Source organism: Hyperoodon ampullatus, assembly GCF_949752795.1.
Source record: "Hyperoodon ampullatus genome assembly, chromosome: 12".
NCBI lineage: Eukaryota > Metazoa > Chordata > Mammalia > Artiodactyla > Ziphiidae > Hyperoodon > Hyperoodon ampullatus.
In genome coordinates this window covers 59,426,377-59,498,465 of record NC_136925.1, presented here as the reverse complement: position 1 = coordinate 59,498,465, position 72,089 = coordinate 59,426,377, and the positions used below count along the sequence as shown (strand labels likewise).

The following is a 72,089-nucleotide window of genomic DNA, read 5'->3' as shown; positions in this document are numbered from 1 at the left end:
TGAACTTTTGCTTTAAAAAAAAAAAATACTGCAGGGGCTTCCCTGGTGGCGGAGTGGTTAAGAATCCCTCTGCCAATGCAGGAGACACGGGTTCGAGCCCTGGTCCGGGAAGATCCCACATGTCGCGGAGCAACTAAGCCCCTGCGCCACAACTACTGAGCCTGTGCTCTACAGCCCATGAGCCACAACTACTGAGCCCGCGTGCCACAACTAATGAAGCCCAGGCACCTAGAGCCCGTGCTCCACAACAAGAGAAGCCACCACAATGAACAGCCCGCGCACCTCAACGAAGAGTAGTCCCCGCTTGCCGCAACTAGAGAAAGCCCGTGTGCAGCAACAAAGACCCAACGCAGCCAAAGATAATAAATAAATAAATTTTTAAAAAATACTGCAGAGTTTATAAAGATAAGAATGTTTATTTCTGCTGCTCTCGTGTTTGTGGTGGGATTAAGATTTGAGCCAAAGATGAGAATACCTAAAGGCCTCAGGGGATGTACAAAGTGGGAAGGTAAGAGAAGGCCTTTAGGCTGTGGCAGCGTTTGAAACTGTCTAAAAAAAAAGAAAGAAACAGAAAAAAGAGAAAGGATTTCGAACAGGAAGGGTAGAAGGAAAGAAATTATTCTAAGTGAAGGAAAGAATAAGACCAAAGGCATGGATGCCCCCTTGCCTTTTTTACCTTAACACGTTTGTATTTTTGAAAGGAAATGTGATAGTGTTTCAGCAAATTTTTCATCTAAAGTTAATAAAAGTTAATATGCTAAGCATATTAGTAGATTTCTAACCCCCCCACCCCCCAAAAAAAATCTTAAGGAGGAGGCACGGAATTTGGTAAAGACATGGGAAAATAATCATTGCCAAACAACGTATTTATATAGGGGGAAAATGATTAAATACCTTTTAGACTCAGGTATCATGGGCCTTAATATTTCACCTTAATAAATGCTTTTTCTATCCGTTTGAAACCTCCCTTCTTAGAACTGGAGCTGCATTTTTGTTTTGATGCCCTAGTTATATAACTGGTTCTAATCTCAGGGATAAAGTTAAAGGGCACACTAGTGATTCAAGGAGTCTCTAATATAGATTCTCCTACTTCACTATTTTAAGGTCACGCCCTCTCAATTTTAGATATTGCCAAAGGTGAAAGACAAACCAAATAGAACGTAATAGGTAGAGTCACTCTCATACCAGCAGATCATAATACTTACATAATGTACACAAATGTGTGTCTGAAATACATATGAAAAATAAATTCTAATAAAATAAAAATAAAAGTTTATTAATAAAACTAATAAAAACAAAAAATAATAAAAGCTAATAAACTAATATAATAAACTAATAAAACTAATAAAAATAAAAGTTTATTTTAGAAACAATGATAATAATAAGTAATTTTATTTAGTACTTTCTACATGCCAGTTTATGTGCTAAATTATTATCACATATTTTCTCCCTTAATCATTGAAAATCCATATGGTAGTGGTGGTGTTAGCCCCCTTTAACAGGGAAAGAAACTCAGACTTAGAGAGTTGCCCAAGATCACACAGCTAGTAAATGTGGAAACTGATATTTGAGCCCAACTGACTTCAAAGCTCATGCTTCTAACCCTTCAGCCATTTGGATGATTGCCCAAATATGGGAGGGAGATCATAGATTTCAAAGATAACTCTGCACCTCACATTTGGCAAAGGTATGACTGGTTCTACCTTATTGTGCTGGAAAGTCACGTAATTGGAGAAAGGGAATATTGGAGTGTTAGAAAAAAAAGGGAGAGAGAAGTAGAAATTTGGGTTTCTGAATCATCTAAGTGTAGAAGTATTAGTTAGCTAGGGCTGCCTTAACAGAGTATCACAAACTGGTAGCATAAACAACAAAGTTATCCTCTCACAGTTTTGAAGGCAGGAAGTTTGAAATTAAGGTATCTGCAGCGTTGGTTACTTATAAGGCAGTGAGGGGGAATCTGTTCCATGCCTTCCTCTTTATTTTCTGAGGTTTGCCAGCAAACTTGGTGTTCTTGGCTTGTGGCAGTATAACTCCAATCTTCACATGATGTTCTCCCTGTGTACATATCTGTCTCTGTGTCCAAATTTTTTCCTTTTTATAAGGATACCATTATACTAGATTAGGGGCTCACCCTATGCCAGTATGACCTCATCTTAATTAATTACATCTAGAACAATTCTATTTCCAAATAAGGTATTGATATGGGGTGCTGAGGTTAGGACTTTAAGCTTTGTATTTTGGGAGGACACAATTCAACCCACGACAGATGTGAAAAAAGAAGGGGGTGTAGAACAGATTAAATGATAGGAAAGATCTTTGAGTTGAACTGCAAAAAGCTTACTTGAAAGACCAGAGCTGGCACTATGGAAAACAGTATGGAAGTTCCTTAAAAAACTAAAAACAGAACTACCATATGACCCAGCAATCCCACTATTGGGCATATACCCTGAGAAAACCATAATTCAAAAAGACACATGCACCCCAATGTTCACTGCAGCACTATTCACAATAGCTAGGACATGGAAGCAACCTAAATGTCCATCAACAGAGGAATGGATAAAGAAGATGTGGTACATATACACAATGGAATATTACTCAGCCATAAAAGGGAATGAGATTGGGTCATTTGTAAGATGTGGATGGACTTAGTGTCAAACAGAGTGAAGTAAGTCAGAAAGAGAAAAACAAATACCGTATATTAATGCATATATGTGGAATCTAGAAAAATGTTATAGATGAACTTATTTGTAAAGCAGAAATAGAGACATAGACATAGAGGACAAACGTATGGATACCAAGGGTGAAGAGGAGGGTGGGAGGAATTGGGAGATTGGGATTGACATATATACACCATTGATACTATGTATAAAATAGATAACTAATGAGAACATACTGTATAACACAGGGAACTCTACTTAATGCACTGTGGTGACCTAAATGGGAAGGAAATCCAAAAAAGGGGATAGATGTATATGTACAGCTGATTCATTTTGCTGTACAGTAGAAAGTAACACAACATTGTAAAGCAACTATACTCCAATAAAAACTAACTTAAAAAAAAAAAAAAAAGACCAGCACTGGGAACAGAAGCTAAACCAGTACACACGAAAGATTTTATATCATGGAGTGGTGGGGTCCAGCTGAGCTGAGTTCCAATTCCAGCTCTCTCTGTGGCCTTTGGCAAATGACTTATTTTTCCGAGTCAGTAAAGTGGTGATAATACTAGAATATCGTGAGGAGTAAAAAGAGATAGTTGTTGAAAGTGTTTGCCACTGTGCCTGTTAAGTAGTTACTAACCTTATAAAGAACTTCACATGAGAATATATGGAAAGGTTCTTAATATTACCTTCCTCCTGTCCTAAAGCATCTAGCATTTAGTACAGTGACTTACATATTGGAGTCATTAAACCAACATGTACTGAATGAATTCATGGAATGAAATAAGATTAAGCATCTGGGTAGTCGGCACACCAACAATAAAGTCATGTTGGCAACTATTGTCATAAATGAATGCCTGTTGTGAGTTAGTTGGAAGCTTTGGGCATCCCAGGAAACCACTTTTAATTTGAAAACTTTTAAAATGTTCCTACCTTTGGGGGTAGAAATAAATATAATGGATGGAAATGGAAGTTAAGAAACATGAGAAAACTCAAAAATATTATCCTGCTGCAGCTCCAGAACATATAGGTCTAGCCTTGGCTTATGTAGCATATGGTTTTAAACATAGTGAAGAAAAATAGTTGTAGCTGAAAAAAGGTTTGGGCCAAAGAAAATAGAATCCTATTATATCAAGGGATGAATCAAAGGAGAAGGATAAAGCTGGTGAGAGGGAAGAGAATAAAAAATAAAGTAGACGAATAAGTGGAATAGATGAATAAAGGCTGTAAGTAGTAGTTCGGAAAATTAATATTTAAAGCCTTCCATTGAAAACCCAGTTTATTAAAGAAAGAAAGAAAAAAAGGTTGTGCAGGACAGTGTGGCTAATTTACTGTATTGCCAAGTATGAAGCCTATATATTTTGAGGTTTTTGTGTAATTCTCACCTAAATGTTCTTAAGTATTACTAAGATTGTTTCCTCAGCGCTTGTTTTTCTTGCTACCAGATGCTACGCAGAGCTCTCTGGGCACCATGGCTGCTCACTACAGGGCTGATTCAGGATGTGTAGGAACAAAACGTACCCAGGAAGATAATTAGAGGCAATACTTAAAGTTTATGAATAAACTAATTATAAACCAACAACACAGGCAATTTATAAATGAAGTAAATAGTGGCTAATAGAGCAAACCCTAAATTAACATTAAATTTATTCACTTGGAGTGCGAGGAGGACCTGGGTGTGCAGGATTCCAGATCCCAATGCTACTTCCTATAGACCAGCTCTGCTGTTATTTGTGTAACTTTTTTTTGAAAAATGGGTCCTTATGCTGTAACATGTGTTTGACAATTGCAGTTCTTATTGCAGAATCATTGAAATGAAGCCAGGACCACTGCTGTGCTTAAAACTAGAGCTATATTAAAGAAAAAAAAAAAAAGTCCTAGTTCCATAATCACTTCTCTACCGTTTTCTGACTCTAGTTCTGGTCAAAACACTTCTAGTCTCTGCCTCTCAAGTGCTTCATCTGTAAAATGACGTGAGAATTCAATGAGATGCTTTTAAACACTCTTTTGGTTTGGATATTCTGTGTCATCACTTTGAAACAATAATTTTTTAAAATTAATTAATTTATTTATTTTTGGCTGTGTTGGGTCTTCGTTTACATTCCCATAACCCTTTGTCCCTTAATCCTTCTTCCTAGCATTTGTAGCAATCAGGGTTCCCTGTTGCTATTAAAAGAAACAACTTTTGCTCATTTAAGCAGAAAATGAAGGGTGGGATAGGGAGGGTGGGAGGGAGACACAAGGGGGAGGGGATATGGGGATATATGTATGTATACGAATAGCTGATTCACTTTGTTATACAGCAGAAACTAACACACATTGTAAAGCAATTATACTCCAATAAAGATGTTAAAAAAAAAAAGGGTTATGGGTCTGTGTTTTGATATAAGGGTAAGAATGAACTCTGAGGAGGTGACATTTAAACAGAGACCATATTATTCCATTTTAGTTTGTAAAGAAAAAATGTTTCACATGTGTATATATGTCTACATGAACATATAAAAATATGAATAGATAACTGTGGTAGGCTGATAATTGATCCCAAAGATATGTCCACATCCTAATCCCTGCAAGTTATAAATGTTACCTTATTTGAAAAAAAGGGTCCCTGCAGTTGTGATTAAGTTAAAGATCTTGAGCTGAAGAGATCATTTTGGATTTTGGCTCAGTGAAATTGATGTTGAACTGCTGGCCTGCAGAACTGCAGCTTATTTTAAGCTCCAAATTTTTGGTTATTTGTTATAGCAGCCACAGAAGACGAATGAGATAATATTTTCGACCATAACACTAAGGATCTGGAAGGAGGATGGGAAAGAGAGGTTAGATGTGAGAGGAAGATGAGTATGAACATGTGTACCACAAAATCTTATTGTAAATTAAAAGTAAATGGATGCAAAACAAGAGCATGCATTTTATTAAAATATATAAAAACAAAAAATTTGTATTAAACGTGCAAGAAGGATTGCTGATGGGGAGGGAAGGGAATGGGGATAGAGGGAAATACATGACAACAGAAATGAAAAATTCAGTTGAAGGATTGGAACATAAAGTTAAGGAAACTTCGAATAAGATGGAGCAAAAAGAGAAAGAGATGAAAAGTAGAAGAGAAAAAGAGTAATAAGAAGACCCAATAGTCTAGCGACCCAATAGCTACATAAAGAGCAATCCAGAAAGAGAGAACAAAAAAAGGGGATGTAGTCATCAAAGAAGTAATTCAAAAAAATTCTCCTCTATGACTTGATGTTAGACTGGAGCGAGAATGCAGAATGCAGAATAAAATAAAATTGGAGAAACAGGCAGGGATTAGATCATAAAGATTCTGGAGGCCACTTCAAGGAGCTAATCCTGTTTAGAATGGCTCTAAATTCTCTCCTAACCTACCTGCTCACCCAGGAATTTTTACATAATCTTCAAGACCCACTGTAACATCACTTCCTCAGGAAGCCACCCTGGACTCATTTAGCCAAAGTAAACAGTTCTTCCAATATGTTTCTCTTATAGAACTCATTGCATTATAATAAATTGTTAATCAGTGTCTGTTTTATCTGCTAGAAGGAGGTATGTATGCTACTTAAGGGCAGAGGCTGGATGGGGCTCACTTATCTTTGAATTTGCAATGCCTGGCGCTAGGTGGTAACTCAATGGTCTTGAGTTACTTTATTTTACCTTGGCCCCAAATTAAGAATTTCCCAGTCTTCAAACATTAGCCCTTCCCAAATAGTAAATAAGTTGTAGATAAGTGAAGCCTCTTATTTTTTTGTACCAGAAAATTGTGAGGGTGAGAGTAACATAGCAGCCGTCATGTTCGAGTGCCAAACCATTCACATAGTTTGTCACCAGTGCTCACAGCCATCTTACAAGATAGGCGTTATAATCCCAGTCACACAGATGGAGAAACTGACCTGTGGTCCAAAGTCACATACAGCTAGTACAGTCATCCCTTGGTATCAGAGGGTATAGGTTCCCCAGTGCATATGCTCAAGTCCCTTATACAAAATGGCATAGTATTTGCATATAACTTACAGCACACCCTTCCATTTGCTTTAAATCATTTCTAGATTACTTATAATACCCAATACAATGTAAACGATATATAAATAGTTGTAAACAGAATTTAAATGATATGTAAATCGTTGCTACTGCTTGGCAAATTCAAGTTTTGGTTTTTGGAAATTTCCAAAAAAACTTAAAAATATATCTTCGGGCCCCTCCCTCCTTGGTTGAATTCGAGAAATGCAGAAGCAGGATACAGAGGGCCGGCTAGTGCCTTGAATTGAACCTCAAGCCCCTGCCTCCAGGGGGATACTCCCAGCCACCCCGCCATGCGTCTTCAGCATTCACTATAATTCCTGCAAATATTTTTCTAATTCGGGTACTTCACATCAGTTAATTCATTGCCAGGTTACTAATGTCTGGCTTCAGTGATTACAAACACCATATCGTTTACCCACTACGAAGAATAACGCACTTTAAATAAAAAAAATCTGGGCTGCTCTCGCCTTCTGAGACGGACTGCATTCTGCCTATGGAATGTGTATCTCTCTAAATAAACTTGCTTTCACTTAAAAAAAAAAGCGTCGTTATGAACCTAATTTTCTAATTCACATTTGTGTTTTTAAGTTTAGGTGTTCCCTATCTTTCCTGTGTCTACCTAGCTTCCTTTCTTACTCTTAGTATTCCTAAATTTTACTCATTTTAAGGTAGGGGGTTCAACTATATGAAATATAGACTCATCTTTTTTTTCCCTCTCTCTCTCATACAGAGAGAAAAAGCACAGCACATCCTAGGTGGTGGACGTAAACAGCCTACGCCTTAAAAAAAAAAAAAAAAGAAAGTCCTTGCTCCGCCCTCCGCCCGCCCCAGCCCCGCCCTCGCCCCCCCTCCCGGAGCCCCTCCCTATCCTCTAGGGCCGCGTGGAACTCCTAGGCGCCCTTCCCGTAGGGAATACGGGATGCATGGGCCCGGCTGAGCAATCGCCGCCCGCCTTTCCGCTCGTTCAAGGTCGAGTCTGAGGGCGCGGGCTTGGACCTTGGAGCCGCGGCGCAGGAGTCCGCGCACTGCCCATGGACTCGCCGGGGGACCCCGAAAGCCCACGCCCCCCAGGAGGTTACAGAGAGCAGTGATGCCGGATGTATCTCTGTGGCTTGAGTCGTGTCTCTTTAACAACGATTGAGTTAGCTTTAGCGTGGTTTGTTTGCGAGAGATTGGAAAAGGAGGGGCCGGGCAGTGGGGTTCGGGTCAGCGTGTTTTTTCTCTCTGGAAAGGGTTAAAGTTTGCGCACTGGGGTGGTGCGGATGTGGCCTCTAATGACTTTCTGTAGCTCTACTTTTAAGTACTATGTGTTTAAGAATGCATTCAAATAAGTGTGCCCGTTAGACAAACGAAAATCATTACATTTCGAGCCCAGCCCCACTGTTGTCCCTGTCGCCCCTTTAACTTTCTCTCAGTTCCCTTCCTCATCCACCACCAAATTTTTTACACAGACTCTTAAGACTTCCTCCTGTTGCACAGATTTCTTTTTCTAGACAACAATGGCAACCTCTGAAAAAATAGAGCAATTCAAATATACTTTTCTTACTTAAATTTCTTTTTTCTCAAAACCATTTAATTTAAAAATAGCAAATAGATTTACTGGATGTTTGGAACTGAGTAATTGACCTCGTGTCTTTAAATTAAATGGAAATTTAGCCCTGGGAATAAGTATTAAATTAATTGATGCAGAAGACCAGTAATTATTGTAAAACACTGATTTACAGATTTATGGCACTTGTCTTTCCAGGAGCTGCCATTGTAAGTATTAATTCTCCAGTTGAATGATTTAGCTTATTTTCTCCTACTTACACTTCACTTGACTTCAATAGTACCCTTTTAATAAACCGCTAACATGACATGCTTAAAATGTGATTGAGTCCACGTAGCATATGAAGCTAGTAACTTGAGAAAGCACACTATACTTCAGAGAACAATACTCTGGAGAGTACCCTGTGGCCTCATCCTTCCTGAAGGAATCTAGTAAAGGTGAAAGAAATAGACCTTATGGTGAAGGCAAAACAAAGCAGATGGTTTGATAAATTGTGCACTGAAATCCTAATAGGGAATAGTATGTAAATGAAAATGATATATTTTGAAAATTGCAGTGATATACAGGGATTGTGTTACATTTGATCAAACGTGCTGTATTCAAAATAGCCCTTAGCTCAGCAAATGTTATCCTGAGTGCATTTCTGTGCACAGAAGTGACATTTCTGTACTTTGATCAGTAGCCCCAATTACATGTCTGTAATTGCAGCATGTTTGCCTTCAAGGTGATGGCCCTCCAGGAGATGATGCAAGGGAGACATCCAGGTGGCTTTCAAGAGAACAGATTTTTGTACTGATAGCAGCAGCTTCCATTAACTTAGGTTCCATGATGTGCTATTCTATCCTTGGACCTTTTTTCCCCAAGGAGGTAAGACATTTTTATATCCTTATGAACTATTAGTGTTTTTAAAAAGCTTTGAAATATTTCATTTGGGGGATGTAAAAATCTGCATATGGCAAAGATGATGTATAGAACTTCAGCCAACAGAAGACTTCTTAGAGAATATTTGATACCAGAAAAAAAAAATTCAGTAAAAATAACATCATCTTGGGAAGTAATTCACCTAAGTATAATTGACCTTCTGAGGATTACTTTGCTTACCATGTAGTTTGATTCATCTGTTTGGTTTCTGCAACTGATAAAAAAAAAAAAAAAGGAAGTTCACTGAATAACTGAGATTTTAACGTTATTGCAAAAGATCTACGTTAAGACAGTGTTTCCTGGAGTTTGGGTTTATTAATATTTTGGAATTAGGTAGGCATGGTCCACTAAATGCCCTTTTCTGACTTGAATTTCATATGGAATCTAGTGGCAATGTTTGTGCCAAGGAGGAATTCTGATTAATATTGATTAGGTCTTTCTAATCATAGTGTTCTATGTGGTGTTAGGGTCTATGGATAATGGCACAGACTGGAAGGAATAACCCCTAGAGAATCCACCTGGAATCTGGAGGTTGGTGAGGTATAGTATGGAAGGAATGATACTGACTTGGCTGAGTGGAGATAATATGCCCATGTGTTTTGCTTCATGCTCTTTGCCAAAGCCTCATGGTGCACGGGCCCCTCCCAGTCCTCTAACTTCTTTGATAACATGTGGTCCTTCCTTCTGTGTGCTACAAAAGACGAGAAGCATGGCTTCTCTGCTAAAGAAGCAGTACAGCTCTGTAGCCATAAGTGCTTTTTAGTTTTCAGTGTAGTTTCCCACACATTATCCCATTTGATTTCTGTAGCAACTCCATAAGATAGGCAGAATAGCGAGAATCTCATAATGTTGCAAGTGAAGAAACAGATTCCGAAGTTAAGTGACTTGTCCAGTTCAATTCCATTTACTGAACGGGAATGGGAGGTTTAACGACTTCCCACCCTAGAGTGTGCTAGGCGTTGGATGTTTTAGGGCTGGAAAACAACATGAGGAAAATGTCCTTCTCTCGTCTGTCCATGGGGAGTGAAAAAATATGAAAACAAAAAGTTGCAGAGTATTTCGATATTCTTGAAGAGGATGTCCAAAATGTTTGGAGACTCTAGGGAAGGGAATGGTTCATTTTGCCACGGGAGAGGCTGGCTGGTGTGGAAGGGAAAGAGAGAAGGAGTAATACTGAAAGGGGCTTGGCCGAATAACCCTAAGGTAAGTCAAAGAGGTGTTCTAGGTTAGAAACCCGCAGGGGATTGTCACGAGATTAGCAAAGTAAATAGCGTGTTCTTAGGGAACCACGGACGAAGGTGGGGCTTGGGCCTGGGGTTCAGTGAGGTCCGAGGCGAGCAGAGGATCTGAGAAGGCAGGTTGGTGCTCGGATGGAAGGGTCCCTCCACGCAGGCCAAAGATGTAGTCAGTAAGAAGTCATCAGAGGTGCTTGGGCAGGACAGAGTAAGTAGACTGAGTAGATACCGGTTTTGGAAAAAACTAGTGATGGATGGAGCCTGTGGAATTACGATGGAGAAGACCGGGAGTGAGTGGGCCATCAAGTTAGAAGGGTATTTCCCGGTTCAGCTGGAACTCAGCAAGGGCAGCTAGTGTTAGATTCCTCTTAGTGGAATACAGACAAAGGAAAAGAAGGCTGTTGGTGTGTGCCTTTTTTGTTTTTTCTTTCTCTTAAAGTTTTTTGTTTTGTTTTGTTTTTTGCGGTACGCGGGCCTCTCACTGTTGTGCCTCTCCCGTTGCGGAGCACAGGCTCCGGACGCGCAGGCTCAGCGGCCATGGCTCACGGGCCCAGCCGCTCCGTGGCATGTGGGATCTTCCCGGACCGGGGCACGAACCCGTGTCCCCTGCATCGGCAGGCGGACTCTCAACCACTGCGCCACCAGGGAAGCCCAAGGCCCTTCTTCTTAACTTCTGGCACAGGATTCTTATTTCTACTCATCCTTTTTCTGGCCCCCTCCTCCTTTGGCAGAGGATTATAAGTGAACTAGAAATTGCTTTTAATAGCTGTTCTTGCTGTCCTAATGTGAAGCAGGATCCGCATGCCAAAAGTGGTATTCAGTTACTGCTGTGGTATGTGATTCTAGGACATCCTAAGTCACCATCCTGCTTCCACAGAGAATGTGGGAACCTGTGCAAGATGGAAGCTGACATGACTGCTGGGCCTGTGCATAAGTAACTTTTGTAAGTCTGTGTTCTCATCTGTAAAATGGGGCCAGCTAAAAATACATCCCTTATTTAATTGTTGTTAGAAACCATATAGAACAGCATGGCTCATAGTGAGGGTTCAATAAATGTTAGTTGCTGTGACTATTATCTATTTTCTGCCAGACTCTAGAATTAAATACCTTTCAGAGCTATTAAGCAAAGAACATGGATGTGACTTGACCAATGAATGTTCTTTCTACATCTTAATTCACCCCTTTGATGATACCTTCCCTTCAAGGTACCTGTTTTATGTTACTAGGGCTGCTGTAACAAAGTACCACAGACTGGGGAGAACAGAAATTTATTGTCTCACAGCTCTGGTGGCTAGGAGTCCAAAATCAAGGTGTCATTGGCAAGGCTGGTTCCTTCTGAGGGCCGTGAGGGGAGGATCTGTCCCAGGCCTCTCTCTCTGGCTTGTAGATGGCCAACTTCTCTGTGTGTCCTTTCACACCATCTTCCCTCTATACGTGTCTCTGTGAAGAAATTTCCCCTTTTTTTTTTTTTTTTTTGCGGTACGCGGGCCTCTCACCGTTGTGGCCTCTCCTGTTGCAGAGCACAGGCTCCGGACGTGCAGGCTCAGTGGCCATGGCTCACAGGACCAGCCGCTCCGCGGCATGTGGGATCTTCCCAGACCAGGGCACGAACCCGTGTCCCCTGCATCGGCAGGTGGACTCTCAACCACTGCGCCACCAGGGAAGCCCAAATTTCCCCTTTTTACAAAGATACGAGTAATATTGGATTAGACTCCACCCTTAACGACCTCATTTCAACTGATTACCCCTGCAAAAACTATATCTCCAAATAAGGTCACGTTCTGAGGTACTGGGAGTCAGGACATCAACATAAGAAGTTTGAGGGACACAATGAACCCCGTAACACCACCTGACCTTTGTGTAGTAGAAATGTGGACTCTGTGTTCCTGTCTACACACGGTGTAACCTTTTGCTAGGATACCAATGAAGGCACCGTTCATAGTGAGATCTCTCTTTTCTCCACACCATTATCTCATGTGATGATTAGTAATGGAAGGGGAATGGCTAATCCTGAGTCTCACAAAATTATGGGCTGAAATCCTGCCCAAGCAGTTTCTACAATGCTCTGGGTTCAACTTCTCCACTAACTCCCACCACCAGGCACTTAGGGACCACACTTCAGGGGTAGGGGGTGCTTCCTAGAGTGAGGGGACCTTTCCTGCCTATAGTTTAGCCATGAAAAGTAGAGTTCACCTATCTGATTTCCTGTGGTACGCTGCTTTGAGAACTGTAAGGTTTATTTAGAGACATAATAACATAAGAAGAACATTTTTTAAAAAGACAAGGTTTGAATGATGATCATAACTTCGGATGGAAAGCAATAAAGTCAGTTTTTATCTTAAAATTGTAGTTAGGGAGAAAAGGTAAAGAAATAGAATTATGGCTGTTGTGGAGGATGGATTTTAAAGGGAGTGTGTGTGTATGCACATGCATTTCTGTATTCAGAGTAAAGTGATTTGTGGAAGAGCTGAAGCTCTGGCAGCAGGATGAATCTAAGTCAGATCTTCTGACCATAGCTATTCACTGCTGGCTCCTGGGTACCCTGCGTGATGCATAGAAGGTGCTCGATAAATGATTCCCGACTGCCTGAGAGGACAGATGTGTGTTTCAGGCTTAGTGCTTCATGGTATGCCAAGTTGCCAATCTTACCTTTAAGAAATTAAACTCATATTTTAACCTCTTACATGGTTATAGCTAGAACCTGATCTAAGGATCTACCATAGTTCCAGGGTTTTAAAAAGGTTTTCAAACCTTTTGTCTATTCATTTGCACATCACAGCTAATAGTAGCATTTGAAGTTCAACAGAAGTAGATTTAGAATAAATACTGTATCATCTGTAGCAAATTTAGGAGCTCACTGATAGAATAGGCTACAAATATTAATAGGGATCATTGATGGGTGATAAACTACTACAGATGTTTCAGGAGAACGGAGAGAATGTCGGGAGCTGGGGGAGCTTCTTTAATCTGTGTTATTGATGTCAGGAAAGGAAACTTCATCTTCTCTGAACTGTCAGGTAGTTGAGAGTGGGTGTCAGAAACAGAGAACCGCAGTGAACAGTCCTTGGGATGACTCATGTGCCAGCTTAAGGAGCTTCCTGTTCTTGAGTTTTTTTGACCAGCAAAGAGATTTTTTTATTTATTTGCATTTGAACCTTCCTCCTGTGTGTTTCTCCTTTTTTTAAAATTTAATTGTATTTATTTTTTATACAGCAGGTTCTTATTAGTTATCTATTTTATACATATTGGTGTATATATGTCAATCCCAATCTCACAGTTCATGCCCCCATCCACTTTCCCCCCTTGGTGTCCATACGTTTGTTCTCTACATCTGTGTCTCTATTTCTGCCTTGCAAACTGGTTCATCTGTACCATTTTTCTAGATTCCACATATATGCATTAATATACGATATTTGTTTTTCTCTTTCTGACTTACTTCACTCTGTATGACAGTCTCTAGGTCCATCCACATCTCTACAAATGAGCCGATTTCATTCCATTTTATGGCTTTATATATTCATCTGTCAGTGGGCATTTAGGTTGCTTTCATGACCTGGCTATTGTAAATAGTGCTGCAATGAACATGGGGTGCGTGTGTGTTTTTGAACTATCGTTTTTTTCTGGGTATATGCCCAGTAGTGGTATTGCTGGATCATATGGTAATTCTATTTTTAGTTTTTAAGGAACCTCCATACTGTTCTCCACAGTGGCTGAATCAATTTACATTCCCACCAACAGTGCAAGAGTGTTTCCTTTTCTCCACACCCTCTCCAGCATTTGTTGTTTGTAGATTTTCTGATAATGCCCATTCTAACTGGTGTGAGGTGATACCTCATTGTAGTTTTGATTTGCATTTCTCTAATGATTAGTGATGTTGAGCAGCTTTTCATGTGCTTCTTGGCCATCTGTATGTCTTCTTTGGAAAAATGTCTATTTAGGTCTTCTGCCCGTTTTTTGATTGGGTTGTTTGTGTTTCTAATATTGAGCTGCATAAGATGTTTATATAATTTGGAGATTAATCCTTTGTCCGTTGATTCATTTACAAATATTTTCTCCCATCCTGAGGGTTGTCTTTTTGTCTTGTTTATAGTTTCCTTTGCTGTGCAAAAGCTTTTAAGTTTCATTAGGTCCCATTTGTTTATTTTTGTTTTTATTTCCATTACTCTAGGATGTGGGTCAGAAAAGATCTTGCTGATTTATGTCAAAGAGTGTTCTGCCTATGTTTTCCTCTAAGAGTTTTATAGTGTCCAGTCTTACATTTAGGTCTCGAATCCATTTTGAGTTTATTTTTGTGTATGGTGTTAGGGAGTGTTCTAATTTCATTCTTTTGCATGTAGCTGTCCAGTTTTGTGTGTTTCTCCTTTATTCTTATACTACTACCACACTCACAACACTTTTGGCACCAGATATGTGGGGTTCTTTTTCCTACACCAAGCAGTTCTCTTCGACACCAGGTGGGTGTCCTACCATTCAATTCAATTCTGACAGTAACCTGAATCAGCCCAGATGCCACAAGTTAAAAGCTCCGTCCCACGAGACTGCTCCCCCCCACTTCAGATGCCAATCGCGAGTAGTAGGTGTCTAGGTTACCCCCAGCTTCTGTCCAACTTGGCTACAAATCAGAGGTTCCCATGACCACCCCCCCACCCCACCTTGGATTCAGTTATTTGCTAGAATGGCTTACAGAACTCAGAGAAACACTTGCTTAATGCTTGCCACTTTATTATAAAAGGATGTGATGAAGTATACAGATGGACATGCGATGGAAGTGATACAGAGGGCGAGGTATGTGGGAGGGGGCCTGGAGCTTCCATGTCCCCTCCAGGTGAGCCACTTTCCCAGCACCTCCATGTATTCACCAACCCAAAAGCTCCGCAAGCCCCATACCTTAGGGATTTTTATGGAGGCTTAATCACGTAGGCATGATCAATCATTAACTCAATTTCCAGCCCTTCTCTGGAGGATGGGGTATGGGACTGAAAGTTCTAAGCTTCTAATCATAGCTTGGTTTTTCTGGTGACCAGCCCCCATGTAGGAGCCCACCAAGAGTTATCTTATTAGAACTCCTGTCACCCAGGAGATGCCAAGGGATTTAGGAGCTCGGTGTCAGGAACCAGGGTCAGAGACTCAATATTAGAACAGTATTGCTCCTAGAGCTCTTATCACTGAGGAAATTACAAGAGTATTAGGAGCTTTGTACCAAGAACCGGGGGCAGAGAGCAATATACATATTTTCTATGGATACCAAAAAGAAAGTGTGGTATCATGGATACCAAAAAGAAAGTGTGTCAAGATCAGCTGTTGTTTGCATAGATCCATGGCTGAAGCAAAGCCCAAATTTCCTTAACCAAGGTTTTTTGTTTTGTTTATACTCTAATTCTGATTTTTGCCAGCTAAAGCTAACAATTCTTTTTTTCTTCTTCTTTTTTTTTTTTTTTTTGATGGGGGACTTTTTGAAGTATAATTGATATACAAAAAATTGCACACATTTAATATATCCATCTTGATGAGTTTGGACATATGCACACACCTGTGATGTCATCACTGTAATCAAAATATTAAACATATTCAGCACTTCCAAAAATTCCCTTGTGTTCTTTTGTGGGGTTTTTTTTCTTTTTCTTTTATTGTGGTGAGAACCTAACAAGCTCATCTTACATAACAGAAACTTTATACCCAAAGAGCAATAATTCCCCACTTCCCCCTTACCAAAGCCCCTGACAACCACCATTCTAGACTCTGCATCTATGAGTTTGACTATTTTAGATACTCATATAAATGGAATCATGTAGCGTTTGTTCTTCTATGACTGGCTTACTTCGCTTAACATAATTTCCTCAAGGTTCATCCATGTTGTTGCAAATGCCAAAATTTCCTTCTTTTTGAGGCTGAATAATATTCCATTTTATGTGTATACCACATTTTCTTTATCCATTCATCGATCAATGGACATTTGTGTTGTTTCTATATCATCTTGGCTATTTCGAATAATACTGCAGTGAACATGGGGGGTGCAAATATATCTGAGACCCTGCTTTAAATTCTTCTGGATATATACTCAGAAGAGGGATTGCTGAATTATATGGTAGTTCTATTTTTAATGTTTTCAGGATCCTCCATATTGTTTTCCATAGTGGCTGCACTATTCTGCATTCCCACCAACAGTGTATAAGGTTCCAGTTTCTCCACATCCTCATCAACACTTGTTATCTTTTGTTTTTTTCAATAATTGCCATCCTAACTTGTGCGAGATGATATCTCATTATGATTTTAATCTGCATTTCCCTGATGATTAGCGATCTTGAGCAGCCTTTCATATATCTGGTGGCCATTTGTATCTCTTTTATAGAAATGTCTGTTCACGTTCTTTGCTCATTTTTTTTTTTTTTTTTTTTTTTTTTTGCGGTATATGGGCCTCTCACTGTCGTGGCCTCTCCCGTTGCGGAGCACAGGCTCCGGACGCACAGGCCCAGCGGCCATGGCTCACGGGCCCAGCCGCTCCGCGGCATGTGGGATCCTCCCAGACCGGGGCACGAACCCGTTTCCCCTGCATCGGCAGGCGGACTCCCAACCACTGTGCCACCAGGGAAGCCCTCTTTGCTCATTTTTAAATCAGGTTCTTTGTGGTGGTTTTTTGGACTATTGAGTTGTAGGAGATTCTTACATATTTTGGATATTAACCCCTTATATAGAGGTGGTTTACAAATACTTTCTTCCATTCTGTAGGTTGCCTTTTCAGTCTGTTGATTGTTTCCTTTGCTGTGAAGATTTTTAGTTTGATGTAGTTCCATTTGTCTGATTTGTTTTGTTGCCTAAGATTTTGGTGTCAAATCTGAGAAATCATTGCCAAGATCAATGTCAAGAAGCCCTCATCCCCTGTTTTCTTCCAGAAGTGTAGCAGTTTCAGATTATATGTTTAAGTCTAATTTGCTTTGAGATTATTTTGTGAGTGGTGTAAGATAGGGGTCCAATTTCATTCTTTTGCATGTGGATATCCAGTTTTCCCAACACCATTTGTCGAAGAGAATATCTCTTCCCCATTGTGTGTCCTTGGCACCCTTGTGGAAGATCAATTGACCATATTTATGTGGGTTTACTTCTGAGCTTTCTATTTTGTTCCATTGGTCTATATGTCTGTCTTTATGCCAGTAACATACTGTTTTAATTACTGTACCTTTGTAACTTATTTTTGAAATCAAGAAGTGTGATTCCTCCAGCTTTGTTCTTTTTTTTTGCCTCAAGATCGTAAAGCTAACAATTTGTTATAGGCTTGGTGAGTCAATTACTTTCATGTCAGAGACTAGGTTTAATAGTTTCCTTTCCTTCCTCACCATGTTTATTTTAAAATAATAATCTTTGAAATTACTCTACAGATAAAGGTTACAAGAAGATGATGCTCTGATCTAATAGCTCCATTTTTCTATATTGGTGCTAATTTGCCTTTCAAACTTTGTTTTCTTTTCTGTTTCTTTAAAGGCTGAAAAGAAAGGAGCCAGCAATACAGTTATTGGTATGATCTTTGGATGTTATGCTTTGTTTAACTTGCTGGCATCTTTGGTATTTGGAAAATATGTAAGTATTAATTTTTTAAAATTGTGTAATGAGTTATTCTAATTTACTAGTCTAGAATTTCCACTGATACAGAAATAACCACCATTATATTTTATGAATCGTGCTTCAGTTGACAGTTCCATTCTTAAAGTTGATTGATTTTTAACTTCTTCCGTGTTTGTAAGCAACGCATGTTGTCATTCCATTAAAGACTTATAATGTTTTGTTAACTGTACGTATCTTCCCCAAATCTTTTGTTTCCTGATACAGTGGATTTGTTTATGTCACTATAGACTTGTAGCAGTCATCAGTTTACACTTTTCTTTGACATTTATTATAGCTTTTACATATTGGAGCAAAATTTATGTTTGTAGCAGGAATGTTTGTCTCAGGAGGAGTTACAGTTCTCTTTGGGTAAGTCATGTTCTGATATGTTTGGGAGCTTGAACAGATTTCATAATTTATCTTCAGTTTAAAATGTTAGTGGTTTATGTAAATCAGTCAATATCATGTGACTAATGTTGAAGGGAGTTGAATGACACAGTGAATGGAATGAATGACATTGATCTTAAGAAAAGAGTCCTCTAGGGGATCACCATTAAGCTGGCTGCTGAATCTGTTCTTTAGGACTCCTGTGATCCTGAGAGACAGAAACTTAACTCCCTTTTCTGAGTCACAAAAACTTTTTGGCTTAAGCAGAAAGGTGAATTTCTTACCTAAAGAATCAGCTGAAGAACATAAGGATACAAATGTTAAGATAGTGTCATCAGAAATCTTTCTCAGGTTCCTGGTTTTGCTTTCCTCTTCTTGTGGTTTTTTTTTTTGTTTGTTTGGGGGAAGACCTAAAACTAAGAAGGCTTTCTACATATGTTCTTATCAGAGTGACTCTACATTTTTCAAAAGGCCTATTTAGTATTATTATTTAGGGCATCAAATATATCAGTAAAAATGCGCAATGAGGCTGTCATTATGACTCAGATTCCTCCTACTAAAAATATAACAAAGAAACTCTTAAAAAATGTGTATTCTAAAGAGATTTATTTTAATAACTGTGGTTGAGGTACTACTGTTTTCAGTGAGTACAGTTAAAAAAAATCAAAATCAATTTGGCATTTGAGAGTCATCTTATTCTTTTTTTAGTGTATTGGACCAAGTTCCAGAAGGACCCGTGTTTATTGCTATGTGTTTTCTAGTGAGAATAACTGACGCAATCAGTTTTGCTGCAGCAATAACCGCATCTTCTTCTATCCTTGCAAAGGCTTTTCCAAATAACGTGGCTACAGTAATGGTAGGTATTTTATACGCTTTTCCTATTTTCCTTTTAGTGTAGGCTAAAATATTTACTTGACCTTTCAAGTTAAACCTGGGGCCCATTCTTCTAGACCTGCCTTTTTTCTACTTTCTGTTTTTGTTACCTTTACCCCAATTTCTGCCTGTAGCAGCAGGCTGTCAATAAATATACCCTTAGTCTACTTAGGTGCTCTTCCTGGGCTTAGAAGCCCCTGAATGGGCAAAACCAAATGTTCTTTTTACCCCTTAAAAAATAAAAAACCCTCTCTAATAGTATTTTGCTGTCTCTCTATAGCCTAGATTGTAGCTAGGCCACCTGAAGCAGATTTATACTAGAGTCCTTCCTCCACTTTTCCCAGATTCACGGAAAGGACCTTAGAGATCATTCTGAAGTCCATAAGTGCTTCTGTGCCATCAGTCTGAGGAGCACCCTCTTATTTTACCAAAAAATCCAGAGCCTGGTAGCATCATATTGGTGTACATTCTCATATATTGCCTACGCTCCTCGATACCAGGTATTAGTGACATACCAGATTCCTGTCCTAGCTCTTGGCTGCTGTCTCCCTGATCCCAACTAGCCTTTCCCATAGCTCACTCCTCTGGACCCAGACATCCCCAAAGGACTCCTGGTTTGCATCGCAGAACAGGCACCACCCTCAGAGACCTCAGGGTCTAATCAGCTCAGTACCGAGGATTCTCTCATTTACCCATATTAATACTACAGTTTGAAAGTTTTGACCCTCAGGTAAACTATTTGCTGTATAAATACAAATCTTCACACTTTTATTAAATATATGTACACATATATTTATACACCCATGTAAGTATATATATATATATATATATATATATATATGTATGTATATATATCTGTATAGATTCACTTTAGGTTCTATAGTCATTTGCCATGCAGTGGTGGCCACCGTAACAGGTGTACTGTTTACATTTCTCGAGAAGGGTTCAGAAGGATGCTAGTCCATTGACATGCTCTGTAGACAAGGTTCTGTGGCTAAACATGTTTGGAGTGTGGCTTTGCTGTCCTGCAACTTAGAGATGGCCAGTTCACATTAGAGCTAGTTGTATTTCATTTTATGTGTCAACAGTCCATTTACAACATTTGCCCATTTTCCCATAAGATTGTGTTTTTTCTTTTTTCTAAATATTTTTTTATAAGTTTATTTATTTATTTATTTATTTATTTGGCTGCATTGGGTCTTCATTGCTGCACGCAGGCTTCCTCTAGTTGCGGCGAGCAAGGGCTACTGCTTGTTGTGGTACACGGGCTTCTTATTGCAGTGGCTTCTCTTGTTGTGGAGCATGGGCTCTAGGTGCGTGGGCTTCACTAGTTGTGGCATGCAGTCTCAGTAGTTGTGGCTCGTGGGCTCAGTAGTTGTGGCGTATGGGATTAGTTGCTCCACGGCATGTGGGATCTTCCCAGACCAGGGATCGAATCTGTGTCCCCAGCATTGGCAGGCAGATTCTTAACCACTGCACCACCAGGAAAGTTCCTCCCATAGGATTGTTGATTTTTCTCATTGATTAGTAGTTGCTCTTGTGATGCATTTGGGAAATTAGTCCTTTGTCCATGTTTTTTCCCCATTCTTCTGTCTTTTGATTTTTTTTGCCATTCATAGTTTTTCATATTTTCATGTAATCAGATTGATCAGTCTTTTCTTTTGTGTCTTCTAAGTTTTTATGTCATAATTAGAAAATTTACCTCACCATAAGGATTAGAAAACAAAAAACTCTCATTTTTAATTTTTCTAGTACTTATATGATTTTAATATGTATGTTTAAATTTTTGGTCCATCTTGGGTGTGTGTGTGGTATGTGTATAAATTGTAAAGTGGATAGAATTTTTTTCAGATCATGCCCGTTAAATCTTTGTTCATTTTTCAAACAAAATATATTAACTCAATTTTCTTTTGTTTTCCCATTTGTAGGGAAGTCTTGAGACTTTCTCTGGACTGGGTCTAGTACTAGGGCCTCCTTTGGGTGGCTTCTTGTATCAATCCTTTGGCTATGAGGTGCCTTTCATTCTTCTGGGATGCATAGTTCTGCTGATGGTTCCCCTCAACATGTGTATTTTACCTAATTATGGTAAGACTTCATATATTACTCACTTTAAAAACCTTAAACTTAAGTATTTTTATGCCTTTGTAGGAGACCAATTTAACATATACACAGTTCTATTTTACATAATCAATAATAGCTTTGTAGAGCATGCTGAATCGATCCTCTTTTCAGAAATGTTTCTGTAAGCAATCAGTTTATGTGAATTTCTGTCTGTCATAAATTCTTTCTGACCTATAGAACTAGCAAACATTAAATTTCTTATCATAAAACATACGCAGTGCCCATCAGATGTCTTTTTGGATTTAAAATTAAAGATTCACCATCTGCTTACAAGGCTCTGTGACAGGAGGACAAAGTCAGACCTTCCTTCCTTGTGGTGCTTGCAGCTGTGTACAACACAGCTCAAGTGCGAGGACACAGGGCCGCATCAGGCAGTAACGGGAGTCATCTTGGCTCCAAAGCTTCATGCCCCATAGGAGTCATCCTATCCTTAACAACACTATGGGCACAGCTGCCAGGGTCTCCATGAGGCACGTGCCAGGTACAGTAGTCACCATAGTCAGGGAGGCACAAAGCATCGCATATCGATGGTTTGTTTATAGTTCCTTCTGTACAGATGAAATTTACCAGTCGGGGGTTATTTTCATTATACGTAAGATTGCCTAGCAATGGAGTAGGCATTTTACCATTGTCAGATTACTAGTGGAACAGAGCTGGAGGAGAGCCTGTCCTCTTTCTGTGCGTCGTGATGGTTATTTCTGTAGTTGGGCATCCTGGACTGTGCTCAGACTGGGTTCACAGGTGAACACTTGGCTATTGACTAAGAAACTGATACCAGGTCAGATTCTCATGCAGTAGGAGAAGGAGTTGTGTTAACTCTTTATCAGTAACACCGTATAAGGAAAAAAGACTTTACTAGTTAATCGTGGGACGTGTATTTAGAGCTTCTGTGGTCGGGTGCTGGACTGGCCTCAACATCAGTAATTCCCTGCGTCCTGGCCTGCCCTCCTCATCTCTGCCCATCACCCCCACTACCTGGTATCTTTTGAAGCCCCTTTAATCCCTGCCAGCCTGGTTACTTCTTCCTCTTCATTTCCCTTATTCCTCAATTAAAACTTCCCTGCATCTTCAATGAACTTAAAGTTACAGTTAGCTATGTTTTTTTTGTTTCTTTGATTCTTTAATTTTCCTTTTTATATATATATATCTTTATTGGAGTATAATTGCTTTACAATGGTGTGTTAGTTTCTGCTGTATAACAAAGTGAATCAGCTATACGTACACATATATCCCCATATCCCCTCCCTCTTGCCTCTCCCTCCCACCCTCCCTATCCCACCCCTCTAGGTGGTCACAAAGCACCGAGCTGATCTCCCTGTGCTATGCGGCTGCTTCCCACTAGCTATCTATTTTACATTTGGTAGTGTATATATGTCTATGCCACTCTCTCACTTCGTCCCAGCTTCCCCTTCCCCCCGCCCTGTGTCCTCAAGTCCATTCTCTACGTCTGCGTCTTTATTCCGGTCCTGCCCCTAGGTTCATCAGAACCATTTTTATTTTTAGATTCCATATATATGTGTTAGCATACAGTATTTGTTTTTCTCTTTCTGACTTACTTCACTCTGTATGACAGACTCTAGGTTCATCCACCTCACTACAAGCGACCCAATTTCGTTCCTTTTTATGGCTGAGTAATATTCCATTGTATATATGTGCCACATCTTCTTCATCCATTTATCTGTCGATGGACACTTAGGTTGCTTCCATGTCCTGGCTATTGTAAATAGAGCTGTAATGAACATTGCGGTACATGACTCTGTTTGAATTATGGTTTTCTCTGGGTATATGCCCAGGAGTGGGATTGCTGGGTCATATGGTAATTCTGTTTTTAGTTTTTCAAGGAACCTCCATACTGTTCTCCATAGTGGCTGTATCAATTTACATTCCCACCAACAGTGCAAGAGGGTTCCCTTTTCTCCACACCCTCTCCAGCATTTGTTGTTTGTAGATTTTCTGGTGATGCCCATTCTGACCGGTGTGAGGTAATTCCTCATTGTGGTTTTGATTTGCATTTCTCTAATGATTAGTGATGTTGAGCATTCTTTCATATGTTTGTTGGCAATCTGTATATCTTCTTTGGAGAAATGTCTATTTAGGCCTTTTGCCCATTTAAAATGGTTTGGCAAACTTTCTGTTTATCTAAAGAGGGATCTTCTATTTAGATTGAATGGAAAAACCTGGTATTTTTTTTAAATCTCAAAAATTGATAATGTTGAGGGTATAAATATTGATTTAGGGGTTCCCATTGAGTACCTTTAAAAATTAATGTTTTAGGAAAGCTTATAGATAGAAGCTAGAAAATTAAATTTTCTTTTATTGTGATGATATTGGCAGAATTTTGTTCTATAAGTTCCACCCCACTCATTTAACTGCTTCTAGACCCCTGAACAAGGTAGCTTTAGGTTTGGGTGTCTAAGAGTCAACTTCGGTCCCTCCCTCTCTCTCATCCTTTATATCTGCTCGCCAAGTCACTTCTTCATACTGCACTAAAGAAATATTTTTAAAACACAGTCAAGTACATGACAATCCTCTTAATAAAAATCCCTAAATCCATGAAATGAGAGCTTTATCCTGAAAGCCACTAGGAGCTGTTGTCAGGTGTCAGCAGGGGAGTCACATGAGCTGGACTATCTCCCACTTCTACTCTACCTAACTCCTACTCATCCTTCAAAACTTAATTTGTATGACCTCTTCTGGGAAGTTTTTCTGAACCTTCTCCATCAATGGTCTAAATGCTAAGTCACTAGTGCCACAGTACTCTGCATTTTTCCTGCCCCTTCACACCTGAGGGCCACACCACTTCCTCATCTCTAAGAGCAGTTTCCTGTGGCAGACCTTGTCAACCATGGAGTCCTGTCCCTCCAAGAAGAATGTATCAGAATTGGAGGAAGCAGAGAGAATACCTGAGTAGCTGAAATACCTGAATAGCTCCCCAGGTGATTTTGTCACGTGCCTCTGGAAGTAGGTATCACCATAAGTTTTCATTGCTTGGGCTTCATCAGCAGCTTAGTTAAACTCATTATGTGTTCATTTTCATGTACGTTTCTGTATGTTCTTATTGCGATAATCCCCTTTCCCACTTTGGATTTAGAGAAAGGGACCATTTATGCCATAATAATTTGTCTTATACCATACATCCATAATACCTTCTATATGCATGATAAATGTAATTGATTACAGTTGATCTTCTATCATGTATATTTTAAAGGTGACTAATAAACATCTGTAATATACAATCCAAAATCCATACCCAATGGAGTCTCCCTGCTGGCACTGCCACACTGAGCCACATGGTGGTGCCTGTCCCCGTTCTAAGTCAAATCTGTAGTTAAGCATCTTAGGCTGGCCTCACAATTGGTTCATCATTGAATATTCGGCTAATAATTAAGAAACTAATACCACAGTTTAACTTTATCCCTCATATCCTGACAAAGTCCAAGGGTAGTACTTAAAATAGTTGAACCATACTTGATGCTTTTTTGGTACTTTGCTCCCTACTGGATCATTATTCACCAAGAATTTATTGAGTAATGAACTATGGTGGGTGCTTTTGGAGAAATGAGGATGTCAGTGCTGATTTGGCCCTCAGAGAGCTTCCTGGCCTGGCTCAGTGCACAGTCTCCTAACTCGTCCCCCTGTCTCCATTTCCCAGGAGACCACAGAGGGGTCTCTTTAAACCACAAATCTGATTCTCAGTCTTTGTTTGAAGTGTCTAGTGATTTCCCGGGCTTCTTAGCCTATTTTACAAGTGCTGCATAATCTGATCACTACATCCTTCTACAATGGGATCTCTCTTCCCTACCCTCCAATTTCCATCCTCCACCTTTGCTTCTGCTCTTTCATTTCCTCAAACAGAATAGTTTTCCCTCACTTCTGAGTCTTGGAATGAGCCATTCCTGGATAATATACCTGGATTATTCTTTCCTCCTTCTTTGCTTGTTCATCTCAAGCTCATCTTTTAGGCAGCAACTTAGATATGACTACTTTTGGAAATTCTTTCCTAAACAGCTTTCCCTGTTTTTTTAAGGCAACCCTCTCATATGCTCCAATCCATACCCTCCTAGCTCCATCCTAGCTCTCTCCACGCCTTACTGTGTCTTCTCTGTGAGGTCAGGATCTGGGTTTGTCTCCTTTGCCTTTGTCTGCCCAGCATTTTGCATGGTATCTGACTCAGCATAGATTTTGTTCAGTAAGTTAGTTGGAAGATAGGAAAGTCATCAAACAGTAGTAAACCACGTAAAATGAAATTTAAGTTTAAGTGCTAAATTACATGGTATAGATTAGAAGTGCAGTAGAAAACAGAGGTAAAATTTGTGGGGTAATTAGGGTCACAGCCAGACTTTACAGAGTGAATAGAACTTGAAAAATTAGCAGGGAAAAAGAAGGGAGTTGTAGGATATGATTGGCGGCTTGGAAACAACCATGCCTGGTGCTTGGGACGGTGCAGAAGTTGTGTTGCTGTTGGAATGGCGGGACATGAGGTTGCTGTTCAACTGACCTTTACTGCCAAATGGAATGTACACATGATTCAGTAGCATCTCATTCTTTTTTTTTTTTTTTTTTTTTTTTGGCCTTACCACACGGCATGCGGGATCTTAGTTCCCTGACCAGGGATCGAACCCATGCCCCCTGCAGTGGAAGCAGGGAGTCCTAACCACTAGACTGCCAGGGAAGTCCTGAGCATCCCTTTCAATTCAGTGTTTTTTTTTCACAAGCAGAAAAAAAGTTGTTTTGTATTCTTTGATTAACTCAGATTCCTCCTCAGCACACACACATTTTTCCCCGATAAAGCGTCTGGCTTTTCCTATGCACCAAATCAAACTTTACATATTCTCTATCCCATCTGGGAAGGCCTCACTGACTTCTAGGTTATGACCCATAACCAAGACTGCTTCTTCTCCTCACACTCTGATTCCAGTTGATTCTTTTTGAATTAGAGAAATTATTTTTAAGAACACTGAAATGGCCTCTAGGTTTGAATAACTTATGTGCAAATTTTAGGCAAACTCAAAAGTGTGGTTATTTTGATTACTGGATAAAGGTGACCTTACCAATTTGACTTTTCAAAATAGATTGAAAGATAAAGTTAAGAAATTTTCATTACTCTAATTTCTTTTTTTATTTTTACCCCACAGAGTCTGATCCAGGGAAACACTCATTCTGGAAACTCATCATTTTACCCAAGGTTGCCTTTATATCCTTCGTCGTTACCTCACTCAGCTCAGGTTTTGGCTTCCTTGATCCTACGCTGTCCCTCTTTGTTTTGGAGAAGGTGAGTAGCCTGGTGATGCAGACCTCCGCATTGTAGCGGGCGGACATAATTGCTTGCTCTCGGGCCCTGCTTGATGGAAAATCCTGAGAGTGGCTTCAAGAAGGAGGCAGAATGAGAGCTACTCACCAAGACAGCCTGTACCTTCCCTCTGTGATGTCCCTATAACTAGGGGTCTGATTTGGTGTAAATGAAAGAAGCCTTTCATCTGGTCTCCTTTTTCCAAGGCCTTGCTCGAGTCATCATAGGTCTGGCTTGGGCAACATCCTGGATGCTTAATAAGGATATTTTCCTCTGCTTTGATTCCAGTGAGATATTTGGAGTACTTAGTGCCTCATTTAATGTGAGGTGTCCCTTCTTTTCTAACAGATCCCCTCTGGGTCCATTTACTTTTTTGTCTATTGCATACATATTCAAAAGACTGTGGGCTATATTAATCTGAGATGGGAGAAAGGAACCAAGAATCTCTCTCCATCTTTTTAATGCTGAAAATTATATACTGAATTTTAAAGTTTGATGTTATAGCAATTTGTTCTTAGATATTTTTGAAAAAAGATTATTAATAAATAATGCAATAAATTACTAAGTCTGATAGTTAATTATACTGGAGAATTAATCTGTGTTTATAAAGACAGAAATCTACTAGCTGCAGTCCATACTCACTTTATTTGAGGCCCTAGAATGAAAAAAGCACTGTTACCAGAAACACAACCCCTTCAAGTCAGTAAAGACAGTTTTGGGTATTTCACAGGTAAACTTGGGGACAGTTATTTTAGTGCCATACCCAAGTTTTGGAAAATAATATATCACACTTAAGAAGTGAGTATCTATGAGGTAATGCATAAGAAAAATACTTTGTGTTTATGGTGACACATTCCATTCACATTATCAACAACGTGTCTCTCTCTTTTTTTATAAATTTATTTATTTATTTATTTATTATTTTTGGCTGCATTGGGTCTTCATTGCTGCACGCGGCTTTCTCCAGTTGCGGAGAGCGGGGGCTACTCTTCGTTGCGGTGCGCTGGCTTCTCATTGCAGTGGCTTCTCTTGTTGCGGAGCTCAGGCTCTAGCTGTGTGGGCTTCAGTAGCTGTGGCACATGGGCTCAGTAGTTGTGGCTCGTGGGCTCTAGAGCGCAGTGCGCTCAGTAGTTGTGGCACACAGGCTTAGTTGCTCTGTGATATGTGGGATCTTCCTGGACCAGGGCTTGAACCCATGTCCCCTGCACTGGCAGGTGGATTCTTAACCACTGAACAACCAGGGAAGCCCAACAACGTGTCTCTTTAAGTCATTTTTCTGTCCTTTTAAGAAGTGTGTCCAAACATTGAAAAAAAAAATTTGTAACCAATCGCTCATAAACCCAAGTTGCTCGTGTCTAACTTATAAAAAAATATTTAGAAATGTACTTTCTAGTTTTTCTTTGCCCTTCTTCTGCCTTCTTAACAGTTTTTTGTATTGGCTGTTTGCTGTCCAGTCGCTCAGCCTTTTAGGGAAGGAGGGTTCCACCCTGTCTCCCCACTGTTGTAAAATCAGAAGAGGACATTTCTGACTTTTTTATCTTGCTACTGTCTCTAAACGGCAGATTTTTAGCTTGAGTTATGTCATTAAAATTATTCAAACATATACTGATGTATAAATAGAGCTCATGGGCTTAATTAAGGATTAGTTAAGGAAATTAAGGAAAATGAGAACAACTCAGATAACCAAGAAAGGCATTTATATCATGTTGGTAACAGTAACAGTAGCAGAGTTATGAGGTAGCTTACTACTTTAGAAGCCTTTTAAAATGTGTCATACCATCTAATTCTTTAATTAGAAATTTATATCTCTTTGAGATGGATAGAATAGATATTATTGTCAGTGTTTTTTACACCAGTGCACTTCAGTCTGCGGGCAGTGAGCATCACCTGGGATTTTTGTTAGAAATGCACATTCTCAGGCCTCATCCCAGACTTTTTGAATCAGAAATTCTAGGGCTGGCATCCAAGAACCTCTTATAACAAGTTCTCCGGACTTCTCTGGTGGCGCAGTGGTTAAGAATCCGCCTGCCAATGCAGGGGACACGGGTTTGAGCCCTGGTCCGGGAAGGTCCCACATGTCTCGGAGCAACTATGCCCATGCGCCACAACTACTGAGCCTGTGCTCTAGAGCCTATGAGCCACAACTACTGAGCCCGTGTGCCGCAACTACTGAAGCCCCCACACCTAGAGCCTGTGCTCCACAACAAGAGAAGCCACCACAATGAGAAGCCCACGCACCTCAAGGAAGAGTGGCCCCCGCTCGTAGCAACTAGAGAAAGCTCGTGCACAGCAACGAAGACCCAATGCAGCCAAAAATAAATAAATAAATTTATTTTTTTAAAAATCCACAAGTTCTCTAGGTAATTTTTTGTGCATACTAACGTTTGCAAAGCACTGATTGACATGTAAAAATGCTATGATTCATAGAAGGATAATTATACTATAATGTCAAATGCTACAAATCAAAAACATCCAGGACTCCTGACCTGTGGTTAGGTTTTTTCCCCTATAGAGAAAAAGTAATCCGTTTATAAGAGTAAGACAAAACTTAGGAAGGAGGCTGACTGTTAGTAGTAGCCTTATGGCAGATAGTAAGAGCTGAAGGAATGGTAGAAGGAAAAGATAGATATTTATTGAAAAAATGACTTAAGCATGTAACTTTAACACAGGATTTCCTTTACAGTTTAATTTACCAGCTGGATATGTGGGACTGGTATTCCTGGGTTTGGCACTATCCTACGCCATTTCTTCACCACTGGTGGGCCTACTCAGTGATAAAATGCCAGTATGTATGCGTCATCGATATTTAAGAGTTACTTTTGTATGTCTAGACTGGTGGTTGTCCAACTGTACTTCCTGAACTCTAGAGGTCCATTGATTAGAATTAACATATTCAGTTTTTAAAAAATTTTATCTTTATTGAGGTATAGTTGACAAATAAAATTGTAAGATATTTAAAGTATACATCATGGTGATTTGGTATACATACACCCTGAGAAAGGATTCCCTCTACCTGGTTAATTAACGTATCCATCACCACAGTTAGCTTTTTGAGGGGGTGGAGAGCAGTGAGAACATTTAAATTTTAATATATTCAATTTTTTAAGCTGATGGAGAGGTTCCAGTGTGAGGTCTCAGTATGTGCCAACCTGCCATCCCCCTGAACAGATTCACTTTTTAATTGCTTCATCTGGGAAAAGAGGAGTCTTGTGCTAAAACTGTTGAAAAACTCTTGGATTAGACTTTCTAAAGGAAAAAAGTTCCCTTAATCCAAAACGTGGTTTGACCTTAATAATTAGGGCAGAGCCCCAAAAGTAGTTAGGACTTGACCAAGTTGAGAGGATAGAATTTAGTTTTTCTGTGGGAGTGAAAGGATTGGTCGCGTAAATATGCATCAGTTATCCCATAGCCATCCTGACAGAAAATCCTTTCTATTCTACTTTAACTAGGTCTAAACCGTTCAGTCCAGATGACTAGTATACAGAGCTAGTACTGTTAGCCAGGTCTCAAGCTTCTATGACTTTAGTGCTTATTTTTGTGTTTCCCCTCTTAATTAGATGTGGGTATATATTTATGAAGACTTATTACAAGGAGATTACTTGGTAATCCAGTTGGAAAAAAGCAAGTGTCTTAAACAGTGTTTGTAACTTAGTTTTAAGGCATAGCCTTATATAACTGAACAGATATCGTACCCCTATAATTTTTAGCCTGTGTTTGAGTAGTTTATAAGGAAACATTTTATTTGGTACTTTTTAATAATGTGAATTTTCTAGATAGTGCATCTACTTGGTCATTCCTTGTAGTGACTACTTTTTAAATTGTTATATTTGGAACAGTTTATCATGTGCAAAATCTACAATACACTCCCTTTCCAAGGAATACTTGTCATTTGCTCAACCCCTGTCTTGGGGTATATTGCATTTGCTTTTGTGTTTACCATCTACCTGTTTTCTCTTACATGTAAAATTTTGTTTTCCCCAATGTATTTGGATTTTTTAATATCATGACTTGTGTTCTTCAGTGATTTCTTTATTTTCCTGAATTATGGAAGATCTTTACCTCTAAGAGTTTCTGTGGACTTTCTTTACCAGCATCTAAGGAAATGGCTTCTCGTTTTTGGAAACTTAATCACAGCAGGGTGCTACATGCTCTTAGGACCTGCCCCATTCTTGCACATTAAGAGGTAATTTTTTTTTTCTTCTTTTGAATTTGTGGCAAAATAACATTAGGAATTATTTAAAAATTTTTTGGTATAACACTGATATGCTTAGTATCTTTGAATCTTATTTAAATAATTACCAGATTTAGGACTATATTGAATTGTTTGTTTTGCTGACAGTATTACTGGATGCTAGCAGTGGTCTAGGCAAGCAGGAATGCATAAAATCTGAACCAAATGATAAAAATGCTTATTCTCCCTTTGTATTTCAATTGCACATTTGTACTTTATTTTATTTTTTTAAAAATTTATTATTTATTTTTGGCTGTGTTGGGTCTTTGTTGCTGCGCGTGGGCTTTCTGTAGTTGTGGCGAGCATGGGCTACTCTCTGTTGCGGTGTATGGGCTTCTCCTTGCAGTGGCTTCTCTTGTTGCGGAGCACAGGCTCTAGACGCGCGGGCTTCAGTAGTTGTGGTACACGGGCTCAGTAGTTGTGGCTCGTGGGCTCTAGAGCTCAGGCTCAGTAGTTGTGGCGCACGGGCTTAGTTGCTCCACGTCATGTGGGACCTTCCCGGACCAGGGCTCGAACCCGTGTCCCCTGCATTGGCAGGCAGATTCTTACCCACTGCTCCACCAGGGAAGTCCTGTACTTTATTTTAAAAGTAGCATTTGTTATCTACCTTTAGCTGATAGTTCTTAGAATATACTTTTGTTTTTTCTATTCCTTCTTGCCCCTTGAGGAGGGATCTAAATCTTTTTTGTTTCTCTATCATCCTTAGCATATTGTAGCTGCTTAATAAAGCTTGTTTATTATAATTTATTTGCTAAAATAAAGTGAGCTACTTAGAGCTTTTTAGGTACCTCTGGGACAAAACATGATATGGAAAAAGGAATGATTTCAGAGTCTTTCAGATTTGGGTTTGTATGTGGGCTTTGCCCCTTCCTTGGTATGTGAACTTGAGCAAATCATTTAACTTCCAAGAGCCTCAGTTTTCTTATCCACCAAAAAAGCCAGTAATAGTACTGTTGAAATAATTTTCTAGGCTCAAGATAGAGTGACTCCAGCCCAGGGTGCCATGTCAGCAAACCAAAACTTAGAAAACTTTCATGTCCCTGTAAATGCTCCTCTTGACCAGAAAAGCAGTCTATCCAGTCACCCAGTCACCCCCAAACGCCAAGCCACCAACTGTGGGCCGCTCACCCCAAACAAGATGGACTGCGTAGCCCCAGACAATCAGATATTACCTGTTTTTCTCTTCCTTGTTTTTTTTCCCCTTATCCTGTAAAAGCTTCCTGCCTTCCACCCCATTTTTTGGTTCTCCAAAATGAGACCATCCACTTCATGAAGTGTTAAATAAAGTTTGTTTGTATCACCTAGATTGTCTTCCTTAATCATTTTTTAACAGACTTACATGGCAGGGTTGCTGCAAGGATTCAGTAGAATAATGGATATGAAGTAACTGACATAGGGCCCGACATGGAACACATAGCAGGCTCCTGTCACTTCCTTTACCATTTTCCTTCTGTGCCATTTTTCAGTCAGTGGAATTTCAAAGCCAAGTGCTTGAAGGAGCAACATTAACATTGACATTTTAACCAACTTTGAAAGGCTTTTACATGGTGATAAGAAGGCAGGTTGACTCTAGGCATGTGACATGTGTGACCAAAGATATTGGAATAGCAGGATAAATTGATCATTTTCCCCCCTCAAAAATGTAAGGAGTTAAAGGTGCGTTCATTGAACAAAATGGGATCAGATGGGGATAAGGACCAGACTAGTCATGTTATCTGTAAAACGAACTTCTCTGAGATCCTGCCTGCCCTCCTTAGCGTGAAGCTTTGTTGTCTCTTTAAATGTTAATTTTTCTCCAAAACTCTCTTGCAGTCAGCTCTGGTTGTTGGTGTTGATATTAGTCATAAATGGTATCTCTGCTGGAATGAGTTTAATTTCAGCTTTCCCGGAGATTCTCAGTTGCGCACAGTAAGTTACTTCCATGGCTTGAAGAACTGTATTGTGATTAGCAATAAACATCACAAGCTTTTTTGAATTTCTCAGTTTTGTAGGATGTTGGATATTTTTTTTAAATACTAAATCTTCATGATTTCATGTCATGCAATATTGTGATATAAATAGTATAAGCAAAAATACAATAGTATAAATGATAATATATAGTAATATTAGTACAATGATAGGTAAAATGGGTTGTGGATAGAGGCTTGGCTTAGTTTACACCTCGGTATAGGTATACTTCTAAAAAGCCAAAGCATATATATGTATAACTGAAGCACTTTGCCATACAGTAGAAATTAGTACAACATTGTAAATCAACTATACTTCAATAAATTAAAAAAAAAAAAAAAAGCCAAAGCACAGTGGGAAGGCCTCAGCATCATTTCCCTGTCATAGAGGAGGTCCACACAAGGGCACAGAGTGACCAGCTAAATGGATTCTAGTATCAATTCCAATATGTGGGTTTTTCCTCCCTCACACCACCAAGCTGGGCGTCCTGCAATTCAACTAATTCTGACACTATTTACCAGGAGATAACATCATATCCCACAGGTTAAGGGCTCAGTCCCACAAGAGTGCCCTCTGCTTCAGATGCCCATTTCAAATGCAGGTTGTTACCTATGTTTCTGACCGACTGGCTGTAAATCAGAGGTTCCAACGACCCCCTCCGTGAGTTCTCTTCATTTGCTAGAGCAGCTCATAGATCTCAAGAAACCAGTTCACTCACTAGCTACTGGCTTACTGCAAAGGATATTCAAGGATACAGATCAGCAGCCAGATGACAAGATATATAGGGCGATAAGGTCCCAAGCAGCAGAGCCTCTGTCCTTGTGGAGTTTGGGGCCCAGCACAGTGGCACATGGAAGCATTCTGGCTTCCCAAGCTGGAAGCTTTGTGAACTCAGTCCTTTTGGGTTTTTATGGAAGCATCACTACATATGCATAGCTGATTAAATCACTGGCCATTGGCAGTTGATTCAACCTCCACCCCCTCTGTCTATGGGGGAGGGTTGTGTGGAGCTGGAAGTTCCAACCCTCTAATCACGTGTTGGTTCTCCAGGCAACGTGGGTGCTAGTCCCAAAGTCATCTCGTTAACATAACAAAAGACACTTTTTTTATGGCTTTCATCACTTAAGAAATTCCACGGGGTTTTAGGAGCTGTGTGCCAGAAATGGGGAAGGAGACCCAATGTATCTTTGTCACTTGGCCATCAGTGTTTTGTTTAGTAGGCATAATGATGAAGAACACAAAGTGAACTTGAGCAGGGAGAACACTGATGACTCTGCTGTTGTCAGTTCAACAGGTCTCAAAGGAGTGAGGAGCTGCCTCTGTATTTTCTAAAGGTTGCCCATCGTTCTCTCTACATGTTCATCTCATTTGAAGAATTTTTTAGTTAATTATATACTTTAATAAACATTTAAGGCAAGTGGGTCACGATTCTTAATATTGTATCCTATATATGCAGTAGAAGTATTTTTAGAAAACCCTGGAGGAAATATTACTATAGTAATATCTTCAAATGAGATTAGCTTTTTATTTTAGAAATGGAGTGTTCTGGCTGTTGGGTTTATCCAGATTATCCCTGGTTTATTTTTATACCATACACTATTCTTTTGTTTCATGCAGGTTTCCCTTTTAACCACAGACACACTCTTGTTTCTCTTTGCAGTGAAAATGGATTTGAAGAAGGATTAAGTACCTTGGGACTTGTTTCAGGTCTCTTTGGTGCATTGTGGTCAGTTGGGTGAGTAGCTATTGAATTTCATTCACACCTATAAGTTGGAAAATGCTATCCCCATTTTACAGATGAAGAAATTCAGACACTGAGAGGTCAGATGAGTTGCCAGGAGGCACATAATTCACTTAGGGCAGAGCTGCAGTTCTAATCCAGCTGTCTGACTTCAAGATCAATGGTTATACCAGCAGTTTTAATACATAATCAAAATGGTCTCATATACTTTGTCTTATTTAAGTGATATTTTAAAGTTCCTTTAACAGGAGCCTGTCTCAGTTTTGAAAATGTATTCATTTATTCATTCATTTGTGTATTTATTTTTAATTCTCTATGCTACCAGAGGGATAACTGTATGCTGGCCATGTAGCTATCATCAATAAGTATGTACTGAATTGTTTTAAATACAAATACCTAGAAGAGTAGAGAGAATAATATAAAGGTTCTTTTGAATGCATATCATCTTTTAAAAATTTTCATATAAGGCACCAGCTTTTCAGAAGCAGTTATAATTTTAGGATTGTTTAAAAATTTTAAACATCATCATTATCAGGTAGAATTATTTTCTTACACCTAATGCTCTGTCCAGGAATTGGCTTTTTTCGTTAGTGTTTATAGTTTCAATATAATGAATTGAAGCAGTCATGCAGCCTATAAGGAGTAACTTTTTTTTTGCACTATAATCCTCTTTCTTCTTTTCATTGTTAGTGCTTTTGTAGGACCAATGCTGGGGGGATTTCTGTATGAGAAAATTGGTTTTGAATGGGCAGCTGCTCTGCAGGGTCTCTGGGCTCTAACAAGTGTGAGTAATTAGTCTTTTACTTTCATTTTCCTTATGTTTATGGAGAAATGTGACTTGGATAATTGACATTAAGCAGTACCTTTCATTGTGTTAAAGGGACTAGTGATGGGCCTGTTCTATCTATTGGAACATTCAAGGAGAAGAAGGAGGTATGGTCAACTCTTGAGGTTTTTTTCTCCCTTTAAAAGTTGGCTTGTGGGAGTGGAAAAAAGCCACCATTTTACATCCATTCTTCCACTCTGGAGATTTCTGGGCACTCTGAGCCTCATCACTTGATAGACACATTTACGGAAATAGTTGGATAGAGATGTAGGTACTGAGTTTTTTTTTTTAAGGTGAGAAATATTGAGGTTGGCCTCTTCTTTCCTTCAATGTAGATCTAAACTTCAAAATATCCTCGGCACAGAGGAGGAACGGACTGCTCTCTTGCCTGATGAAACGTAGCCTTACCTTAGGGATCCCTACTGATATGGGGCTGGGAGATGGATGCTCCTGGCCTTGAACTTCATCGCTGGAAGGATTTTCCTAATTTTTACACACAAAACTCCATGGACTCCACACCAGCATCCTGAAATTGTTAACATAGTTCTGGATGATCCTGTGTTGGGCTGCACATACTGTCGTCCTGAAGAGCTGGCCTGCTGAAGCAGCCATATTTGAAACCTTAAGTATGCGAAGAGTTGTTGAAAATCAACAAAAATTTTTGGTTTTGAGTGACCAGACTTGGCCCTGAGGATGTTACTGACTCTAGGTGTCCTGTTTCCTCTGTTTACTTTTTATTCTGAAGGCACTGATTCTGTGACTGTACCCTTTTTATTAACAGGGAAAGAAATGAATTGATTTGATATGCTTAAAAATAATATAAAGATAACTCAAAACATACAGAATAATTACTGTGAAATCAGTTTTTAAAATATTTGCTTTCTCTGTGTCCTAAGATTTTTTTGTTTTTGTTCAAAAGGCAAAATTCCAGCCTACCATGGAAAAACTCTATTGCATACCCTGGCCATCAGCTCTTCTAAAACTTTTGTTTGTGTGAAAGATACAAGAATAATATTACTTAACACTTCCAATTTTGTAATATGCTGTGAATTAGGATCTGGATTTATAAATAATGCTTGGTATAATATTATTCATTTCCCTTAATGTCTCTGTTTTAGTTCTATCATTTTTTTAAAAAAAACATACTCCCAATAGATGTATCCCATTCCCAGAGCAAGTGAGCCCACAGGACTGCTTGTTCTATGTTAGGGAAGGGGTTCCTCTGACTTCAGGTAAAATCCATGCAGTTGTTTGAAGTGAGTGAATCTCTGCTGTGCAACTCTCATACCTCCTGATCCATTTTCATGGTGTAGTAGCCCCATTTACCCACCCACCCCTTTTTAGTAGAAGAAATGTTTTTTATCTCTTTATTAATTCAAAAATATTTATTGAATGCCTTCTCTGAATTGACATTGTGCTTGATCTTACAGATTTAGCTGTGATCAAGATAAACAGTCTAGTCTTTATGGAACTAATATTCCAGTGGAAGGGACAAGCAAGAAATAAATACCAGAATCTCTAGTTATCTTGCAGAGATGCTATGATGGAAAACAAAAACAAAAACAAAAACCTGGTGATATGAAAGAGTAATTGGCTGGAGCTGATTAGGTGTGAGGATCCTCATTTAGATAAGGCCTTGAACTGAGCTCTGAAGGATGAGAATGAGGCAGCCATTCTGAGGGGAGGGCCCTCCCTAGCATGTGCAAAATGGTTTGACATGGTCAAAGAGAAGGCCGTGGCCCACGTGGCTGGAGTCTAGTAAACAGAGGAATTTGGGCGGGGGAGAGGAGCTGGCTTTTGAATGCAGGATTCTATAATTTGATTCATATTTCAGGAAGGTCATTGTGTTTGCATGGCCAAGGTGAGTGGGGATGCGGATTACCAGGGGTGGAGGGAAATCTTTGGAAGCTTTGAGAGAGACATTAATGGTTTGGATCAGGAAGGTGGTGCTGAAGTAGAGAAAAGGATGTGTTTGGAAGTGTAGAACCAACAGGGTTTGCTCATAATGGACAGAGAAGGGGAGAGAAATTCAGGAAGACTCCTAGGATTTGGCTTGAGGGCATGGGTGGTCAGCTGGTGCCTCTTAGTGAAATGGGGAAGAATGGGAGAGAAACAGATCTGGAGGAGGCACATTAAACCACGCCCTTTCACACCACCATAAGGAAAAAAATAAATAAAATTTAAAGGAACACAATACCCAGGTTGCAGAAGATGGACAGCAACTGGACCACGGACTGTTTCGGAAGACTGTTTGGCATTAATTCCCAAAACTGAATATTCAAAGTTCCCATGAACTCTTCACTCTCCTCCTCCCCCAAGTCCCTTCGCCCTGAAAACTCCAGAGGCTGGTCCCTTGCCTGCCAAGCACAAGTGGCCTGTCACCCGCTTACTGGAGCGGCACCAGGACGAGTGTGACCCCAGCCCCCTGCACTCGTGTGCACTGCGGAAAGGGCCAGGCCTCGATCTCCCGGGTTAAATCGTCCTGGCCCCTCTCCAGGGCTTTCCTTCCTTGGGCGCAGGATGCAGACTAATGCGGGGCCGCCCCTTGTCCGCCCAGTGGCCGAGGACGCCGCCGAATGCCTGTAGTTCCCATTTGTACCACGTGGGGCCGCTATAAAAGCACCGCGGGGATCCAGCAGCTCAAAGCCGGGCCGCGGCGCCCCAGCTCGCACCGCTCCCACCCGGCGTCCCGGCCCACTCAGGATTACCGTTACCAGCGCTGTTGACTGTTGAGACTAGTTCAAGGTCAACGCAAAGATTCCAGGCTTACTGGCTAGAGAACTTTTTGTTCCCCTTCCAACACGGCGCTGTCAGTACCTACTGTGGATACCAATGTATTTAAAGCCGCTTTGTACAAAAACAACTTTGCCCCTTCCTCATTTTATGATTTTGAAGTATTAAGATAAATGACAAAAAAAAAGTTAAAAATATGAGAAACAATAGCAGAACTTTGAACCTTTTGAAACCAAAAGGTAGGTCAAAATTGTCAAAGGAAATCTATGTGTTTATATTTATATAGATTTATATTCATCTATATGTAACAAAGTGCCCAGTTTAAAAGCACTTTTTTAAAAATGAGACTGAATGTAGAATATAATAAGTTAAAAAGTATCTTTTATGTTAAGGTCACGTTGCAACCTGTACATATATGACATACAGCCTAATCCCAAGGAAAAATAAAAAGGACAAATTTTTTTAAATCACAAATTGTTTTTTCAATTAAACTTTTTTAAAATGTTTGAGGTAATTGTTGACTCACATGCAGTTGTAAGAAATAATACCCAGAGATCATCTGTACTCTTTACCCAGGTTCCCCCAATGGTAACATCTTGCAACACTTAACAGTACAATATTATAACTAGGATATATTGGTAGAGTCGAGATAAAGAAAGATTCCCAGTCTTCAGTTGCCCATGCTGCTACTTTTCTCTCACCCTCACTCCCTCCTTAATCTCTGGCAATCACTAATCTGTTCTCCATTTCTGTAATTTTGTCATTTCAAGAATCCTGCATAAATGGAATCCTATTGTATGTTATTTTGGGGGATTGCCTTTTTCATTCAGCAGAATGCTCTTGAAATTCATCCACATTGTTGCATGTGTCCATAGTTCATTTCTTACTGAGTAGTATTCCACGGTATGGACATACAGCTTGGTTATTCATCCATTGAAGTGCATCTGGATTGTTTTCAGTTTGTGGGTAAAACAAATAAAGGTGCTATGAACATTCATGTACAGGTTTTTGTGTGAAGTTGTCTTCATTTCTCTGGGATAAATGCCCAGGAATACAACTGCTGAGTTGTATGGTAATTGCATGATTAGTTTTTTTCCCCAAATAACCCATATATTTTACAGAGGAAATTTGATTTGGACAATAAATATTAAATATCATACATCAATGCAATATTCTATTGTTTATTAAGTTATCAAGATTTAAATATGTTAAACATACCTTCTCATACCTAGCTGGCAAAAGAGGTGGGTAATAAATACTGACATAGCCAACTAATTTTCATTAAGTACAATTAATAAGTGAGAAGTAAAACCGATATCTTTTATTTATATATGATCATAGCAAAGGGAATGATCCAAAGACTATGATAGTTAGCTTTCCTTTGGTCTCACTGTCATATGTCCTCAATTTGTGAAATAAACACGCAGGAGAGTAAGAAACAACATACTTAAGACAAAAAATAAAATGTTATCCAAAGTATTAACAAATGAAACAAAAGCCTACTTATTCAGTTTTTCATTAGGAACAACTTGCAACTCTTAAAATATTTGCACTAGTTTCTTTCAGAAAATCCGCAGCTCCACTTCGAATCCCAGTTTATTTATAGGTGACAATCTGATAAAGCATGATGTTCAGTAATAACTTCTGGTTTACAGTTTAGTGCAATTGCATCAGCAGTACTAAAATAAGCCAAAATGGTCAACAGTAGCACAATTACAAAAAGCAGTACATTATTATCATTTTTAAGTTTTTGTCATTTAAGATAAATTTGAATACAAAATCAGTTAAGTCACATTATTATATGTTTCAGAAATGACAGCCATGAGGCTGTCCAGTGGTTAAGACTCTGTGCTTCCACTGCAGGGGCACCAGTTCGATCCCTGGTCGGGGAACTAAGATCCCACATGCCGCCCATTGAGGCTAAAAAAAAAAAAAAATGACAACCATGAAATCAGTTGTTGGATGAATATGAATAGGGTTTTTTTCTTTTGAGAATTAAAACCAGTGTAGGTATATATTTCATTTGAACATATTGACCTGAAACAAATAAACAGTCAGATATTTCTTCAACAAAGATGGGTTTATTTAGAATCAATAGAGAATTGCAATTCAGGGTTTGTACAAGTGCCCACACAGCAAGGGAAGGAGGACACTTTTATAGATGGAAAAAGGAAGTTGGGAGGGCTCTGGTAAACAAACAGCCCGTGGTGTTTCATTGGTTGAGTTCTTGCCAGGAAAGAAGATAAATTTTTCTTCTCCCTGTTGGGCTCTGCTATCCTCGCAGGGTGTGAGAGCCTCCTCTCTGGTCTCCCAACTTTATTGAAATTTCTGTTTATTAATTTTTTGCAAACATCACACTAATACTTTTCACTTTCAGAACTTAAGTGAAATGAATGGCTATATTCATTTCCTCTGTTGTTTTCTCTTGCTGTTACTGGTTTGCTTTTGCCTCTTTCATTTACTTATCTGATAAAGATCAGAGTTACCTGGTTGTTGATGTGTCCATTCCTAAGAGCTGTGTCCAACCTCTAGATCTGGACCACGAATAGTGTGAGAACAGGGATGTGCATTAAGTGTCACTGCCATCTGGTAGTAAGGAAGCTGCAGGATTTAATTTCATGCATGTCACTGAAAACTCTCTGAAAGAAAAAGTATTCTTGGGGTAAAACAGCATTATTAATTGGAAAAAAAACTGCATAAGAAAGGAAGATCTGCCCACACTTTTCCATTCCTGTACCTGGTGAATGTGTTTTAATGCAGCTCTCAGGACTTTGGTTAGTTGATTCAGAAGAGCAAGAAGTCCCAAACAGATGCTGCACATTAATTGATCTTCCATATGAACAAATTCCATTTAGCAAAGCATAAGGTTTGGATTCTGGGTGGTCAAAGCAGACAAACGCAGACTTTGGCTTTTCTTTTCTGTCTTTGAATATAGTCACTTTGGTTAATGGCCCAGCTTATAAGAAACTGAAGAAGCAGCTCATATAGAAATTCCCAAGCTGGTTTCCAGAGTGGCTGTATCATTTCACAATCCTCCCAACAGCAACGCAGAAGTAACCCAGTTTCTTGGTAAGTTGTGTGTGTGTGTGTGTGTGTGTGTGTGTGTGTGTGTGTGTGTGTTTAAAAAAATAGAATGATGTGTGAAATAGGGAGAGCTGTTGATCAGAGGGCGAATCTGTGGGACTGCTGGAGGAAAAGCCATCCAGATGAGCTCGTAGAAATGGACTTTAAGTTAATAATCCCTGGAGAAGCCATTCAGGTCAGATTGACATAGAAGACAGGAAACATGAACGACTTTGCGGAAAGCGACAGAACAATGAGAAAATAAAGAATGTGAACTAATCGACATTCTTTTTTTTTCTTTTTTTTTTTTTTTGCGGTATGTGGGCCTCTCACCGTTGTGGCCTCTCCTGTTGCGGAGCACAGGCCCCGGATGCGCAGGCTCAGCGGCCATGGCTCACGGGCCCAGCCGCTCCGTGGCATGTGGGATCCTCACAGACTGGGGCACGAACCCGTGTCCCCTGCATCGGCAGGCAGACTCTCAGCCACTGCGCCACCAGGGAAGCCCCTAATTGACATTCTTTTAGTGAGTTAGTGGCCAAAAACGGTGAGCATCTGACCAGAGAGATTTAAAGATGTGGGTCAACACTGCACTGGGCATTGCCCTCACAATAGGGCCTCCATCTTGTGGGCGTGAGATAATGATAACAGCCAAAAACTATTCACATTTTATCACCATTTTGCAGGTGAGGGAAACTGCAGCCCTGAGAGGACATATAACTTGCTCATGGCCACACAGATAGGAAGTGTTTCAAACCCAGGCATTCTGGCTACAGGGTCCATACCCTAACCATCACCCAATATCATCTTAGTTCAGGCTGCTACAACCGAATACCATCAACTGGGTGGCTTAGAAACCACAGAAATTTCTTTCTCACAGTTCTGGAGGTTGAGAAGTCCAAGAACAAGGTGTTGGCAGATTCAGGTCTGGTAGGACCCAGTTCCTGGGTCATAGATGGTGGTCCTGTGTCCTCACATGGCGGAAGGGGCAGGTGGCTCTCTGGGGTCTCCTTTATAAGGGCAGGAATCGCATGCAAGAGGGCTTCACTCTGAGGATCTAACCACCTCTCAAGGGCTTCACCTGCTAACACCATCACACGGGGGATGTGATTTCAATATATGAATTTGTTGGGGGGGGTGGACACAAACGGTCAGTTTATGACACCAACTAACAGACATTTCAGAAGTTCCTGTTGGTGAAGTCAATGAACTTTGGCAGAGTTGGATCAGAACAAAATAAAGGATTTGCAAGTGAAATCACCAAGAAGAGAGTTTGTTCCTATTTTTCTTTTGAGGAAGTGGGGACCTTCAGACAATGTGGGAGCATACTGCCAGTTCAAAGGGGCTTCTGCAGCCCGGCAAACCACGATCCTAAACTTCTAACAGCAGAAAGCAAAAGGGTAGTTTGAACCACATGAAATCACTGTTGCCGCAGGTCCAAAACAGGTGGCGATTAGCAACTTCCTATGGCACCACCCTTTCAATACATTTTGGGAGCAGCAGGCTGTGATGAATCATTACTCTCTCAGATTCTCTCTTGGTTTGAGTTGTATGAACTGTCTGAAGAGCTGAGCACCAATCCAAGTCCAGAGCTGGAGGAGCACCTCACCTGAGCTGGGATGTGGCCCCAAAAGATGGTTAAAGTTCAGGCTGGTTCTGCTCAAGCAGCCATTTCCTTTCTCAAATGCTGACTCAGACAGGCTTGCTAAAGACCAATGCAAGTCTCCGATGGGGACAGGGACAAAAACATAGTTCTTTACCACCAAGTACTCTTTTTTGGGGGGGAGGGGGAGGGGTACAGTATCATCCTATTTTTGGTATACAGTATCAAGAGAAAATAGTTTTTAAAGTAGGGCCTGGTTTTTCTCTTTTGCTTACTTATTTTTTGATGTCATCTTTGCTGCTTATGAGGAAACACCATCAGTGACTGTACATGCTATTTCCAACTCTTTGTTAATGTCATTTCACACCTGGGAGAGGGGCCAGACCAGGAAGTCCTAAGGCCTGAATCAGAGCCAGGAGCCACCCCTTGTCTTTCTGGGGCCTTGGTGCTCTTACGATGCCTTCGCCATGAAGAGGATGTACGTCTGCCAGGCCCAGCTGGGCATGATCCAGGAGTAAGTGCCCAGGTGCTGTGTTCCCCATCCCATCCTCAGCACAGTGCCCCAGATAGACCAGATTTGTCCAGCCGAACAATAATAGCTCTGTAGACCTAACAATGAATTACGGAGTCAGGATCATTACATTACTAAATTGTCTCCCCTTTGTGTTAATTATTGTCATCCCATCATAATCTTGCAGAGAACTTTCATATGTCTTTGACTCTCAGAATAACTTTGTGAAGGTGATAGAGCAGGTATGATTACCTAAACTTTTAGGTGAGAAATAGAGTTTCAGAGAAGTGGAGTGCAAAGCAGAAGCTACACTTCTACTCTTCTTACTTATTACAGCCAGAAAACCAAGTCCAGTTGAATACTATTTTAAGAGATGATCAGATTCCCAGTTAGAAACAAATATTTGAACGATGTCTATTTTTTTTATAGTGGCCCTTTGACCATATAATTTTGAATTGATTGGAACTTTTCACCCTTGTAATCAATTCCATTAATCACAAATTGGTAAATTAATAAATAGGTCGTATTAGCAGTGACTAATACTTAATCAGTGTACCCTGTGGCCAGGTAACATTATTTTATAACAGAGTTAAAGAAGTTAATTAAGCCTTACTTAATCAATCACCTTTATGAGCATGAAAATGTAAACTCTTAAAGTTCTATGTCCTGAATTTAGTCTCTTACCTCTGAAGATTTAAAACAATATCAGCTTCTTCTATGACAAATGTATGTAAAAAATATTCACTTTTTTCTTTATGTCTTATGGATTTTTCCATATTTAAATTGTTTCATTTACTAGATTCTGACTCTTCCATGCCATTGTCTTTGTTACTCAGATTCTCAGTTTTTATGAGACAATTTTGAAATGCTGCAGAGAAAAAAAGGAGCTTAATCACCTTGACTTTTCATCAGAAACCATTTCCCCTTTCGCCCTCCATCCAAAAAACCTGAATAAACAAGACACTATTTCTCTTGTTTATAGCCACAAAGAGAGAAAAATGTCCAGGAAATTTGGGGACACTGAGATATGAAAGACATACAATTGTTTCTGTTCTTACCCTGCAAAAGTAAAGATGTTAGCTTATTTTCACCAGCTTACCTAACTACTTACAAGCAAAAGAGATAATGAAGTATTACTAATTGGTGAGATTAAATCACAAAGAAGTAGATCATGATCCAAATTATACTGATACTTGTAGAAATGAAAGAGCTTACAGTTCTCAATTACATCAAGTACCCACTCAGTATTTAGATTTATCTGTGGTCTTCCTAAGGTGGTCATTTTGAATGGGGTTCCTTAAAAGATACAAGTGAGGGACTTCCTTGGTGGCGCAGTGGTTAAGAATCCTGCTGCCAGTGCAGGGAACGCAGGTTCGAGTCCTGGTCCGGGAAGATCCCACATGCTGCGGAGCAACTAAGCCCGTGCACCACAACTACTGAGCCTGTGCCCGAGAGCCCGCGAGCCACAAGAGGAGACATCGCCATGAGAAGCCCGCACACCGCAACGAAGAGTAGCTCCCCTTCTCCACAGCTAGAGAAAGCCAGTGTGCAGCAACGAAGACCCAATGCAGCAAAAAATAAATTCAAAAAAAAAGTTGCAAGTGAGTGTCCAGACAATTGGATGCAGACATTAAACCAGAGTACAGACTCGTGCATGATGTCTTGGGTATTGGGGAAGATTCTGGAATCAGGAATGAAAAGTCCTATGCCCTGCTCTAAGTCACTCTGCCTCCCTATGCGTCAGGTTCCTGTCCTGTAAAGTGTGGGCATTTGCATTACATGCTCTGTAGACTCTAAAGGCACTCATAATCTACTATATAAAAATAGATTATAAAAATCTCTTTCCCTTCACATTATCCACTAAAAGGCTTGACCATTTTTCTAAAAATTATTTTCAGTTTGCTATTCTATAAAGGTAAGAAGTTATTTCTTTACTAAAAATTTCTATTCGAAGCAGAAAATATGAGCAGACCTCGTTTATAGCCCTTAGATCTCACTTATATCAAGACTTTTATCTCAGTATGAGAGAAAACATAAAAGAATTTTATTCATTTGTTTCTACTCTTCTATGCCGTCTAAAAGTATTTGAATGAAGAGACTCAGATTAAAAAACAAAATCGAAAACCGAAAAACCCCACTAAACTCTTGTGTGATAGGATTGGGACTGGGGAAGGGAGAATATGGATGTCCTAGGAGGTTATCAGAGATCACATAACATACGCGTTTTTTTTAAAAGCTCATTTATGTGGTTATTTGCCTCTAACAAAAATGAAAATTACATCTTATCTGGGTTATAATAGAGATGATCTTTATAATCACCAGCCGGAGTGAGATGCTTCCCTCCCCTTCCATCTATCTCCAAAGAAAGGAAGGAAAGGGGGAAGGAGGGAAGAAAGGAAAGAAGGAAGGAAGGAAAGAGAGAGGGCTGGGGAGGAAAGGCATGGGGGAGGAAGGAGGCTTGGTCCCTGGAGGGCTGGGGCCCCCTTAGCAGAAGTTCTTGATTTCTCCTCCGGCCAAACACCAGGGACCAGCACCCGGAGGATCAGTGCTTTGGGTACTAAGGATGCAGCAGTGAGCAAACCGGACACAAAATCTTGTTTTTATGGGGTGCAAGTTCAGAGTCTTTAATAGGTAAGTCAGAGTGTTGACTTGGGTGAATTTTGTTCCCAATATTGCCGTGTATTGCATTTTCCTAGTAGTAAATACTTTAAAATTTTTTCTTCTCTTCTAAAAATAAACATGATGTAGATCTGTCAACAGAACAGAAAAAAATTATTATCTAGTTTTTGTAATTTAATAAATGAGATTTGTTGTATTATGGTTCTTCACATGAGAGTTAATTTAGTTACTATTTTCTTTCTATTAATAAAAGGGTACAACTGTACTATATTTGAATTTTGTCTTTTTGAAATTTGACATTAAATCTCATCCATAGTACATGTACAATCCTTGTAATACTTTTTGATTGTATTCAGGGAACTGAATTTTTTTTCCTGCAAAATGATAAGGCATAATATTCATGAGATTGTAAAATAAGAGCTGGCAGTCATGTTACCTAAATGTTCCTTCCTTTATAAATACTACATGAATGTTACTTTCACTTGCAGAACTCGCTAGACCTTGACCATGATCATTTCCTCTTTTCAAACCTCCGTGGCAGTTTTTGCCCTAATTATTCTGCATGTCAGTGCTTTGGATACTTTCAAAGCTGCAGTATATGAACATGCTGTCATATTGCCAAATCACACAGAAACACATGTTTCTCAGGATGATGCCTTGCACCTCATGAACAAGAATATAGATATTCTGGAGAGAGCAATTAAGCAGGCTGCTGAACAGGTATGCTTTTATTTCTGCTAATCATAATTTATGAGGGGCATGAGAGCTGGTGAAGATTGGAGTGTTGAATAGTCTACATACATAGAGAAATAATTTTGATTTAACTTGTTTTGAACAGGGTGCTCAGATCATTGTGACACCAGAAGATGCAATTTATGGATGGAAATTTACCAGGGAAACCATTTTCCCTTATCTGGAGGATATTCCAGATCCTCTGGTGAACTGGATTCCATGTCAAGACCCACACAGGTATTTGAGTTATCCTAGTTGTTTGTACAAAAGTGCTGTGGTTCTCTAAAATGTACACGTTCACTTCAGCAAAATGATAAATCCTGAATGATCATGTATGTGGTGTATGTTTTTGTTTTATATTTATATATATATATATATCTTGGCATTCATTAGATTTTTTAAAATTGTACCTAGATGCCATTTAACAATTATTTATAATCTAGTATCTTTATTAAATTTGGAGAAATATAAAAATATTTATTACTGGGACTAGAAACTAAGGGGAACACGATCTCATGAATATTAATTTCTCATGAAAATTAATTTCTGAAGTGGACACGGGGTTGTGTTTGGAAAATATTCCAAGGTCTCTATTGAAGGTAGTATATTTCAATTCATAGTCTCTCTGCTCTAGAATCTGTTTCCCAGGCAGAAAGACCTCACTATCTACTTTCTAGTGAGACTTTATGTTTTGAAACTTTGCATTTTCCTAGGCTCATAAAGCTAATTTTCCTGGGAAAAAGTAATCCAGAAACTTTCTAATGTAAAATATTTAATATATGTGTGTATATTTAACATATAACTCCTACTATCTACTAAGGCTTGAATTATTGAGGCATGGATTGCACACTTCCATAATGGCAGTAAAAAGTCCCTCACTCTTTCACACTCATTCTTTCTCAACTCTCAAATCCTCTCACCATCTCTTACCCTCTTGCACTTTCTCTCACTCTTGTATCTCAAATTAAGTTTGTTAAATGTCCCTTTGCCATGCTCTTGCTGGAGGATTATGGATACCACGCTTTTTGAGGCACTCCTGGTTAGTGTAAATTTTATATAAGGGTTATCAGAAAATGGCTTTTCTCAGCTCTAAAGAGACTAACCGCGCAACGAGGAGAATATCGGGTTACATGACAGTCACCCGCTCCACTTGCCAATCGTTCCTGTTCTGAGCTGATGCTTCCTATGATGTTTGTAAGAAACACTTTTGTGGAAGAAAAGTGGCAATAGCTGGACAGTCTTTCTTTTTCTTTTTTTTTTTAATACATTTATTTATTTATTTTTCGGTGTGTTGGGTCTTCGTTCCCGTGTGAGGGCTTTCTATAGTTGCGGCGAGCGGGGGCCACTCTTCATCGCGGTGCGCGGGCCTTCCACTGTCTCCTTCTCTCTTGTTGTGGAGCACGGGCTCCAGACGTGCAGGCTCAGTAGTTGTGGCTCACGGGCCTAGTTGCTCTGCGGCAGGTGGGCTTTTCCCAGACCAGGGCTCGAACCCGTGTCCGTGCATTGGCAGGCAGATTCTCAACCACTGTGCCACCAAGGAAGCCCTGGACAGTCTTTCTGCCTAGAAGTTTTGAGAAGGGGGACAACCCATTTGTTTTATTCTCACAGTAGGATTGGAAGATGGACTTCCTGTTAAAAACAACATATGTTGCAAATTTATGGACTAGTCAAATATCACAGTAGCTATGGAAACTGGTGAAGGTTGGGGGAGAGATCTATTCCATATGGTTAGTAAATACTTCTTTCATAGCTCTACAGTAGAAAAAAGAAATTTTGACAGAAAATGGGCTTGCGTTGTCACCCAATACAGTTACATTTAATTCATTTAACTATTACTTATTGAGCATCTACTGTGTGCCAGATACTATTTTAAGAATAGGAGATATAGCACTTATTAAAACAAAGTCTTTGCCCTCCCTGTGGCTTATGAATATTCTAGTGGGAGAAGATAGATGTAAACAAACTCATTTATTATATAGAATGTCATTTGGAGATAAGAATAGGGATGCTGACTGAACAAAAAAAAGCACAACCTAATAGTTGACAATTATGTTTTCTTTGGGGCTTTACAAAGGACTTTAGCCTGGGATACAGCCCCTCAGATACCTCTTCGGACAGTTCCAAAGAGGTAAGGTAGGAGCCAAGATATATAGGAGTTTTTGCAACCCCCCCAAAGGAAAAAACAAGCAAGGTAGCTCAACATCAAAAGATTACTGCTAATGGGACTTCCCCAGCAGTCCAGTGGTTAGGACTCCGTGCTTCCACTGAAGGGGCCACAGGTTCAATCCCTGGTCGGGGAACCAAGATCCCATAGGCCACTCGGCACGACCAGAAAACAAAAGAAAACAAACAAACAAACAAAGAGGGACTCCCAATGTTTGGCTTGAGCAGTTGTAGGCGTGGAATTGCCATTTACAGACTTAGGGAGTGTTACTGAACCAAACTTGTGTCCACTTGCCCAGGCACAGTAAAGCCTATGTACTGGCACCGGGCTGTGGTGAAGGAAAGTGCAGGGCCAAGCAAGACATACAAGCAGCTAATGCTCAAAAGACCGAAACTCCCCGATGGATTTTAGAGAAGGGTTTTTTGTTGTTTGTTTTGTTTTTTTGCGGTACGCGGGCCTCTCACTGCTGCGGCCTCTCCCATTGCAGAGCACAGGCTCCGGACATGCAGGCCCAGCGGCCATGGCCCACGGGTCCAGCCGCCCCACGGCACGTGGGATCCTCCCAGACTGGGGTGCGAACCCGTGTCCCCTGAACCGGCAGGCGGAGCCCCAACCACTGTGCCACCAGGGAAGCCCTAGAGAAGGGTTTTTAAAGGCAAGGTGAGGGAGAGAGTGGCAGGGTGTGTGATCAGCTCTTGCACAGTTCTCTGATTGGTTGATGGTGAGGTAACAGGGTGATGTCACAGGGGTTAACATCATCTATCCTCAGGCTCCAGCCAGTCTGGGGGTTATGTGCTCATGGTCATCATGCAGTTAGCTTCTTCCATCTGGTGGGGATTTTAGTATCTGCAAAACAATTGAGGAATGTGTGTCAGACTCTGTTATTTACGTTCTTTGGGGAGGAACTAAAGATTCTGTGACTCTGCTGTATAGCTAATCTATTATTTAAATCGTTACCAGTTCTCCCCGCCCAACTGTTATTTTTTTGTTACTATGTGTTTACATTCTTCCAATCATTAATTCTTGAGCCAGTTTTTTGTGACTCAGGGGAGGCCTGGGAGACTAAAGCTTTTCCACAAAAAAAGAGGCAGGTAGAGGACATGGAGGATGGGGGGAGTCTGTCTTGGGAAGGTCCCATAGGGTCCTCTCGGTTACAGGAGCACTGAAGGAATAGAAAGTCTGGGATGGAACTCAGGAAATCAGTTTTGTGCATCTGAAGTTTGAGCTGTGATTTAATAGATATCCAACAGAGATATAACCTTGGCAGTTGCATATTCTAGTCGGGCATGAAAGACAAGGTCAGGGTTGGAGGGAAAAAGTCAGGGAGAAAAAATTTTTAAATCAGATTTACTAACCTGGATAAGAGTAACTATCAATCCATCCCTTTTCATTCATGCATTCACTCATTCACCCATGAAACCAGCAAATGTATAAAGAGCTACAGTAAGGAAGCAGGAAGTGCAGTCATGATAAAGAAGCATCTGAGGTTTGAATTCAGACTGCCTGTTAAACGCAAGCTCCAAAACACATAATTGTGCTGTAAAAATCAAAGGTGAATCTTACTAGATTCTCATTGGTGAGGTCGGGGATGTGCTTTAGCAGTGGCAGCTCAAATGAACCATCTATAAATATCTCCTAAGTAAATCTAGGTCCACAGTAATCTTCTCACATACAGGCCTTTTTTTTAAATATAAATTTATCTATTTAATTTATTTATTTTTGGCTGTGTTGGGTCTTTGTTGCTGCACGTGGACTTTCTCTGGTTGCAGCGAGCGGGGGCTACTCTTCGTTGCAGTACGCAGGCTTCTCACCGCGGTGGCTTCTCTTGTTGTGGAGCATGGGCTCTAGGTGCACAGGCTTCAGTAGTTGTGGCACCCGGGCTCAGTAGTTGTGGCACACGGGCTTAGTTGCTCCGCGGCATAAGGGATCTTCCCGGACCAGGGCTCAAACCCATGCCCTTTCATTGGCAGGCAGATTCCTAACCACTGTGCCACCAGGGAAGCCTAAGACAGGCCTTTTTTTCAAATCACATTGCTCTTAATGAAACTAATGTAATAATGTAGTTTATAGGATGGATAAGTTTATCATCATTCTATTCAGACATTCACTTTTATAAATTTCCTCTTATTTGCCTTCTATAAATAAACTCCATGTTAAAACCTATTAAGCTTTAGGAAATAAGACACAATATCTATCATCTATGCAAGAATAGTAAAGTTGCATTTTTAAATATTGATAATCATATTTAGTTTTAAAAAGATACCCTGACATGGCTCTCACTCTGTTCCTTTCACATTTAGTATGACTATTCTCAAGCAAGGTTAATAACTTATCAATAAGTATATTGCCAACTCCACATTGGTCAGTAAATGTCAAAGAGCAAAGAATCTTGGTCCTCAGTGGAAGCAGAAATGTCTCAAAGAGTTAGCTATTCACAGATGAAACCACAAAAACTAAAAAACACTCTCCATATTCTTTATTTGGGGTAAAAATAGAGACCTTTCAAGCACATTTTAATTTTTGTATTTTTATTTTTATTTAGAGAATACTTTGTTAGTTTCTGTAATAAAACCCATGTAGATAAGACCTTACATATTTAATACAGTGTGTTACCCCTGTACAAATGGAAAAAATTATGTTTTAACATTTCTAGACCAATATAGATGTTAATTTCTGTACAGTGCCAACCCAACACAGTACAACTGGGATACTTTTTCCAAAGTCGACAGCACAGCTAAAGTTTCCAAAAATTCCAATTTTATGTATATACATATATATGTATATATATATAGATGTATTTATTTATATAAAAAGACCAAGAGCAGTATTTTATGCATCAATAGCAGCAACAGCTTTTCTAGGTTCTGCAGTCATCTGAACAAAATTATAGAGACATATAGCACAATCCATCAAAAAAAAAAAAGGTAAAAATCAAAACCTCAGAAAAGAGCAAAGTTCTGTTACTGTTGTGGTACCTGACACCATTTTCTTTATTAGCTTCTCAATCATCATCTGGAAAGAAAACATTCTAGAATAACATCATTATAAATAGATCTGATAAAGCATGGTCACTACTGTGTATCATAAAGCAGGTACAAGATATTTTACATTCACAGAGGTATGATACAATACTGTCCTACATCTGTAATATTATAGGATATAATTAAAAATACTTTATTTGAGACTTGATTCTACTTTTCCAGCAGAGGGCCCAAAGGGTGGTTACAACACAGCTCTGGTACAGAAATGTACCTTCTTAGATAGGATTTCCCTTCTTTAGTGGCACTGTTCTAGGTACTCACTGTCAAGCACATTTTTATGTCCTTAAACATAAACTTTTTAAAGGTATTTCTATAGTAGGAAAGTTAGTTTCATCATATAAAGTGCCGGAGTCCAGCTCCAGCCAGTCCAGGGATACCTGAGGGATGGATAGCGTCGGCAAAGGAAATAAATCTATTACACTTCTTTTTTTTTTTTTCTTTTTTTTAAATTTATTTATTTTTTATTAGTTTCTGCTTTATAACAAAGTGAATCAGTCATACATATACATCTGTTCCCACATCCCTTCCCTCATGCATCTCCCTGCCTCCCACCCTCCCCATCCCACCCCTCCAGGCGGTCACAAAGCACCGAGCTGATCTCCCTGTGCTCTGCGGCTGCTTCCCACTATCTATCTACCTTACGTTTGGTAGTGTATATATGTCCATGCCTCTCTTTCGCTTTGTCACAGCTTACCCTTCCCCCTCCCCATATCCTCAAGTCCATTCTCAAGTAGGTCTGTGTCTTTATTCCCGTTTTACCCCTAGGTTCTTCATGACATTTTTTTTTTAATTCCATATATATGTGTTAGCATACGGTATTTGTCTTTCTCTTTCTGACTTATTTCACTCTGTATGACAGACTCTAGGTCTATCCACCTCATTACAAATAGCTCAGTTTCGTTTCTTTTTATGGCTGAGTAATATTCCATTGTACACTTCTTAAAGTATCAGCATTGCATGTTTCTCTCTCTCATCCTCTCCTTTATTGTTTACAATCACAGGTTTATATATTATAGTTGATTACATTACCAGGTACGTGGCCAAACAATCTTAGCACAATCAAATCTCAAAATATTCTATAAAGATTAAAAAAAATCCCCTAGTTTCTAGATGTCCTATTAAAATATTTCCCTAAGTTCCCATTAATCACAGGTTATTTCTTAGTAACCAAGACAAGCAGTTATATGATTATTTTAATTGTAAAAGTTGGAGCTACTTGTTCCTATTTCTCTTCTTGCATGGGCAAACTTTTACAATGGTTCCACGAAAATATTTACAATATACCCTGCATGCTCTTTCTCGTTGTTTCCTTCAACTGAGACAGTGTTTTTCTCCCTATCCTAGCAACCAATTCTGCTCTAGTCATTTGCTTTTTTATAATTAATCTTCCTTTATAATAGAACCATAAATTTCCTATGTCATCAGGAACTCTGGCCCATGGCCATAACTCCATAATAGAGGGTGTTTTTCATAAAAACATCCCCTTAGTTCCAAGCTCTTAATTCTTTACCTATTTCCCCGGGGCTTTAGTGGGTACTTCCCATTCTGTGGTAGTTTCAGGAGGGGGAGTCCTAGAGGAATTTTTCCTTCACGTGGAGCAACATCCCCCCAAAATTGCCCCTATATGTAAATTTATTATCATAAAACATAACAACAGAGCTGTAGTCCACCTTCCTGGCACGGTGCTGCCTTGCAGTTTCGCCTTCCGTTGCTTCATGACTTTGTCATGGTGCAGTGGCTCCAGGATGGCTTCCAACAATAAAGTTATTAAATTCATTGTAAAGACACAGTAGTCAAATTTTCTATAAGCCCTGCAAACATTTCTGTTCATACTCCTTTCATCTCCAAAGATAAGAATTATAGACCGCTTTGCATAACATAAGGCCACAGAGTTACAGCTAAAAAGAGAGTCACAAAGGTAAGAATGATGTCCCTTCTGTTGTAGTCTGCTATTTATTTGTCAGTTATCCTGGTATCTTCAGAGTATGGGCTTCCAAATGTCAGGGCACTCAGAGCTGGCCTTGGTCTAATGACTCACAGCACTACCATTTCCAGGGGAGTTCCAGTGGTGTTCCATTCCTGCACCACCCAGATAATATGTCTGCATTTCGGATTACCACCACTAACACACTGAGACCCCTACCTCCGCCCTCACATCAGAAGGAAAGCTCATTTGGCTATTCCCCAACTACCAAGAAACAAATTCCCAAATACATCTTAAACTTCAAGACTTTAGGAGCTGGATTATTTTTGGAAATAATAAAAGAATAAACTTCCTTTATGAAAAGAAAAGAAACTTACCGCTAAGAGGGAGAAAAAAAAATTTTTTACATTTAAAAAAATTTTTTTTCTGCTTTATAACAAATTTAATCAGTTATACATATACATATGTTCCCTCCCTCCCTTTTGCGTCTCCCTCCGACCCTCCCTATCCAACCCCTCCAGGTGGTCACAAAGCACCGAGCTGATCTCCCTGTGCTATGCGGCTGCTTCCCACTAGCTATCTACCTTACGTTTGGTAGTGTATATATATCCATGCCGCTCTTTCGCTTTGTCACAGCTTACCCTTCCCCCTCCCCATATCCTCAAGTCCATGCTCTAGTAGGTCTGTGTCTTTATTCCTGTCTTACCCCTATGTTCTTCATGACATTTTTTTTTCTTAAATGCCATATATATGTGTTAGCATACAGTATTTGTCTTTCTCTTTCTGACGTACTTCACTCTGTATGACAGACTCTGGGTCCATCCACCTCATTACAAATAGCTCAATTTCGTTTCTTTTTATCGCTGAGTAATATTCCATTGTATATATGTGCCACATCTTCTTTATCCATTCATCCGATGATGGACACTTAGGTTGTTTCCATCTCCGGGCTATTGTAAATAGGGCTGCTATGAACATTTTGGTACATGACTCTTTTTGAATTATGGTTTTCTCAGGGTATATGCCCAGTAGAGGGATTGCTGGGTCATATGGTAGTTCTATTTTTAGTTTTTTAAGGAACCTCCATACCGTTCTCCATAGTGGCTGTACCAATTCACATTCCCACCAGCAGTGCAAGAGTGTTCCCTTTTTTCCACACCCTCTCCAGCATTTATTGTTTCTAGATTTTTTGATGATGGCCATTCTGACTGGTGTGAGATGATATCTCATTGTAGTTTTGATTTGCATTTCTCTAATGAGTAAAGATGTTGAGCATCCTTTCATGTGTTTGTTGGCAGTCTGTATATCGTCTGTGGAGAAATGTCTATTTAGGTCTTCTGCCCATTTTTGGATTGGGTTGTTTGTTTTTTTGTTATTGAGCTGCATGAGCTGCTTATAAATTTTGGAGATTGATCCTTTGTCAGTTGCTTCATTTACAAATATTTTCTCCCATTCTGAGGGTTGTTTTTGGTCTTGTTTATGGTTTCCTTTGCTGTGCAAAAGCTTTGAAGTTTCATTAGGTCCCATGTGTTTATTTTTGTCTTTATTTCCATTTCTCTAGGAGGTGAGTCAAAAAGGATCTTGCTGTGATTTATGTCATAGAGTGTTCTGCCTATGTTTTCCTCTAAGAGTTTGATAGTGTCTGGCCTTACATTTAGGTCTTTAATCCATTTTGAGTTTATTTTTGTGTATGGTGTAAGGGAGTGATCTAATCTCATACTTTTACATGTCCCTGTCCAGTTTTCCCAGCACCACTTATTGAAGAGACTGTCCTTTCTCCACTGTACATTCCTGCCTCCTTTATCAAAGATAAGGTGACCATATGTGCGTGGGTTTATCTCTGGGCTTTCTATCCTGTTCCATTGATCGATCTTTCTGTTTTTGTGCCAGTACCATACTGTCTTGATTACTGTAGCTTTGTAGTATAGTCTGAAGTCAGGGAGCCTGATTCCTCCAACTCCACTTTTCATCCTCAAGATTGCTTTGGCTATTCAGGGTCTTTTGTGTTTCCATACAAATTGTGAAATTTTTTGTTCTAGTTCTGTGAAAAATGCCACTGGTAGTTTGATAGGGATTGCATTGAATCTGTAGATTGCTTTGGGTAGTAGAGTCATTTTCACAATGTTGATTCTTCCAATCCAAGAACATGGTACATCTCTCCATCTATTTGTATCATCTTTAATTTCTTTCATCAGTGTCTTATAATTCTCTGCATACAGGTCTTTTGTCTCCTTAGGTAGGTTTATTCCTAGATATTTTATTCTTTTTGTTGCAATGGTAAATGGGAGTGTTTCCTTGATTTCACTTTCAGATTTTTCATCATTAGTGTATAGGAATGCCAGAGATTTCTGTGCATTAATTTTGTATCCTGCTACTTTACCAAATTCATTGATTAGCTCTAGTAGTTTTCTGGTAGCATCTTTAGGATTCTCTATGTATAGTATCATGTCATCTGCAAACAGTGACAGCTTTACTTCTTCTTTTCCGATTTGGATTCCTTTTATTTCCTTTTCTTCTCTGATTGCTGTGGCTAAAACTTCCAAAACTATGTTGAATAAGAGTGGTGAGAGTGGGCAACCTTGTCTTGTTCCTGATCTTAGTGGAAATGGTTTCAGTTTTTCACCACTGAGGACGATGCTGGCTGTGGGTTTGTCATATATGGCCTTTATTATGTTGAGGAAAGTTCCCTCTATGCCTACTTTCTGCAGGGTTTTTATCATAAATGGGTGTTGAATTTTGTCGAAAGCTTTCTCTGCATCTATTGAGATGATCATATGGTTTTTCTCCTTCAATTTGTTATTATGGTGTATCACGTTGATTGATTTGCATATATTGAAGAATCCTTGCATTCCCGGAATAAACCCCACTTGATCATGGTGTATGATCCTTTGAATGTGCTGTTGGATTCTGTTTGTTAGTATTTTGTTGAGAATTTTGGCATCTATGTTAATCAGTGATATTGGCCTGTAGTTTTCTTTCTTTGTGACATCCTTGTCTGGTTTTGGTATCAAGGTGATGGTGGCCTCGTAGAATGAGTTTGGGAGTGTTCCTCCCTCTGCTATATTTTGGAAGAGTTTGAGAAGGATAGGTGTTAACTCTTCTCTAAATGCTTGATAGAATTCGCCTGTGAAGCCATCTGGTCCTGGGCTTTTGTTTGTTGGAAGATTTTTTATCACAGTTTCATTTTCAGTGCTTGTGATTGGTCTGTTCATATGTTCTATTTCTTCCTGATTCAGTCTTGGCAGGTTGTGCATTTCTAAGAATTTGTCCATTTCTTCCAGGTTGTCCATTTTATTGGCATAGAGTTGCTTGTAGTAATCTCTCATGATCTTTTGTATTTCTGCAGTGTCAGTTGTTACTTCTCCTTTTTCATTTCTAATTCTATTGATTTGAGTCATCTCCCTTTTTTTCTTGATGAGTCTGGCTAATGGTTTGTCTATTTTGTTTATCTTCTCAAAGAACCAGCTTTTAGTTTTATTGATCTTTGCTATCGTTTCCTTCATTTCTTTTTCATTTATTTCTGATCTGATTTTTATGATTTCTTTCCTTCTGCTAACTTTGGGATGTTTTTGTTCTTCTTTCTCTAATTGCTTTCGGTGCAGGGTTAGGTTGTTTATTTGAAATGTTTCCTGTTTCTTAAGGTAGGATTGTATTGCTATAAACTTCCCTCTTAGAACTGCTTTTGCTGCATCCTATAGGTTTTGGGTCGTCGTGTCTCCATTGTCATTTGTTTCTAGGTATTTTTTAATTTCCTTTTTGATTTCTTCGGTGATCACTTCATTATTAAGTAGTGTATTGTTTAGCCTCCATGTGTTTGTATTTTTTACAGCTCTTTTCCTGTAATTGATATCTAGTCTCATAGCATTGTGGTCAGAAAAGATACTTGATACAATTTCAATTTTCTTAAATTTACCAAGGCTTGATTTGTGACCCAAGATATGATCTATCCTGCAGAATGTTCCATGAGCACTTGAGAAAAATGTGTATTCTGTTGTTTTTGGATGGAATGTCCTATAAATATCAATTAAGTCCATCTTGTTTAATGTATCATTTAAATCTTGTGTTTCCTTATTTATTTTCATTTTGGATGATCTGTCCATTGGTGAAAGTGGGGTGTTAAAGTCCCCTACTATGATTGTGTTACTGTCAATTTCTCCTTTTATGGCTAGTATTTGCCTTATGTATTGAGGTGCTCCTAAGTTGGGTGCATAAATATTTACAATTGTTATATCTTCTTCTTGGATCGATCCCTTGATCATTATGTAGTGTCCTTCTTTGTCTCTTCTAGTAGTCTTTATTTTAAAGTCTATTTTGTCTGATATGAGAATTGCTACTCCAGCTTTCTTTTGGTTTCCATTTGTGTGGAATATCTTTTTCCATCCCCTTACTTTCAGTCTGTATGTGTCTCTAGGTCTGAAGTGGGTCTCTTGTAGACAGCATATATATGGGTCTTGTTTTTGTATCCATTCAGCCAATCTGCGTCTTTTGGTGGGAGCATTTAGTCCATTTACATTTCAGGTAATTATCGATATGTATGTTCCTATTCCCATTTTCTTAATTGTTTTGGGTTCGTTATTGTAGGTCTTTTCCTTCTGTTGTGTTTCTTGCCTAGAGAAGTTCCTTTAGCATTTGTTGTAAAGCTGGTTTGGTGGTGCTGAACTCTCTCAGCTTTTGCTTGTCTGTAAACGTTTTAATTTCTCCATCAAATCTGAAGGAGATCCTTGCTGGATAGAGTAATCTTGGTTGCAGGTTTTTCTCCTTCATCACTTTAATTATATCCTGCCACTCCCTTCTGGCTTGTAGAGTTTCTGCTGAGAGATCAGCTGTTATCCTGATGGGGATTCCCTTGTGTGTTATTTGTTGTTTTTGCCTTGCTGCTTTTAAGATGATTTCTTTGTGTTTAATTTTTGACAGTTTGATTAATATGTGTCTTGGCGTATTTCTCCTTGGATTTATTCTGTATGGGACTCTCTGTGCCTCCTGGACTTGATTAACTATTTCCTTTCCCATATTAGGGAAGTTTTCAACTATAATCTCTTCAAATATTTTCTCAGTCCCTTTCTTTTTCTCTTCTTCTTCTGGAACCCCTATAATTCGAATGTTGGTGCGTTTAATGTTGTCCCAGAGGTCTCTGAGACTGTCCTCTGCTCTTTTCATTCTTTTTTCTTTATTTTGCTCTGCATCAGTTATTTCCACTATTTTATCTTCCACCTCACTTATGTGTTCTTCTGCCTCAGTTATTCTGCTATTGATCCCATCTAGAGTATTTTTCATTTCATTTATTGTGTTTTTAATCAATGCTTGATTCATCTTTAGTTCTTCTAGGTCCTTGTTAACTGTTTCTTGCATTTTGTCTATTCTATTTCCAAGATTTTGGATCTTGGAAATAGAATCTTGGATCATCTTTACTATCATTATTCTGAATTCTTTTTCAGATAGACTGCCTATTACCTCTTCATTTGTTAGGTCTGGTGGGTTTTTATCTTGCTCCTTCTCCTTCTGTGTGTTTTTCTGTCTTCTCATTTTGCTTATGTTACTGTGTTTGGGGTCTCCTTTTTGCAGGCTGCAGGTTCGTAGTTACCGTTGTTTTTGGTGTCTGTCCCCAGTGGCTAAGGTTGGTTTAGTGGGTTGTGTAGGCTTCCTGGTGGAGGGGACTAGTGCCTGTGTTCTGGTGGATGAGGCTGGATCTTGTCTTTCTGGTGGGCAGGTCCACGTCTGGTGGTGTGTTTTGGGGTGTCTGTGGACTTTTTATGATTTTAGGCAGCCTCTCTGCTAATGGGTGGCATTGTGTTCCTGTCTTGCTAGTTGTTTGGCATAGGGTGTCTAGCACTGTAGCTTGCTGGTCGTTGAGTGGAGCTGGGTGTTGGTGTTGAGATGGAGATCTCTGGAAGATTTTCGCCGTTTGATATTATGTGGAGCTGGAGGTCTGTTGTGGACCAGTGTCCTGAAGTTGGCTCTCCCACCTCAGAGGCACAGCACTGACTCCTGGCTCCTCAATTTGGGATGATTTGTTCTCTATTCATGTATTCCACAGATGCAGCGTACATCAAGTTGATTGTGGAGCTTTAATCCGCTGCTTCTGAGGCTGCTGGGGGAGATTTCCCTTTCTCTTCTTTGTTCTCACAGCTCCCGGGTCTCAGCTTTGGATTTGGCCCCGCCTCTGCGTGTAGGTCGCCGGAGGGCGTCTGTTCTTCGCTCAGACAGGACAGGGTTAAAGGAGCAGCCGCTTCGGGGACTCTGGTTCACTCAGGCCGGGGGGAAGGGAGGGGCACGGAGTGCGGGGGAGCCTGCAGCGGCAGAGGCCGACGTGATGTTGCACCAGCCCGAGGCGCGCCGTGCGTTCTCCCAGGGAAGCCGTCTCTGGATCCCGGGACCCCGGCAGTGACGGGCTGCACAGGCTCCCGTAAGGGCGGCGTGGACAGTGACCTGCGCTCGCACACAGGCCTCTTGGCAGCAGCAGCAGCAGCCCCAGCGTCCCATGCCCGTCTCTGGGCTCCGCGCTTTCAGCCGTGGCTCGCGCCCGTCTGTAGAGCTCCTTTAAGCAGCGCTCTTAATCCCCTCTCCTCGCGCACCAGGAAACCAAGAGGGAAGAAAAAGTCTCTTGCCTCTTCGGCAGCTCCAGAGTTTTCCCGGACTCCCTCCCGGCTAGTTGTGGCGCATTAGCCCCCTTCAGGCTGAGTTCTCGCCGCCAGCCCCAGTCCTCTCCCTGTGCTCTGACCGAAGCCCGAGCCTCAGCTTCTAGCGCCGCCCCCCCTGGCGGGCGAGCAGACAAGCCTCTCGGGCTGGTGAGTGCCGGTCGGCACCGATCCTCTGTGCGGGAATCTCTCCGCTTTGCCCTACCCAGGTACGTGGGGAGTTTCTTGCCTTTTGGGAGGTCTGAGGTCTTCTGCCAGCGTTCAGTAGGTGTTCTGTAGGAGTTGTTCCACGTGTAGCTGTATTTCTGCTGTATCTGTGGGGAGGAAGGTGATCTCTGCATCTTACTCTTCTGCCATCTTCCCCGGAAGTCCCGAGAAAAAATTTTTTAACACCGTGATGAGTTCACCCATGGAGTGAGTTAGAGAAGAGATCTAATGCTTGAGCTATAAGAAACTGCAGTGTTTAGATTCAGTGCACATGAAGAGGAACCAGAAAAGGAGATGGAGAAAAGCACCCAGTGAGTAGGAGAATGAGAGCGTGGGGTCCAATAAGCAAGGTGAAGTGTTTCTGGGAGGAGGGTGTAAGTAACTGTGTCAACTGCTGCGGGTAAGTAGCACAAGATCATAAGATGTCACGTGATGATGATATCATGTGGATGTCATCATCAGCATTAGAGAGAGTTGTCAGGTGGGATGATAGCAATGAAAGCTGATCTGAGTACTTCTAAAGAGAACGGGAGAAGATGGGCTGAGGATAGCAAACTGTCCAGCTCTTCCAGGGAGTTTTGTTGTAAGATGGACCTAAGGAATGGAGCATAAAGTAGAGGGGCATGGGGGTCAAGAGAGGTTTTTATTTTATTTTGTTTAAAGATGAGAGGTACTAGAGCATATTTGCATGCTGATGGAATGATCTAGTAGAGAGATGACAACTGTTGATGCAGGAGTGTGAATAATAAATTGCTGGAGAAATAGATACAATGTGGAAAATAATTCATGAAGGTTAGGCACAATTTGTGACTTCTACATATAATCTCTATCATGTCACATAATTATCATTTCTTTTTTGTATGAGAACAATTAAGATCCAGTTTCACAGAAACTTTGAAGTTTATCATTCAGGATTGTTGACTATAAGCGCTATGTTATGCATTCAGTCTCCAGGACTTATTTATCTATTAGTTGCAAGTTTGTACCCTTAAACTGCATCTCCCCAGTTCCCCACAATCCAGCCGCTAGTAACCACCATTCTATCTTCTGTTTCTACAAGTTTGACTTTTTAAAATTCCACATATAAGTTATATCATACAGTATTTGTCTTTCTCTGTCTGACTTACTGAAAAGTCTTAATTAAAATTGGATTTAGATTTGGTCATACACCAGTACAAAGAAGACTCAGCTGCCTGGCCAAGAACAACTCTATCTATGTCTTGGCAAATATTGGGGACAAAAAGCCATGTAATTCCTATGACTCTGCGTGTCCTCCTAATGGCCATTATCAATACAACACCAACGTGGTGTATGATGCAAAGGGAAAGCTGGTGGCACGTTACCATAAGGTAAGAGGGGGTGGGTGTGTAATATGGAGCCTGATATGAGGGGGTGGATGCTGTGTTTAAGAGTTAGAGCTTCATTCTCTTATAACACAATGTTACCAAGATTTTTTTTTAAAGCAAGCAATAAAGAAAATGACACTTTAGAAATGTGGAAAAAATTGTAGGCAGAGACCTGTAAGAAAGGTTTGGTAATAGTCCAGGATTGAGATGAAGTTTTTGCATATATAAAACAAGTAATTTTCATATTGATATAAAAGATACTGAGATGACTGTAGTCTGGATACCATTTAATTTTGAAATGATAAAAGATGTTTTCACATCGTATGAATCAGTTGCATGGAAGTTAATTTCCCTGCTTTCTATCAAGTCACAAAAATGATCTTTCTCTTTTAGTTTCTATACCAGTTAATTTAATTATCCTCTTATTGATTTAAGGTCAAATCATAAATTTTTTACTTTAAAATCTGAATTGAAAGAGTAAAATAACCTGAAGTCATAATTTTATACTAAATTGGACCGGGAGAGAGGCTGACCTTTTAAATGGTTATGGGATGTGCAGGTCAGTGTGAATGTCCCTTTTCCTCTCCCATATTTTTTTCTAAGCATCTTAATTGTGGCTTCAAAATCTTCTGACTGGAGAAATTATCTCCTGGAAGTCCTAGGGAAAAATAAATATTACTCAAGAGGAGTGACATTGAGCCAATGACTTTCAAATGTTTTTGATCATATACCTCTATATGGAAAAAAAATTTTAACATGAGTCCTCAAAATAAAATATATTTATATTTATTTGTGTGTTTATTTGTGTATTTATAAATAAAACTCAAAACTTTCAAAAAGTTTTCTTCATAAACTTGCGGGTTTCACAACTTGGTTTTTTGTTGTTGTTGTGGTACACGGGCCTCTCACTGTTGTGGCCGCTCCCGTTGCAGAGCACAGGCTCCGGATGCGCAGGCTCAGTGGCCATGGCTCACAGGCCCAGCTGCTCCATGGCATGTGGGATCTTCCTGGACTGGGGCACGAACCCGTGTTCCCTGCATTGGCAGGCAGACTCTCAACCACTGCGCCACCAGGGAAGCCCCACAACTTGTTTTTATATGTAATTAAACTTCTGTGTTCTCAAAAATGTGTCTCAGACTGGAAATAGAAATGTCAGTACTTCCATTTTCCTTGTTTCTGAGACTGTGTTTGCATTGTGAGTATCATTTTTAAAGGCTCTTTCTTTGCAGCTACTCTTCCATTCTGTAAGTGTTGACCTAGTTAAACTGGTAGCATAGTCGGTCAATCCATTTATCCAGGCTCAGTAAATGGCAGGATGACACAGTGCACTGGATGTGGACAGCTAATGAGGACCTGGGTCATCCTAAAGTGAGAAGCTCTCACTCTTCCATCAGAGTACCTCGGAACAGTTCGTGAACCATGCTCTCTGACATATGGATCTGATAAGAGTACTTTTGTCAATCAATTCTTAAAATGCTAGTAAATTTCAATTAAAAATTTTTTTAGGTAGAAAATAAATTTAGAGAGAAGTTTTAATAGTCTGGCTCCCAACCCTCAGTCTTTCCTACTTTGCAAATCATTTTATTAAGCTGTTGACCCTAATTATTAAGTTAGACTAGGTTCTTTTCTCAAGTTTACTTGGAAGAAATCAGAGAGAATGAAATAAAATATTTATTTTTAACAACAATTTTGAAAGCTGGGTAAGAGTCCCTGAAATTACTTTGGATGGAATACTGTAAAGAGGGAGAGGGCCTCCCTCATCTGATTAATAGATATTTATTGTGCATCTATTATGTTTATAGGTATCAGGGACTCAAAGAAAAATGATGTATGTCTTCAGCTTTCAAGAAGCACATAGTGTTTAGGATTTATGGGGAGGTATTTGGCTCCTGATTGAGAGAGGGAGGAAGATAAGGAGAGAGAGGGAGGGAGAGAGAGAGAAAGAGAGGGAAAGATAGAGAGAGAGAGAGAGGGAGAGAGGGAGTGAGAGAGACTATATTTCTTCGTATTTTTCTTTGGAAGTTAACTTCCAGTCACCAGAGTCATTCACCTTCTATAGATTTCCTGCTATTGAGCATTGTCAAATCTCAAAATTACTAACTTGGAGAGTTTTCATGTGTCACCTCTTCAGTAAACAAGCCTTTCCTGGTTTTATCCTGTGTGTTTGTTATAGTACCACCTCTACTCTGAGCTTCAGTTTGATGTCCCCGAAAAGCCGGAGTTGGTGACTTTCAGCACCTCCTTTGGAAAGCTTGGCATTTTCACATGCTTTGATATTCTCTTCCATGATCCTGCTGTGACCCTGGTGAAAGATTTCCACGTGGACACCATATTGTTTCCCACAGCTTGGATGAATGTTTTGCCCTTTTTGACAGCTATTGAATTTCATTCAGCTTGGGCAATGGGAATGAGAGTTAATCTTCTTGTGGCCAACACACATAATGTCAGCCTAAAAATGACAGGTAATTCATGACCAGATGTGGTTTGCCGATTATATTTCTAAATGCAGAGAAACATGTGCCTCAGATATGACCTGTTGTAATTTTTTGGTTCTTTGTTGGGACTTCTCACTATGTTTGTATCCTTTCATTAAAAAAAAAAAGAGGAAGAAGAAAAGAAAAGCTACTGCTTGATTATAACAGCTATGGCTGTGTTAAGACTTTTATGTGTATTATTTCATCTATCCTCACAACAACTCTACGTATGCGCTGAGTACTATCATTCCAATTTTGCATATTAGAAAACTGAGACACACAAAAATGCAAGTAACTTGCCAAAGGCCACGAGATAGTACGGGGCAAAGCAGGGAAATAAATAAGATATGCTCTATAACTGGCAAGGCAGAGTAGTGTATTATTGACATGTTGCTGTATAACAAATTGCTTTAAAAGTAAAATGTGAAAGTGGCTTAAAAACAATAAACATTTATTATCTTACAATTTGTGTTGGTCAGGAATTTGGGAGTAGCTTAGCTGGGTGGTCCTGGCTCAGGCCATCTCTTCAGGTTACATTAAACTGTTGGCTGGGCTAAATGTCATCTGAAGGCTTGATTGGGGCTGGCAGACCTGCTTCCAGGATGGCTCACTCATACGGCTATTGGTAGGGTTCCTCTCTTTCTCAGTGGGTGTTGAGAGGAGACCTTCATTTCTTGCACATGGGTCTGTCCATAGGGCTGTGTGATGTGTCCTTATGACATGGCAGCTGGCTTCTTCCAGAGCAAGTAATGAGAGAAAGAGGGAGAGAGAGAGGGAGATGGAGAGAGAGAGAGAAAGAGGAAAGCTGCATTGCCATTAATGACTAGTCACAAACCATTATTTCTACCATGTTCTATTGATTAGGAGTATGTCACTAAGTCAAGCCCACACTCAAAGTGAAGGGAATTAGATCCACCCATTGGAGAAAGGAGTGTTGAAGAATTTTGGAACATATTTGAAAACCACCACAATGGAGAATGGGAGGGAATTTTGTATTAACTTCCCTACCTCTCAGGAATGCCTGAGTACAACGATTTTAATATTTGGCTTAATTTTCTATAATGCTAGTAAATTATATTCAAAGTTTATTTGAAATGAGACCACAGATCATGTAGTTTAATCTCCTCCAGTAGAGAATAGGAGAAGTATTATACTTAGGTGTTCAGTGCCTTGTGCTTTCTCATTGTGACTAATCTTGTGACATGACCACATGCTCAATTCTGATGGGGAAACTGGTGGTGTTGGTTTGCTTTTTGTTTTTAAAAGACTTGTCTTCCATTCACAGGCAGTGGTATCTATGCGCCACACTCTCCCAAAGCATACCATTATGATATGGAAACAGAGTTGGGAAAGATCCTCTTTGCAGAGGTGGATTCGTATCCCCGAAACTCTCCGACCTACCCACCAGCTGTGAATTGGAGTGCCTACGCCACCACCGTCAAACCATTCCCAGGACAGAAAAACTCCTTTAGGGGCTTTATTTCCCGGGATGAGTTCAACTTCACAGAACTCTTTGAAAATGCAGGAAACCTTACAGTCTGTCGAAAAGAGCTGTGCTGTCATTTAAGCTACAGAATGTTAGGAAAAGAGGAGAATGAAGTGTATGTTCTAGGCGCTTTTGCTGGACTTCATGGCCGAAGGAGAAGAGAATATTGGCAGGTAATCTCAGCTCGAGAGAAAGGGAGTGTTTGGATGTCAGTAAATTCCGGGGTTAAGTTTTCATATTTGTCCCAGGGAGCCAAATGCTTTTCCTTGGCATGACTGCATGCATTGCCAGTGTCTCACACACACACACACACAAACACACACACACACACACACTTTGGGGTTAATCATGTGATATTTGCAGGGGGGCTAAGTATCATTGATTGCTTGCTTTGAGCACATTAAAAGAATACATTAGCCTGACGATGCTGATTTTCTATTTGACTAATGAAACTAGTTTACATATTGAAGTGAACTTCAAGAAGGCTTCTTTAAGTAGCTTTGCTGACACATCTGAATATAAAGTCTTGTTTTAACTTTTAAAACCAACAATAAGTAGGGATATAACTTTTATTTTAACTTCTCTCGTAACCAAATGCCCTGATCATTTCATGCCCTTCCAGTGACAAATTTTTTAAACTTTTTGTATAATGTTGGCTATGCATTTGTTTTTTCTTATTTTACTCTGTGCCTCACTGCCTTCTCCTAAGGAAACAGATATGAAAAAAAAAAAAGAGAGATGGTCAAAATTTTAATCATCCTTTTGGCTTTTGTACTCCTGTTGCCCAAATACCTCTACTTTCTTGGGCCAAATGCCATCATCTGACATGCCAGACTAATGGTTTATATCTGTTACCAAGTCCAAGCTTGTACTGCTTGCTGTATGACAGACCAATACATTGAGAGATGAGTTGTTGGGACAAGGAATAGTGACTTTATTTGGAAAGCCAGCAGACTGAGAAGATGGTAGACTAGTGTCCCAAAGAACCATCTTCCCTGAGGTAGAATTCAGGCTTCTTTTACACTAAATGGGGAGGGGGTAAAATCCTAATTCCAGTCAGACTCTGGAGGGGATGTGTTTATTTTTTCCTTCCTGCAGCCATTCATAGGTGTGCCTGGTCTGGAAGTTTCCTGTGAGCTAAACAAAGGTATTTTAGCTCATTAGATGAAAGGCAGGATTCTCAGAGATGGTTCATTATGTATAATTTAAAGCTTATAGGCAGCATGCCTTTAGTGATTAACTTGTAGCAAAAGCAGTAGACTACAAAGGTTTAAATAAAAAGAAACAGATCCAGTATGGAGTGGATTTGTTCTTTCCTACTACAAATCTAGTTTTAAACTGGCTTCTTTCTTTCAATCCCACTAGTTACCCAGGAAGTGAGGGTTGGTTCTTAATCATTTGCCATTTTCAATAAAGCAGGTAATTATATGATCCAAATCCCTTTATCAGATGGTGAAAATATTTACTTTGCTACGTTTATAAACTGAGTCAACAGTTCTAGTACAAGTAACTTAGATGCAAGACATTGCATTTCATCTGTGCCTCTTCTACACAGGTATGCACAATGGTGAAATGTAAATCTACTAATCTGACAACTTGTGGACAGCCAGTAGACACTGCTCTGACAAGATTTGAAATGTTCTCCCTAAGTGGCACATTTAGAACGGAGTATGTTTTCCCTGAAGTGCTACTTACTAAAATCAATCTGGCACCTGGAAAATTTGAGGTAGGATAACTTTAAGAGTGTCTTCATTTTATCTGTTTTCTGAAGTCAAATAAAACAGGCTATGACAACTGTATCTGTTAACTTTTGCTGTGTAACAGACTCCTCAAAATTTCATGGTTTTACACAATAACCATTTCTTTAGCCCTGATTTTGTGGTTGGTGATGTGAACTGGGTGTAGCTAGGCTGTTCTTCTGGACTAGAAGAGGCTCAGTTGATCTTGGCTGAGCTCATTCATGCATCTGCCACTAGCAGGTGGGTTAGTTGGGGCTGGCTGGTTTGCGATGGCATAGTCTTGGAGAGGTGGGATGATTGGGGCCACTCTCCCTCTGTGGTCCCTCATCTTCCAGAAAGCCTTGTCTTGTTCACATGTTAGATTAAGGAGTCCAAGAGCATAAATAGGGAAAGACACAATAGGCCAGTTCTTTTCAAGTCTCTGCTTGCAACATATTTGCAAATATCTCATCTACCAAAGCAAGTCACATGACCAAGGTAGATTCAAAGGGTGGAGAAATAAATGCTGCAGAACTCTCAATGGGAAGAGCTGTAAAATCATACTGCAAAGGGTATGGATAAAGGAGGGGAAATTTTTGTGACCATTTTTGCAACATACAGCAACTAATTCTAAAGTGATGACACTTTGTTGGAATAACACCATAAGATACCTAGACCCTATGAGCCTGAGGCAACATTCATTGCAGAATATTTACTTACAGATTTTTAGTTTCTTTTTGTCACATGTGGAGACAAACAGAAAATCAAGTATTTATTTCATAAACCATAGTGACCATAGCCAATTAATCCACAAATTAAGCTAGTCTCAAATTAAAATTAAGATTCTGTAGGTTTGTATCTTCTAGTCAGTACATGGCACATATACACATGTACATACACATACTCTACAAGTTTGGGCCTTAATGTCTTCACTGAACTGTGACAAACAGTGGCAGAGTTTCAAAACCTAAAGTGAAATCACTGCATTTTTTTTTATAAAAGAAAAATAGGATCTAAGTTAAGTAATGTAAAACATCAAGCAAGGAAATCTTTAAAATTGCAGATTGCTTATGGTCGTATATCTGTGTCTGCCTGTTTAATCAGATTGGAATTGGTCATATTTATAAAAATATTTAATTCTGTAATACCAATAGTTCAACATACAATGCAGCCTTAAGGCTGGGAAACCCAGAGAATGGGAATCCTTGGCTGCCATAGAACCCAGTTAGGCAGAATCTCATGAGCAAATTGAGGCTGGAATAAAAGCTTAAATGCCAACTACAGAAAATCTTGATCAGATCTGAAGTAAGGGGTCTGGAGCTCAAATCCCATAGTTGAAAGTTGGCTAGAGTGGCACAAATATGTGTAAATGAACTGAAAGTTTCAGGGGCCAATTCAAGGAAGTCAGAGATGGGAGAGTAGGGTTCACCCAGGTAAGCTTAGGTATGGGTGCACTATATCTTGTAAGCCCTGACATTTAAATTTAGCACACAATCTAATTTTCTGAGTACGATTTTAAAAAATAGATCAGCGGCGGCATTAGATTCTCACAGGAGGTGGAGCTCAGGCGGTAACACGAGTGATGGGGAGCAGCTGTAAATACAGATGAAGCTTCGCTCACTTGCCCGCCACTCACCTCCTGCTGTGTTGCCCAGTTCCTAACAGGCCATGGACTGGTATCGGTACCAGTCCGTGGCCTGGGGGTTGGGGACCCCTACCATAGATGACAAGTTTTTTACATGAGTCACACTGACCATGTCTTCCTGAGTATTTCCCCAGTTTCCTTGACTGATGGACTCTCCATCAACACATATTTCCACATTATCTTTGAGGATCACTTCTGCAGAGATTCCAACATATTCATTGCCTATCTTTTCCCCATCCTTAGTTCTACGCTAAGAGCATGAAGTGTCACTGACCATCACCACAACTGTGGGAAACATCTTGCTTTAACATTTTAGGTTAACTCTGGTATATTATCAGAAGTGTGGCCTCTACAACTATGTAGTTATGTAAGTTTGTGCAAGTCAGTTAACCTCTGAATTTCCTACCTGTAAAATGGGGAGAATATCTTCCTCACTGATTTGGTAATGCATGTGAAAGCACTTTGTGAACAGTGGAGCATTATACAAGTATCAGGATGTATTTTTAGGTACTTACCTCAAAAGGTTACCTAGTTAACCAAGTTCATCAACAGCTGGAGGAAAATCTTGCCAGAATTAGGCCACATGTACTGAGCATCATGTAAGTATACATCAATGTGCAGACAGACTGGAGGAGTAGGAGGCCAGGTTCCACTGTAGATACAGTACATCAGAATCTCTGGGGATGAGACCTATATTTTTCATAGTCCTACAGGTGATTTTGGTGGGTAAAAACTACCAGTTTAAGGGAATAGTCAAAAAGGTCAAATTATCTTGAGTGTAACTTAGAAGGCCAGTTAATTATATAGTATATTTTAGGAAAATTTGTAACAAGAAAACAGTAAAAATGCTAAGTTCTAACTAGAACCCAAGGGACAATCACCGATGTGGAACAATTAATTCCAAGGAGGTCAAAATAGACACAATTTTACTATATTGATGAAAAGTCACAAGAAAACTAAATATTTGTGTTTAACTTGTTTCAAACTTTCACCCAAATGCAATTTGAAATATACCTCTGTTATTTCAATTTTGTTCTTTAACAAACAATTTAATAAACAAGAGACTCTTTAGAAACAAGGAACACTTAATAAACAATGAACATTTAACATTTTATATTTGTTCATTTAATTACCAACAGGTTGTGTGTTTGACGACTTGTCAGTGAGCTATGTATTTGTGTGCGTGTGTCACCACAATAATCATCTTCGAGGATATTTAGTTATTTTCTACTTCTAGTTATAAAGTATCTAATTTCTCACCTTCTAAGTTCTTCCCCATCCAAACTGTCCTTCTCACAACTGATGATGAACTCATTTTCTTTAATTCTTGTTCTATCTGTTGTCTATTTGTGTTTTTTTCTATTCTTGTTCCATTACTTTGCATACATTACTCCCTTACAGAGAAGCCTCTTGCCTTCAGGATAGATCTGATCATTCATGGCTTTCACAAATCCGATCCCTACAGTTCTCTTTGACCATATGGCTTAGTCTCCTCTTCAATAATCTTCAACTCCAGCTAGTGATGTGCTGTAAATTGTAACAAGCCACTCTCTGAGGAAGAAAAAGAAAAGCTCCGATTTGTGGCATTTGCCAGTTATCATGATGTAAATATTCTCACCACCATCAATTTCAAGAACAACCATGTTTAACAACCAGCTGTCAAAGTTCCTGAAGATTTAACAGTCTGTTGTTGTGAGCTTACACACCACTGGCTCCAGCACACAACTTGTTCTAACCAAATTGGAGTGAGAAAGCACATTGCCTAGATCTGTCACATACATTGCTGTCTCAGAATGAGCCTTTGCTGCTTGATTTCCACTTGGCACAAAGTCTTCCATCATACAGTCCCAGGGAGAAATTCCTAACTGCTCCTTGTAGCAGACTGTATCCCACCTTGGGAAGCAGAGCAGTTCAGCTATTCCTTCTCAGACCTCCTAGGCACATACCTGTTTCTCTCTGCAATATACTAATATACTGATTTCTCCCTTTATATGTGGCATCTTCTCAGTTTCACCATTAACTTTTAAGCTTCTTGAGGGAAGGATGTTATTTGTGTTCCTCTGGTTGCTGGTTATCTTGCTTATAATTGGACTCAATAAATTTTTCCTACTGATGATTTCTGACTTTTCATTAAGGGTTACATCTGATTGTTTAAACTCAATTATTGAACCCTCTAGAATGGCTCTAGTCTTCCTTACATATAAAATAGCTGTTTCCTATCTTTCCCACCTGTTCCCCAAGCCCCAACCCCAGCCCTAGCCCCCTTACCTACCATGATATCTAGGATGGTTTCAAAATCATGAGTCTGCTTGTAATGTATATTCTAATCAAGTTGACTATACTTTTCCCACTTTTTCTTTAGGTACTAAAAGATGGGCGTTTGGTAAACAAGAATGGATCATCTGAGCCTATTCTAACAGTGTCACTGTTTGGCAGATGGTACACTAAAGACGTACGTTCCATCTCAGGCGGGACCAGCAACTCAGCAACAACTTACCTGATAATATCCACATTATTAATGATCATAGCTTTGCAAAATACTGTGATGGTGTAGGACATTGCTTTATCATATTCATTGTTGCCGCCCAAGTTTACTAAGAAACTTTGAATGGCTCACTCCCCAGTATAGACCAATGATTTCCAAATATATATATTTTTCTCATCAAGGATTATATCTAAGTGTTATGGTAATTTTGCCTCTTTTTTGGCTACGCTGAAATAATACAGTATGGTATAATGGTATAATTGAAGTTTGGGTCATGTAAATGAGGATTAATCCTGTCTC

At 39.7% G+C, this 72,089-nt stretch overlaps 2 protein-coding genes across 3 annotated transcripts; both read left to right on the top strand.

Moving 5' to 3' along the window:
* Positions 1-7,720: 7,720 nt before the first annotated feature.
* Positions 7,721-35,808, top strand: SLC18B1 (solute carrier family 18 member B1; the record flags this gene model as incomplete). Of its 2 annotated transcripts, none has more annotated exons than XM_079716478.1 (14): positions 7,721-7,763; positions 8,978-9,105; positions 17,871-17,966; positions 18,286-18,359; positions 19,086-19,233; positions 21,179-21,335; positions 26,507-26,643; positions 29,345-29,446; positions 30,753-30,844; positions 32,705-32,800; positions 34,500-34,574; positions 35,271-35,364; positions 35,461-35,513; positions 35,742-35,808. In XM_079716478.1, the coding sequence occupies 14 exons, from the start codon at positions 7,721-7,723 to the stop codon at positions 35,806-35,808; spliced, it is 1,362 nt and encodes a 453-aa protein (XP_079572604.1). The 2 variants fall into 2 exon arrangements, with proteins under 2 accessions (XP_079572604.1, XP_079572603.1); XM_079716477.1 differs by having other exon boundaries at positions 8,963-9,105.
* A 10,631-nt stretch (positions 35,809-46,439) lies between these two features.
* On the top strand, positions 46,440-71,858 carry LOC307061466 (pantetheine hydrolase VNN2-like; the record flags this gene model as incomplete). Its single annotated transcript, XM_079716629.1, has 7 exons — positions 46,440-46,652; positions 46,771-46,901; positions 61,792-61,984; positions 64,155-64,443; positions 65,741-66,114; positions 67,497-67,667; positions 71,667-71,858. The coding sequence occupies 7 exons, from the start codon at positions 46,440-46,442 to the stop codon at positions 71,856-71,858; spliced, it is 1,563 nt and encodes a 520-aa protein (XP_079572755.1).
* Between the last annotated feature and the right edge of the window lie 231 nt (positions 71,859-72,089).